Consider the following 65,881-nt stretch of genomic DNA (forward strand, 5'->3'; position numbering starts at 1 on the left):
CATTTCCTGAATATCCTAGTTCTTTAAATGTTATCGGGCTTTTATTCATGCTGTTTTCTTCGCTTAACTGGCCCTTGCATTTTTCCACTTGGTATATTGTTACGTATCCTCCAAGACCCAGCTCAAATAGATCTTTGATCTTGAATCCAGCTCCACAAAGCATTGTCAGCTCCCTCTTCAAATTTGCCACAGTGCTTGGTGAGGTCTCTCTTTCAGAAAGTCTCCAATCACATCATTTATTTACATGTCCACTTTTCCAATAAGATGGTTAAGTTTTAAAAAGTGATGTCATACCACATTCTTTTCTAGCACAATGGCAGGTATGTAGATATGTATATGTACTCTCTATAGAATCTACAATTGTGACCAGAAAGGGTGGTTAGGAGCACAGCATTAGCCACTCTGTGGTTTCTGTCAGTCTACGCTCCCAGCAGTTTGTATGTAAAACTGATGTTTCTCAAACAGATGTTATGTAAGCAGCTTTAAGTCAAGTTCTCTGCCTACTCTTGTCCCCCTAACCAGAATCTGACCCCTGAATCTCTCCTATATCAAAATTTTAGAGCCAACACTGAGTACTGCTGAACAATCCAGAATAGGTACTCAACAAAAATGTGCTGATGATAAAAAACAATACCTAACAGTTATAGAGCTCTTACTATGTACTAGGCAATAAGCTGAATATTTATATCCACTATTTTATTCATTATGCCCAAGCTGATGTAACTGGTAAGTGGCACAGCTAAGATTTGAACCCAGGTTCTCAAACTCCACAGCCTTTGTATTAATGAAGGAATGCTCAGAGTTGACTCTTATTATCCCAAACAGTAGCACTCAAGTATGAAAATCACCTCCTGGGAAAAAATCTACTTAAGAGTCAGTTCTCTGTGGACGGTGAGATAATTTTTGTGTTTTTGATTCCTGAGACCTCTGGCACAATCTTTGGAATACCATTCTTTCTGAAAGGGGTGTTATGGAATGTGGAGGCTTTGAAACAACTCAGACCTGCATTCAAATTCAAATTCCACTCCTTACTGTGTGATATTAGACAAACTGCTCACCTGTCCCAGCTTTATTGGTGTTCGTTGTAAACTCAGTAGAATAATGCTTAATTGTAGATTGTCCTGAGGCTCAATCAGTTGTCATATTTATACAAAGCATCCATGGCCCTCGGATACCTTCGTTGGCATTCCAGAAGGTTAATCCTCTATTATTTCCCCAGTATCCCCTCCTTTCCCTCCTGAGCCTTGGGTGTCTCCCTCATAGCCTTGTGACCTTTGCCCGGGGTGCCCCTCTGAGGTCCTGTGGTTCACCTGATTGGTCACCAGCTGTCACAAGTGGCCACACTATTGCTGCCCTTGCCCAGTCACTCTTCCGAGGGCCCCAATGATCTGTGCTTTCTTCTTTTCATCACCTGGGAGAGGTTCAGCCCAAGAAGTTGACTTCACATGATCTAGCCCTGCAGTGGATTTAACTTCTTATTAGTTTATATCCCTGTTACAAGGCTTGAACACTTTCTAATGGACAAACTGTTTCATTGCACTTAGACCCTTTAAAAAAAATTTGAGTTGTCATACGTGTTTAAAACACACCAAGCACTATCCAATATGGTAACCACTAGCCATATTGAATGGCTATTGAATGCCTGAAATGTGGTTAGTCGGAATTGAGTGTGCTGTGAAGTAAAACACGCAGCTCATTTCAAAGATTTAGCACAAAAGAAAAGAATTTAAAATTTAAATATGTTATTGACTATACGTTAAGATCTATAGGATTAAATAAAATATATTATTAGAATAAATTTCAACTGTTTCTTTTTACTTGTTTCAATGTGACTACTAGAAAATTTCAATATGGTTCTTCTTATATTCCCATTGGGAAACACTGTACTAGACAAACCTGGAAGCAAACATACTAACTATTGCAGAAATATGGCCGTAATAAACAACTTCAGTACTACTGGGGCAGCTTTTTCTCTGAAGAGATTAGGAAATGAGCTGTGTTTGTCATATACCCTACATAAAATATTAATATTTTAAAAGCATGCTGATAGCCTTTTGTATTCACCTTTCGTATGTTGTCATGTGACTGACCATTTATTTACTTTATTGAATAAAGCCAGAGATAATTGGTTTTCAACTGGCAAAAAAAGTTAAAATTATGCACAGAGTTTTCTGTTATAAGAGTAATGCACAAGAATCACCGACCGATAAAGCATTTGTCATATCCAATGGAGAATTTACAACAATGGAGCAGTATTTGTTTTCTAGTTTATTTATTTGATTGTCTAATTCACATTGTACACATTTTCTAGTTATTTTGATTAATATAAACTGTTTAGGGTAAGCAAGTCGCTATTTAAATTGCCAATCGCTCACACAAAAATTAATCAAATTCAGGAATTAGTTCCATGATTCCCATGAAAGTTTCATTATTTGAAGAAAGCTACTTTCATTGCAACATCAGAAGAACAAACTTGTCATTAGAAAAAACAACTCTTTTCAGCAACCAAAATAATACTGTATTTCTTAGTCTATTCTTTGAGACATAGTACTTTTTTATTTGATCCATATGTGATCCAAGCAAACATAGCCTTCTAGTGCATTGTAGAATCTTTATGACTTTTGAAGATTCTCAACATATTCATCCAGTCTAAAAACTAATCTGATATAAGAAATGTCTGTCTCTTTGAAAAGTTTCCAAGCGAAATGAAACATGCTGTGTTGGAACAGGCCAACCAGAATCTCATGACAGTTTTGACTATTTAAAATTTTTTTCCAGAATGTCTTTTTTCAAAACACATTTTTGCATGTGTATACTTGTGTGTTCCATTTTATGTTCTATAAATGTTATTGAGATAATAATTTTTTTAAAAAGAAATAAAAACGACTAGATTTTCATTAAATGGTATTGAATAAAATTATTGCGCATCGTAACAAGCCATAAAGAGAGATCACAATATTTATCAAAGTCAGTGAATTAATTAGAATAAAGCTGCTGTTGGCCTTTATGCACTGTTTGACTGTTTTTTACTTCATTCTTATTTTAATCCCCTTCCTGCTTTTTTTCTTTCCTATTTACGCGTGATCTGAACTTCTTTTAAAATTCTTCTGTCATTTTCATTATCTATATTTTCTTACCTTTATTAACTCATCTTATCCTTATCTTCATGAATTTTAACCATCAGGATTTTGTTTTGTTTTGTTTTTAAGTTTCTACAGTGCTATGTGGGAGAGTTTTTGACATTTTAAACTCTGCCAGTCTTTCAGCTTATAATTTGGCTTCCACTGGGCTACTTCTTTCTTATTGTATTTGAAATAAATCTGAAGAAACATATCAAATAAATCTGAAAAAATGTACCAAATTGATTTGAAATTAAGGCATACGCTAGAGCAATTCGAAGGCAATTTTAAATGGTTATGATGCTGCTTTGTTGTATTGAGTTGCACTGTTGTTTAATCAAATCATTCTTTTGCTATATATTTGACTGGTTGAAGATTGAGTTCAAAGTTTTGTTCCTAGATCACTAGTGTCAGTGACTATTTTGCATGTTATTTCCTCTGGAACCAGCAGACTTTGTTAGGACAAGATACATTAAGATGCTCTAGACATGGTGCAATATGTTAAGATGCATAAAGCACATAACTCACATGCAGACATTTCTCCTGTATGTAGTGCTGGCATAGGTTTGCACCCCTCACGCCCAAGAAGTCTCATCAGTTCATTCCACTGATTTCCATCAGCAAAGAAAAACATCATATGGGAATTTTATTATTTTACATACTAGATTATTGAGTCTATTCCTCAATAAAAGAAGAAAACTTTTATTTTGACCAGGTGCTATCGAAAATAGAATCTTCTACCTATCATTTTACGTGTCTGATAACTGCAATAGTTTTCCACAGACCAGTTTCTGTCTCCACATACTTAAATCTTAGCTTCTCCTCTACTATCTGGCTGTACCAGTGCAGGTGCCACAAAACATGTCATTATCACAATATAACCTCTGGCCCTGTTCCATTACAACATGGCAGCCAAATCAGCATGAGGGCACAGGCCCCCCACACTGGGACAGCTCACAGCCACTAAACCATGCACAAAGTGACTGTGAAGCTCATAAACATATGCCACTAACCCAAGTAAATGTATCACCAATTCAACTTGCCCAGAGATGGAGCCTCAAAACTTCATAAGCACTCAACATACTTAATACAAGAGAAGGAAGGACAGAGGTAAAGTGAGAGTGGACAGAGACAAAAGTCTTGACTGACAGAGCCTAAAATATCTTTCTTACTTTTTTGAAGGCATATTTTACAAGACAATCTGACCATGTGAGGACATTGCTAAGGCCATTCCCAGGCTCCTGGAAGACGTCTGTTGGAGAGGCCCTGGAGCATAAGCTTTGCGAGCCTCACGAGGTCAGCCTCTCCTCTTACGTTGGCCCCAAGCCAGAGTTCCAGGACGTGATCCACGTACCTCAGTTCTCTGCTATGCCAAGGCACATTCCATGCCCACCCACTGTGCTCTTTACCCAGATGCGGGCACCTTTTGCTTCTCTTTTATTCAGGAGCATTAGTAAAAATGGAGAAGCCTTATTACTCAGTCCTTCAGCAGTCTCAATTTCTCCCAGGTGGTCTGTTGCATCTTAATGCAAACATGTCTTCTCCTGGCTTATTCTAATAAGCTAGGCTGCCTCAACTGAGCTCCCTACTTCTGGCCTTCTCTAGTCTTCACTATGAATTAATTATAAAAAAAAATTATCATTGAGTGATTGAGGAATATGAAAAGTGAAACACAAGTTTTATCAAACAAAATTCACAGAGCCTCCACAAACTACTTTGCATGTTAACAATGAGAGAAAAAAGTTCCCGAGTATCTAATGTTATTTGTTATAATGTAGATAACTCAGAAATGATTCTGGGAAGAGCATTAAGCATCAGAGCAGATGATGTAATGGAAGCCCAAAAGAATTTTTAACCCAGTTGTGACATTTGGGAAAGGATATGATAGCTGCCTTCCAATAATTGCTGTGTGTATTTACAAGGAAAGGGATGGATAACTTAGCTTGGTGCAAAGCAGTCTAAATTAAATTGAGTGAATTAATTTAACGATAATTACAGCCAAACATTGTGAAACTCCATTAGGTTTTGGAAATCTCCCAAAGGAGATACGAGTAACACCATTACTCAGAATGAGAAAAAAATATTATACTGAATGTGTTATGAGTAACTGTGCTATGTTTCTTCCAGGGGACGAAAGAGATGTCCAGACACATGTTTAAAACCGCTTTTCTTCTTCACATGCCATAATTCTGTGGTAACTGCATCTTTGTTTATCCAGTACTAAATTATGAGAACAAATTTCTTCATTTATATAATACTTTAAATATAAAGACTGTTACCTAAAGAGTTCAATTACTTAAAGCCCTAATTAAAATGTGGTCATCTCAAACAATAGCTGAATTTTCCATATAAGCCAATTAATCTTGATGCTATCTCATGAAGAATGTCAAACTAAAAAGAAATGAGAGCAGGGATGGCAAGTACATTTCATCTAGCAAACCTATTCTAATTTATTAATAGTGTTTGCTTGAACCTCTGGATTGAGAAGGTTTTGGGGAAATAATATGATCCATTAGTGATGTTTGCCATGGCATAGGATAAGCTAGCGACAGCTCGTCTACAATTTGCAAAGCTCTCTTAGACCACAGGTAGAGGTCAGAATCCAAGATACCCCAGGCAGTATGGACATCCAGTATTAGGGTTTTGGAGCTGAGACCCTCTGCTCCTTGCTTAAAAGATACCAGCAACAGCAAAGAGATCAGGAACCCATGTTTTAAGTGCCACTACCTTGGGCTCCGGAACTCATGGGTATATATTGAGTTATAAGCAATTCCCCCACCCCAGGTAAAGTCTCTAGAAGCTTTTTTGCACAACAGTACTATTTAAATTATGAGAAGGCTGAGGACAGAGAAGTTGTTTCACCATAAGACATAAGACAACTTAGAAGCAGAGTTGGGACTAGAACTCTAGCTCCCTGGCTCCCAGACGTGTGACTTGAAGCTCTGTGAAAATGGAAAGTCCTTCTCCTGCTCTCACCTTGTGGCACTGGTCTCAGGTCCTGGGTAGCCATATGAGGTTAGTCGTAAAGCTGTGTAGGTACTTGCAATCTCTGGACTGTTGGCCAGCTGCACTCACAGGATCTGTTCCTATTTCATTTTGGTATCACAGGAGTGACTTCTTGGTCTTCAGAATCCAGTGGCTCACCGGCCACTTTAATTCAGAATATAGCAATAATGGTGGCTCTTAAAGTACCTTACTCAAAGCTCAGGGTGGAATATAGTATCCTTTCTTATAAGGAACAGTTCGTAAGCAACAAAACTGAATGTTCTTGACCTGCATCTGAAGAACACTGAACAAGCCCTAACATTTCTCTTCAGTCTGTTAGTGGCAAGAGCCAGCTGAGGGCAGTTATGAGTCAGACTCAGTGGCAGCTTCTACCTCAGACTGACCTTCAACATGCTCTGCTTATGAGAGGCCTAAGGACTGGGAGGAGAAGCTGTTCCTGCCTTGCCATGGGCATCATCACCTTGCAGAGAATGATCTAATCCATTTCAGTTAGCTTCCTTTCACTTGGGCTTTTTTTCTCTCCCTATTAAGGGACCATATCTGATAGAATGACCATCACCACTTTCCTTCTTCCAAAGGCTTGGCAAGACCCAGACCAAACAGAAATAGAGAAAGCTGAGTGCCAGGACGGCATATGTTTAATGATATGCCCTTCCGAGCTGTCTTCTTTGTTTTACTCACTGTTTAGTTTTGGCCATGGGCCACAGCTAGGGAAGACAATCATCGGGGCGCCTGAATGAGCTTCTCTCCCCCCACAAGGACTTAAACCACTCCCGATGCAAGGCTTTGCATATTCGTTTTCTTTACACACAAAGTGGCTTTGGCTTGACCACAGTGTTACTTTGGCAATAACTGGAGTTGCACTGAATGAACATGAAGCCCCAAATGGCAGCTCCTCAATCCTTAGAGCCTCTTATTTTCACAGTACCTGAGCAGACTGTAGTTATTCCTCCAATCATCTGCTGGATTTGTATGTGTACACCTAAGTCTCTGTAAAAGGGCCCATGTTTCTGCTTCATTATCTAATATTTTAAAAGGAAATATCTAATTTCTCATGTAAAGCAATTAGCATAGTGCTTAGCACAGGGTAAGTGCTAGGTACAGTTAACTATTAATGTAATTATTATAATTTTTATTGTGTAAATAGTTCCATCCTATAATATATAGTACTATGTACCTTAACCTATGTACCTTGCTGTATGTCGGGGGAGGGAGGTGGGAGAGAGAGAGAGAGAGAGAGGTGTATCATAAGAAATTGGCTCACATGATTAGGGGGGCTTCCAAGTATCAAGATCTGCAGGATGAGTTGGCAAGCCGGAGACACAAGAGAGCTGATGGTGTACTTCCAGTGTGAGGTACAGCAGGCTTGAGACCCAAGAAAAGACAATGTTTTCAGTTGAGTCCAAAGGCAAGAGAAAACAGTTCCAGTTCAAAGGCAGTCAGGTGAGAGGGATTCTTTCTTACTTCAGAGAGAGTCAGTTTTTTTGTTCTAGTTAGGCTTTGACTGATTGGGTGAGGCTCACCCACATATGGAGAATAATCTGCTCAGTCTACTGATTTAAAGGTTAATCTCATCCAAAAATACCCTCGCAAAAAACATCTAGAATAATGTTTGATCAAATATGTGGGGCACACTGTGGCCCAGTCAAGTCGACACATAAAGTTAACCATCACAGAGAGTAAAGGAGAGAAAGCTCTGAGCATTTCTTTCCTTCTGCCTCCTTGTTTTGGTACCGTGTCTCTGAGAGTGGCTGTGTTTCTCTGTGACTACAGCTCTGGTGGAGTAGCTCCCACTCCCCAGACTCTAACTCTGTTTTCTCTCATACCCCTCCAATCCCTCCAGGAGTGGTAACATTTCCCTTTGTTGTTAGTGTTTGGGAGTCTGGACAATCTTCGATGATTCCTTTAGCCTAGAGCACACTCCTGCATATAATCCATCCATCAAGGCTCTTGTTTTGAACCTTTTGGGTAAATGCCATTCCTTTCCACAGTCCTGAGAGATATAGTGGTATTCATCTTTTTCTCCATTTTATAATTATAGTAAAAATATATGTTTATTATGGAATTTTAGAAAATAAAGAATGCATAAGGAAGAATAAAAACCAACCAGAATCCTACCAAAAAAGATATAATCATTATTGACTTACTATTATATATTTCCTTTTGGTATATATGTGAATAGGAGAGCATCAGATAGTTTGTTGTTGTGTGTTCCACTTCTTTAAACATTCTTCAGTTATAATTTTTGATGATTGCCTATTCTTCTGTGGTATTTATCTTTCTTGTGGCATTTGGATTATAAACTATTTTCTGCCCCCAATAGAAACTCACAGAGGTCAATTCATTGTGTTATTCGACTAACTTGATACCTTGCACATTAATGCTATTCATTCATAGACATATCTATCATTCACACCACCCTGTCAAAGATGTGAAATAGTTCACAGAGATAAATATAATATACCATGAGAAAGCATGTGTTAAATACATGAAGATAAGAGAAATACGCATAGTAAAATAAGGTGGAGTCAAGAGTGAGGTTAGAGTCCAATAATGCATGCCAAGAATCTTATGCTCTTATTAGATGTTGGCCACAAACTTGGCTCTAAGCTTTCTAACAATTCATTCAAAGAAGAACACACTAGTAGTCACTCAATTCATAGTTTCCATAAAAGAAAAACAGTCCCATTACCCCAGGAGTAGTACTGATAGGCATAATGTGGTCTTCAACAATATCTTTATGGTAAAGGCAGTGAAGGATTTCACAAAGCTCGTTCTTATAAAGTCTGCCTATATTAGCTGAGAATACTGTGCCAAACTGTAATTAAGGAAAAGTACTTCTACAAGTGGCCCGGTGAGAAGCATTCCTGGCAAGACACAGCTCTTAATCTGGCTTAACCAAGCAGTGGAGGTCAGAGAATCTAAAGAAATGGATGGTTTGCATATTCTTCAGGAAAATCTCCATGTTAGGTCTCGCTCTATATCTATACCTATATCTATATATCTATCTATATTAAATGGCAGAGTTCTGGTTCCAGCAACATGGCCATTTGAGTTAAAATAGACTCCATCCCTTCTATAATAAACATATAAAATATAATAAAAAATTGTAAACACACAGCCAAGAGTGAAAGAACAAATGAACTTTCTCCATTTATCAGCAAGAGTGAGAAAGGTCTCGGGCAGACCGGTAGGCTAACAAAGCTGCCTCTGGTGGCCCAGGGGGACGTCCAGCCTGAATATAGTCCAAAAGGGTTAATATAGTCTAACCTGAATATAATCCAAGAAGGGCATTTTTATGTGGTCTTAGGTCTCTGCAAAGTAGGGAGCTGAAAGCGGGAAATGTTTTGTATAATTAGATCTCTGGAAAGAAGTTCTAGAAAAACTCTACTACTAGCTTGTGTCTGGAAACGGTTCTGATTTAAAAATAAAAATTAAATAAATGAAAAAAATCTTTCTATAAAAAATGAAATCCTAACCCTGAGCCATGTGCAAGTATAGAGTCTCAATTTATGAGAGGATAAACTGCAAAGTTAACACAAAAAAATGTTTTGCAGACGAGTGAAATATAAGGAACACTTGGCAAAAGAAAAGGCAAAACAAGTCTTAGGGACATTTCCCTACCAAGGTTCATGCGACACCCACAGTAACAAACAACTTCAGTTGAAGATGAGCTCACAGCAAAAAGTCATAAACCACCGAAGAAAATGAATCACCATAAGGAAAAGTCAGCAGATATAAATATACAGGAAAATGTGTACTCTCCACTAATCTGAAATATTAGAAAGGGCATATATAATAACTATGTTTAAATAATTAAAAAGTTTATAGAAGCCGTATGAAAGATCAGGACCCTATCTAAAGAAATAGAACTCTAAACAGAACTACAAATGAACTACATAGTTATTAAAGTTAAAAACTCAAAATATAGATTAAATGATAAATCGGATCTAATCAAAGTGAAGAAAGACCTGAGGAAACACCCCCAGAATTCAGAGATAAAACGATTCTATGATATTAAATGACAGTGAGTTTAACATCGTATTTAACTTTACACTTACATAGCACTTACTTTGGGCAATATTATGTTTTTTATAAATATTAGCTCATTTAATTCTTGTAACAATTCTATTTTTCAAATAAGTTAACTGAAGTACAGCTAGTAAGTCAGAACTGGGATTGGAAGCCAGGTGAGCCATGCTCCCTGATGAGAGTACAGCTCTTTCCAGAGATTTCACAGCTTCTATTGTTCCCCTCTTTGCAGTAATATTCATCCCCTCTCTCTGCTGCATCATTTCTGTCAGCATATAACAATATTCTTATATTTCCTAACATTAAGAAAAATCCTTTTTTGACCTTATATTCTCAATCAGCTATGAATCCCATGATTTTGCTCTTTCTCACATTAAAATTTATAAAAGATCTCTACAAAGGTTCTTGACTTCCTTACCTACTATTTTCTCTGAATGCACTCAATCTCTCATCTATATTGGACCACACTATCTTAGAACACTTCTCTGAGCTTCATATTCATTTGTGTGGCTATCTGATATACCAAATTTAACTTACCTAGAACTAAACTCTTGATTACCTGTCTTCCTCATTTTTATTATAAAAAGTAAAAAATGTATGAAAGTAAATTATCTCCCCACAAGATGCTTATCAAAGAGAAAATGTTACTTTTCTAGCATAAATAACCTTAACCAAGTGAAGTGAATCACCAATAATATGACAAACACATATTGTGTGACTCTTGACATGCTGCACTGATAAGAACGATTTTGGTGGTATTCCTGCCAAAACTGTATGATCTGATTCTAATCCTAAGGAAACACCGGACAAGCCTACATCGAGGGACATTTTATATAATAAATGGCCTATATATATTTAAACGTGAGGCCATGAAAGATGAGGAAAGGCTTAGAAACCCTTCCAGTTTTAAGGAGATTAAAGAGATTAAACAACTACTACATGTAATGTGTGGTCCCGAATTGGATTTTGGACCAGAAAAAAAATTATTTTTCTTTAGCTATGAAGGATATTAGTGAGATATTTGGTGACATTTGAATGAGATACGTGGAGTAAATAATAGTATTGTATCAATGTTAATTTCCTGAATTTTTGATCATTGTACTATGGGTATGTAAGAGAATGAGTTTGTTTGTAGAAAACATATACTCAGGTAAAGGGCATCATATCTGCAACTTATTCTCAAGTGGTTCAGTAAAGAAACAACACATGCACACTGTGTGTGTGTGTGTGTGTAAAGAAACAATACTGTAAAGAAATAATACACGTGCACACACAGAAAAAGATAAGGCAGAAAGGGTATTATCAACATCTGAGGAATCTACGTAAAGATAGAGGAATTTTTGCCTTATTTTGCAACTTTTCCGTAAGTCAATTATTTCAAAATAAAACATTTTGCACACACACACAAGTAGAACAAATAGTGTAATAATGTCCCATGCATCTATCAATTATTATCAACCCAGGACTAATCTTGTTCCATCTTGAGCTACACCTACATGCTCCCCATCGGCATAGTGCTTTAGTCCTGTAACATTTTTACAAACACTATTTCATTTTGAGCCTCACAGGAATCCTACAAGAGGAAGGGTAAGAATTATCCTCTCTATTAGGTAGACGAGTCAGTTGAGACTGAGAGAGGTTAGGAAACTCACCTATGTCTATACAATTAGTGACAACTTTAGGACTCAAACAGCTTTCTGACTCGGGTTCATTGCTCATTTCACCACATAACATTATTCTAAAACAGTAATAGGGAAAACTCCAGAATAATAGGGTCTCTAGGAGTTTCTTTTATCTTCCCGAGTCTGTTCCATCACCTTCATCTAAACAGCCCAAGATCTCTGAGGTCTTGAGGTCTCTAAAGATGCAAGGAAATCACACACCTCTGAATCCCCAGAGGCCCAAACACCATCTCTAGGTGAAGACTACACTGCCTCTCCCTGCACCTCTACCTTTCCAGGGAAGACTTCATCAATCATTCTTTCCTCGGTGCTCTAACATCCCTTTGCATGGGCTTTACTGTAGACTTTTTATTTTATGTTACAGTTAGCTATTCACATCTGTCTCCCCAGCTAGGATGTGAGTTCTTTGATGATGAGTCTGTATCTTCATCTATTATAGTCCTGGTCAAATTAGTAATTTCAAGTAAGTTTAACAAAGGAACAATTTACAAAGAGATGATGAGCAGGGTTTAGGAAAGTGAAAGATCTTATACAGTATCCTCTCTCCCTTTACCCCCTATCTATTTACCACCCTTAGACCTAAGCAATTACTGAAACTTCTCTGGAATCAGAGAAAGCCGTATGAGCAGAGTGGCTGACAGTCTTAGCGGGTGCAGCTGGCCCTAATCAGAAGCCAGAATGCAAGGGAGCCCTTGGGTGGAGGTCGGCCTCCCAGGGCACGGAGCAGGGAGCAGAGGGCAGAGAGCGGGACAGAGGGAGAACGAGCTCATATCTTCACACCCTCGTCACATAACAAAGTGCCCAGCACATGGTGCACAGAAACATTTTTAATAGAATTGCTGAATCTTAGATATTTCTCATTGATATGCCCTAGAAACAGAGAAAACACTTATAACATTCGCTACAGCATATTTAGCGCAGTTTAAACCAGAGAAGTATCAAACATATTATCAAAATTTAAAGCACTATGTTGTCATGATAAACTTTGATTTCTAAACCAAACCATAAAACTTAAAATATAAAAACCAAACATAAAAACCATAATTGTTCCATTTCAAATGTCAGTGCCAAAGTATATAGTATCATATGATTATGAAGTTATAATTATTCCCTACCAAATGGATTCAGACAAGGATATGGTATACTTCTTAATAATAGAAAAATATATTTTTTGTTCTATTTTCCTTGCCCAAATGCTGAAGGTACTCAGGCTGTTTAATAATTAAAACACCAGGAGACTTAGACGGAATGGCAAATGCTGCAGCTAACGATAAACATGCACAAATGTATCAGTTACGCCACCTTTGGAGAAACTGGAGAGCTGGCCCAGGAACTCTCGCAGTGCCTGCCAAAGGTCCAGAACAGGCGCTGCTGGGCCTCCAGGTTTCCAGAGCTCTCCTTCCTAGCAGTCAGATTCTCTGCTTTTATAAATATGTCTGCTTGGGGATTTTTGCAACATAAAATCCTTGCTTCGAAGGCCACTCAGTATTCATTTCTCTAATTGATCTATTTAACAAAAACGCTCTGTAATGTTTGCATCGTACATTCAAACTCCTTGAACATCTATAATTAATATACCAAGACTGTGGCTCCAATAACAAACTCACCAGTGACCACTAATTTGCTGGAAATTAATAGCTTAAGCCATTAATCACACAGGGCAGTTGTCCAGGATTTGCACCGGTTGTCCAGGGAATCATTGATAGTGCCCTCTCTTTCCTCCAAAGTGCTCCAATCTGGTCAATAAATTACACGGCCACCCCACTCTCAACCTTATCCTCAAGACATGTTAGTATATAGATGACAACACCCCTCGAGTAGCACCTTCACTAACATTAATATCTCGATAACTATGCTATTGCTTGTCAACTCATTGTCACAATGTATTAGCTTCCTGTGGCTGCTGTAATAAAATGCCACAAATTTCATGGATGAACACAGCAGAAATTTATACGTTCATGTTTCTGGAGGCTAGAAGTCCAAAATCAAGGTGTAGGTCAGTCTGCATTTCTTCTAAAGTTCTAAAGACAAGTATTCTTTGCCTTCTCCTGCTTTTATGGTCTGTTGGCATCCCTTAGTGTTTCCTGGCCTATAGCCACATCACTCCAATCTCTGCCTCTTATTCTCAGGGCCTCTCCTCTTCTGTCTGTAAAATCTAAGTCCATTTCACCTTTACAAAGACACTTGTCATTGGATTTAGGTTCCACCGAGATAATACATGATGATCATTTCATCTCAAAATCCTTAGTTTAATTTCAACTACAAAGATTTTTCTTTCTTTCTTTCTTTCTTTCTGTCTGTCTGTCTTTCTTTCTTTCTTTCTTTCTTTCTTCTTCTTTTTTTTTTTTGAGTAAGGTCGCATTTACAGGTCCCGGGGGCTAGGACACAGACAGATCTTTTGGGGGGCCACCATTCAACTCACTACACATATTAAACTTAAGCGTACATTTTCTAACTATAGTTCTGAAAGCATGAGATTTCTGCATTACGTTTTCAAAGATCCCGTTGAGCCACTTATACTTGACACAATTATATCTCAGATATCCCCATTACAGCTTAAAAACCAACCAAAGGCAGCCTTTCTGTTCCCTGCCCTGAGAACTCTGCTTTCTATAACCTTCTTCATAGCAGATAAGTCCAATTCATTTAGAGAAGCCATCAACGAGACTAGGGCAAGAAGAGTGAGATACTTGCCTAGGGCACAACACTTAACGAGGTGCCCAAAACCTCAGTCATCGGGATAACTAAGATTTTTGGTTCCCCCTTGAAGTGTGCACCCAAGATGAGGTGCTTCATTTGCCTCACCCGACAGTTTCTTCTGCTACTTCCCTTTGGAAGACCAGGCATCATAGCTCCTGCATTTGTGGCATTCCCTAATAAGGAGAACATAAAATCTGCTCTTTCCTTTCCACCCTCAGTATTTCTCAGTATCATAATCTGTATCTTCAGCAAATGAAAACAGAACATGAATGTTTCGAAGGATTAAGCCAGCCTCCATCCGTCGCCTGCTCCCGCACCACCAGTCTGCCCCACAGTATCTTCCCATCCTAGGGCCCAGGGAAAAAAACAATAGATTTTCTCATTGTCCCTTTTTGGAGCGACCATTAAACCAGCAAACACTCCATTTTCTTCTGTATTGAAAAGGGACATTTAAATCAATAAGTAGTTGAGTATCTACAAGTGACCCCCCAAAACACTTAAGACCTCATATTCCTCTCATTTTTCTTTCTATTGGAAATCATATACTGATATATTGCCATCATTCTACCTCATTCTGACAAGTCATATTCAAAGTTATGAAGAGCACAAGCCACCATTCTGAAAAGCTGGAACCACAGGCAATATCTTCCTAGTTAAGCCAGCAGGATCTCAGAAAGCCTGGCTCCAGAGACCTCAGCCCCTGCATCCTTACCTAAAGCCCAAGTCTCTAAAATATTTCTCCTGTAGAATTCTAGCCTATTCTGAAATTGCCCTCCTTCACCTTTGAGAACTCTTTCCCCCAAAGAGTCTTGGCCTGAACCTTTGTGCCTAAATCAGAGGCCTTTTTCCACAAAAGTGCAAAGGACATCCTTCTCAAGTGGAGAGTGTGTGACATGGATGTAAACAGCTCCCGAGGAAAGCCCTGCATAGCCCCGCGGTGATTCTTGGGAGACATTCTGCTCCTCAGGGTTTGCTCAGTTTCATTTTCAGAACAGGATAGAAAGTCACAGCTGATCTCCTTCCTGAGCAATTACTCCTTCAAAGTCACTGATGGGACATGATGTCAATCTAGAACAAGGTAGCAAATTGTGTGGAGACAAGTTGAATTTGTTATGGAATGTTTATCTGGTTCCAAAAATGAATGCTTAAGAAGGAGAGAATTTCTTGCCTTGCCTTTCTAACCTCAGGCCCAGGTATATGAGTCTGGGAGCTATTAACTACTCATTAATACTTATTAATAGAGTGAATCCAGGTTATTTATGTTTTCAACTTGATTTTCTTACTGGTGTTTAGTCTTAGCACCCTTAAAAGACATTGTTTTTTGAATAACTGCAAAAATATAACCTTAGGAGCTTGTAAAACTCCTTTGTCAAGCTCAAGAAATTTTGTTATAGTATGATCTACTAAATAAATCATTGGGTTGAGAACAACTATAAAAGTATACTAACAATCATCCACTTTTTGCATCCTTAAACTAATAGGGCAGAGGGACAGTAAGTCAATAATTTAATACTTATAAAAATATGAGGCAATATGCTGTGTTATATACTGTCATGGAGAACATCCACTCCTAATCTGAAATCACAGATAATATTAAGAATCATGTATTTATTGGCTTTTGCATGTGATGGTTGCAGATCATTATTTTTAAGGCCATATTTTGGAGAGGCTAGTATTAAGAGCTACATTATTTGAGTACAAACAGTTGGGCCATAAAGACAATAACTTGAGAATTTGTTGGAAAACCAGAAGAGACTTCAGTATGAGACTGAGAAAAAAAAGAATAAAGAAAAAAAAAATTTTAATTAGATTGCATAACCTGGAAAATAAAATTGAGAATAGGTTTATTCTGGTCATGGATATAAAATAAAAAGATTGTTTCTCATGTGCAGTTTTAAAAATCAGTACATGACTTTATAGCGATTTTGTATAGTAGAAGAGGAATGGGACGTGAAAGGGAGAATTAGGAGGCAGAACCAGAGAGACTAAAAACGAAGAGAAGGAAAGAGGCAAAGACTAAAAGGACTTCCTTGGCTCTCTTTGCATTTTCCTGGTGGCAATTGTTACCTTTGCTTTCAATTCTTACTTGAAAAGTGAAGGGAAGCAATCCAGACGAGGCAGGTGAAGGAAATAACATGCCTGCCAATCATAACCCAATGTAATATTGTTGACTTGTTTTCCCAAGTTTTCCTCAAGATTACTTTGCTAACATAGACCCAAGTCTAAACAATAGGAACTGCACAACTCTTTTAGACTTAGGGCGCCAAATGTTTGGAAAGAAAAATATTGGGCACTTCTGCTGCTGTGCGTGTTTAATGCTCAAACCAATCCAGTGTTCGTCATCAGCCCCTGCACAGCAAGTGCCAGAGCTAATGGTCTCATATGAGCACAGTCCCCATGTGCTGTGGCACTCCCCTTCTTCCTGAGGCAGGAATCAGCGAGTCCCTGCTTGCTGGACATCCACAGCCACACCTATGGCTCAATTATGGCGGTGCTGTCTTTGCTCGCTTTTTTCCTTTAAATAGTGTTTGAGCTTGTGCTTGCAACAGCTCCTTGGTTTCTTATCTCTTTTGACACGTGGGCTTTAATAAAAAGTAGAAATATCATATGGAGAATATTAAAAGTGAAGATTGGTGCTCTAAGTCTGCTTCAAAAGCCATAAATACCTTTAAAAAAAAAAAAGTGAGACCAATCCAAGAAAAACATTTTCTGGGGTATTCTTGCACCATTTCTTTGAATAATGATGCAAGGAATCTGAGTTGTATTTGAATCCCAAGGGGTAAAATTTCCGGAGGAAGACACTTAGTGCCCTAGGCCTTGGCTGTAGGAAGATGTCCTGACTCAGTCCTGTCAGCTGAGTGGATGACAGTTAATTAAATATTGTGATGTCAAACGGCCCAACCAGGTTAAAGATGCAACTAGACTGCTGATTGGACAGGTTTTGAATATAAACAGATCCAACCTCAGCAATAGCCATCTGACATGGTTCATTTACAAAGGCAAAACCAGAGAGAGTTGGCTGCTTTATCTCAGGTGTTTTTTATATGCTGTGTTATACTTTTGAGGTCACAGGAGACCGTGGGTTTTAAAAAATATAATTTTTCTCAATATGTGTTCTTCCTCAAAAATGTAAGTTCCCAAATTAATTTTTCAGTTTTTCTTGCATAAGCAGAGAGTGAAAATAGAAACTGATTTAAATATACATGTATAATTATCACAATGTCATGTATAATTATCAAGATGTAACGCTGTAATTAGAGCAGCATTTCTCAAAGTACAATCTCTGTACAAGCAGCATTAGCATCACCTGGAAACTTGTTCGGAATGTAAGTTCTTGGGCTTCCCCAGAAAAATGGAATCAGAAACTCTGGAGGTAAGGCCCAGCAATCTGTATGTAACGAGTGATTCTGATACAAGGCAAAGTTTGAGAAAAAAACACTGTCATTATTTATTACTGATTACAATGATTCATTATTATAAATTAAGCAAAAGGAAACCACTGAATTGCATATTTTGGGTCTCTTCTCACACTTGCTATTCAGCAGGACAGATAATTTTGGAATTGCTGTGTCCATATATACAGCCTAGACTCACTCCACTGAAAACGGAATTCTGAAAGAATAGATCCCTTGCTGTTTGCCATTCAACTTCTGAAGAAACATTAGATTCTGAAAAAAATTTTGCAGCTGAGTTGCTGACATTGTAGATTATTCTGAAGGATTGGTGGCATCTGATTAGACGGGGCAACTTAAACTCCTGGAGTAATTAGTTAGTGCTCTGACTTGAAAAAGGAATGTGAACCAAAACTAAAAACAGAGGAATAAACAAGAACTTTTTGTTTGGATATAAGTGGATGGAAATATTTGGGAGACTGAAGGAAAGAACAAACAATATACAATATCATTAGCATGATCAACTCCTTCCCACCCAAGTTATTTCCATTTTAAATTAAAGCTGTGTTTTATCCCCATGTAAAACCTTGAAACTGTCTAGGATATACAAAAATAGAAAATAAAGAAGAGGAAGCATCTTCTGATAAATCTTTACAACCTAAAAGCATAACTGTAAATAAATGCTCCTTGGAAAAATTTCAAGAGTATTCTCATTCCTCTAAAAATTAAGTCTAAAAGAAGGAAAATAAAGGGAACATTTGAGCCTGATTAAATCAGTATATTTCTCAAAAAAAAAAAAAGTGTGTTAGGCTTTTAATCAGTGTTGGAAATAAACTTTACTAAGACATGGAAGAGTGCAACATTAAATGAATATGAAACTCTAAAACTCTCAGCTACTTCTCTGGGGTGATTAGGGGCAGGAAGGGCCTTTGGGATTCCTACAGCTTCCTTCTATGACAGGTTTTCTGCTTTCCTTCTCCCTCAGAGTCATGAGATAGACACAAAACTTACACCTTATTTCAGGCTTCTCTGCTACTTTTCAAGGAGTTTTCTCTTTCGGTTTAGAATTTGCACAACTTCTGTCAGTTGTGTCTTCTGTTGTTTAGAAGAAAGTTGATAGTGAAATTTTTCAGGGGTTATTAATGGTTTCCAGCAAAACAGCCCTATGAGCAAAAAGGAAGGAAGGGCAGAAAAGAAAAAAAATAGTAGAGGAGGAAGGAATACTTAGTAGAAATGAGAAGTAGGCAGTGAGTACAGTCTTTACACATAAATCTGCAGCATAAGTGAATGATCTAACTTTGAACACGCCTTTAAGGAAATATACCCAGAAGCTACAGGAAGTCTTTGCTGGATTTTCCTCACTGAAGATTTACTGGACATTTCTCAAAGCTGTGGTAAAGAGGTATTGTGTAATACCTGGTAATAAGCACTGCCATTTTTTTAAATAAAAGGTACAGTACTTGTGCCTCGAAAATATTTTATGCAATGACTCTTCACTAGAACAGAATGTGCTGCCACGTCGTCTACTGAGAGACCAGACTCATGGAGACTCACAGCCTCTATGTGCCACGAAGTCCTGCCATGTTCATTTCGAGTTAATCTAAAGGTCTCGGAGGCAAGAACTGCTCCAAGGTTTTACATATCCTCATCACATCCTCTTTTGTTAGGATCCATTTCAATAGGTGGTACATGACAAAGAGAATGACCAAGGCTTTTGTCACCAAAATTAACTTTCTTTATTAGGGTGAGGCAAGAAGAAAAACTAAAATGGCAACTTCTGGATCGAGTGTCATTTGAAGCATTCTAAATTCTATAACACCCCAAGGAAGACGTGACAACAGAAATTAGGGATAATCCGTGCCTAGAAGTGCCACTAGAGACATGACTGGAGAAGAGAGCTGCTTCATGGACTCAAGGGAGGAATTTTCAGAAGAGAGACAGCTGTGAGGTCCAGTAGGATGACCACTCAGAAGGCCATTGGATTTGAGATCACAGATGATCTTCACTATGACAATTTTAGTCAAGGGGTGAGGACGGGAACCAGGTGTCAAGGGATGGAGAAGTAGATGAGAGATGAGAAAGCAGTGATTGTAGAAAATGCTATCAAGAAGTTTGGCAGTGAAGTAAAGGAGAGGAAAAGGGAAGTGACTGAATAGAAGGTTTTTGTACAAGGGAAACATTTGTACACAATTATAGGCAGGGAGAAAGAAATCAATAGAAGAGAGAAATAGAGTAAGATAATGAATGAAATAAATTCCCAGGGAAGGTGAGAAAGGAGAAAGATCACTAGCAAAGACGGCAAATGGTTTTGGGGAAAAAAAAAAAGGATTTATTTCCTCTAAGATAGGAAAGAAAATAATATGGGTAAAATAGTTGCTTTTCTGAATAACCTTGGAAGCCAGGCTCTCTGCCAAGACTGGACATGGCTCATGGAGATGGGAGTTGGAGTAAACTGAGTTTACACAGAGATGTATGGACACTGGCCCCTAGGGACCAATGCTTAGAAAAGGGAAAGAACAAAAAATTTATTTAAAGCTTCTTCTTCTAATCACTACATTTTCTGGTAAAATAGGACTTTAAGATAAGGAAAAAAGCGATGCTCAATGTGACGAGGAGGCAGGAGCAAAAGTAACATTTTTTGGCACCACTTTTGTCTGAAAGAGAAACCACGGCTGATTGGGACCTCAGATCTGAACCTCAGATCTGAACCACGGCTGATTGGGACCTCAGATCTGAACCTCAGATCTGAACATGGGATACGGTGTCTCAATTTTTCTCATAAGGGACAAAAATAACATAGCCCAAGGCAAAGTGATGATTAGCTTGGTTCTTGGACTCTTTTAGGCATCACTGTTGAGAAATCTTGTCATAACCTCATCCAGGTGTCTCTGGCCTGCTTGCTTGGCTCAAAAGGGGGAAGTAGATTACAACCCCAAGTGCTGCATTTATATCCCCTTTGAGGCTCTCATTTCTGGTTTCTTCCAAGGCCAGAGGAACACAATGCCAAACTCAGTTGAGAGTCAAAGGAAATAAGTCTCTGCAGAATACTAGGTGATACACATACACTGCTTTCTAGCTGCTTCCTACAAAGCTCAGAAAACAGTAAGCTCTAAGAAGCTAGGGTTTTATTAGAAATAAGAAAATATTCAGCTTACCATATAGTCACTGACCCAATACGTGTAACAATCCTTTATAAAATATTAAGCCTAAAGTGTGCACTATCACAAAGGGTTTGAGTATACACATACTAGCCTAGAACACGGATTGTGTTTTCAATAGATAAGCTGCCATCAAGTAAAGAGTGATGTTTCGAAGTTTAGATAGACAGATGAGCTGTGTATAGTTTCTAGCTCAGAAATAATACATTTAGTCACAATTCAGCCAGTTATTCTTTTCTGAAAATATATCGAGAGGGAAAATATTTACTAACTCTTGCATAGCCAACATAAAGTGATATCAGAGCAAGATTTAAAGAAACTCAAACACCCAGGTGTTTTCAGTACTGAATGAACTAGAATTCAAGTTTAATACTTCTCAGTTTAAGACTCACTGAGCCTTTTCTTATGATCAGAAATTTCCTAAGACTTAATATTATATTTACACAGAACCATCTTGCTTTACAAGAACTATTGATAGCTATCCCTTGAGCTGTCTGGCCTTTAATTACTTCCTTATTCTAACTACTAGGACTTTATCTATGTCTGCCTCCTAATTATTCCAAGAATCTAAATTCCTTGAATCTTCTTTTCTAGGAAAAAGTTATTTTTCTTCCTCTCAGCTCCCACACTCTGAGTGTTCTTTTCCTATGGCTAAGAGGGAAAAGAAAGAAAGAAAGAAAAAGAGAAAGAGAGAAAAGAGAAAAGAGAAGAGAGACAGAAAGAGACAGAGAGAGAGAAAAGCAAAGGAAGGAAGGAAGGAAGGAAGGAAGGAAGGAAGGAAGGAAGGAAGGAAGAAGGAAGGAAGAAGGAAAAAAAAAAACCATGGCACACACTATATTTACCTGTGCCTTCGTTTTCTTCCATCATAAAAAAGTTTCCCTGGCAATAAAGTTACTGATTTTTTTAATTTTCAAGTTGTATGTTGGGTTGAATAACTTCTTTGCTTGAGACTCTTAGTGCTAAGAGACTTTATTTTTTCTTTTCTAGTTTTATTGAGATAATTAACACATAGCATTGTACAATTTTACAATTATAGCACAGTGATTTGACTTACATATAATGTGAAATGATTAAGAGATTTCTTAAATGAGTCAAATCTTTTTTAATGAACATTTTAAAATCAAACCACAGCCAGAAAGTATTTTCGCCAAGCTGTCCAGTAGTTTCTTAAAATATCTGTTTAGAAAAAATAATTTAAACCATTTCATTGTAACTTCTATTATTTTTGCACCATCAAATTTGTTGAATATGCCCATTTTACACATGAGTATAATAAGGTGAATATATTTATCTCTAAATTTATTTATTCATTAAGGCAAATTTATTTTTATCTCTAATCATTAAAGTTTCTACCTCATAAGGCAGTTGTGAAAGTTAAATGATTAATGTAAATTAATTTACATGTAATATAAAACACTTAAGAAAATACCTATAAGTAAGCAAGTGCTAGAAAAATGTTTGCTGCTATTATCATTTCAGAATTAAGAAAATATTATCTATTCTGATAGTTGGCCTGTTTTTTCTGCATAAGAAAAAAGTAAGAAATTTTTTTCCAAGAAGTCATTTGAAAGTCCTTATTGGCCCAGGTCAGTCCAGTTTATACCTGTTGTCTCAGAATAATTATTAACACCACTCCTTTTCATTCTCAAAAGCATCCCAATTAGCATGACATGATTTATGGTCACTGTACTCATCCACAGACTAACTTCATGACCACATGAAGAGAGAGATGCTTAGCCAGTCTCCAGATGTTCCAGCACACTGCTGATCCCACTGCAACCACAATCAGGCTACACTACAGTGGACACTATAAGCCAGAACTACTCAGTTGACGGCCCCAAATTCCTGATCCATGAAAACCATGAGAAATACTACATGAGAGTTATTATTTTGAGACAATAAGTTTTGGGGTTATTCATTATACAGAAATAGATAACTTGAACAGATTTTGATACTTGTTCACAAAATAAGATAATTCCAATTTTGTACTGAATTTAAACTCAAAAGAAATTCAGGAATGGTGTATGCAAAAGAGCTCAAGTTTTAGAAATTCATTCTGGAATGTAAGAGATGATGGTTAATTTATGCATATTATCTATAATTTAGTTATCTGTCTGTCTTATTCTCTAATTTGCACAATGAGACATAATGCCTGAATTTTCTAGCCAATATTTATTTAATTGGTATCTGTAATTGTTACCATAAAATTAACTAAGTTTTTTAAAAAAATCTAGTTAGCACAAATTAGGATAATAAATAATAATAACAATACCACCAAAAGCAAACACACGTGAGGAATAAAATTGGAACTACTGTTCTCAGATCTTCATCAGTTATTATAAGTTTTGTTCTGAATGGAAATATTTGAAGAAACCATTTGATAGAAATTCTTCTGAGTCAAAATAATATCTCTTTAAGCTTAACTGCCTACTCAAATTTACCCAAAGAGAGTTGAGACTTTATGAAACCCTAATTTCATCATCTGATATTGCCAAGGGCCAAAACATAGTCACTGGATATAACTTTCAATAATTACATTCTATCATATTAAAAAATAGCACCAAACTCTTGCCATGACTAAAGAAGTAAACAACAATAAAAATATTGAGTTATATACTTTTGACACAGAAAAAGTATCTGAGATGATTTGTGAACATAGAAATGTATTAATTTACTGAGGCAATAAGGTGTCACTGCTGCTGTAATTCGATTATGAAAAATTAGTTTTGACTAACTTTTTAGAAGGTTAATGTGGTTTTCTTCTGAAAGCTTTCAGAGCCTCAGCACATTTCATCATATTTAATGTGGGTTCCCTCTTTCTCATTAGTGGTTTTTACTTAAAAAAAAAAAAATCAAATATAACTTGTTTTATTTCAGTTTTCCCCCAAAGACTGAAAAAATAATAGTTCTATATACTGCCAAATTTTAAAGACCACCTAGACAAGGCATGTAAAAGCTGAAAACTGCTTTTATAACGCTTAACCCATCACCCAATTCAAGCTGTAAACAGACTGAATGTGAAGAGGAAAAGAGAGAGAACATTTCTTTGGATGTAGCTGTGGTCCACCGCGCTTCCTGCGCCCCCCTCACCCTGTCACGGGGGAAGAAAGAATGTTTCACTCCACCCGTCAGCCAAGGGAGAAGGAGCTTCAGTAGAACTACATGGAGAACTTGGCGCAAGCGTAAAGGATGGTCTGAGATTGTGTCGCTAGATCACCCCGACGTGGCGAAGCAGAAAAAGAAGAGAGTTCACCGTCCTCCACCAATGGCTGGGCACAGGCGCACATTTCTTCTCTTGGGTCAGTGGGACAGGCTGGAGATGACAGCTTGATAGGGTCATTTACAAAAGGAGATGTTTCCTCAAGACTTTCTGCGGGGGTCAAGCCTACCTCACTCACCTCAGCAGAACAAATCTGGAGGCAGGCCTTAGTCAAAGGAGCCCAGGGTTAGGAGAAGTTGAAAATGACCAGTCAGGCAAGTCAAGATCTACCACACTGGAACTCAGTTGTAGGTATCCAGAAAGGATTCTTTAAAAATTCATGAAATCTCCCTCAGGCCCCAGAAAAGAAATCAGTGGTGAGAATCCACCACACTCAGGAAACAGTCACAACATATTAGCTTGGAGCTGGACCATCCCAGGAAGGGATGCTTTACCTCCCCTTCCTGGGTAGGGTCAGACTAGCTAGCTATGGGTGGGGATCCTGGTAGAGATCAAGCAGCAGAGCAAGATGGAAACAGAGAGTAGAAGGGCTTTAATCATGCCTCTTTCTTTTCTGTATTTCTCATACTCTGACATCTAGAGCCTTGCTGACTCTGGAGACTCTTCCCCTCCCTAGGCTAGCTCATTCCTATAGACCTGCCTGAGAGTGTGCCTTTCATATGCAAACCAATCAATCTAATGTCCACACCTCAATGCTCTAGGCCACTATCCCCCTGCCCTATTTATCCCAGATATAGCCTTTATACCCAAGATACTATCTTTATACTAGAGATAGCCTTTATACCCAAGTCCTCTGAAGTTATTCAAACTAGCCAATCCTAAATCCATTTCCCCTGCCTCACTTTTTCCCATGGAAACCATAATAAAGGAACTTGCCTAATTTTCTCCTCCCTTCCTCCCTCTGCCTCCAAGGAACCCTGGTGCTTCCCCATGTGACTATGTACCATGCCAAGCTTCTTATTTCTAGGAAACTGTGAGTAAACACTACTCCCTTCATGATAGTCATTTCTCTGTCTGCATGTCTTGCCATACTGAGTAAAACAAAATCATGGTGCTCTACAAACAGGAAGTCACCCCACTGTAGGCTACCCAGCATGAAAATGGCCTCAGGGAGGGAGAAGCCTCTGTTTTGAATGAGGCTTAATACTTGATTATTTCACTAGATTGGACATTTAATTACTGACATAAGACTCTTCTTATAACTAATAGTGATAGAAGATGCTTTGTCCTCAAGAGGTAAGAGGGCCTGGAAGAGCTATGGGATCCACCTGAGAGTCTGCAAGCTTCTGGGAACAAACTGAGTTTGTTACAGAAGATTTCTTAAGGTAACCTCTAGTCTGTAATATAAGATTTTAGCCAGAGTTTGCCTCACCACAGTATTGAGAAAACAGCTTGCCCTCTCTGTTGCAGCACCTTTAGGCCACCACGGCCATGCCCAGCTCAGCCAGCACATTCATGTACACTATTTGTTAGCAGAACCCATTTAGAATCATTCACCATGATTCCTTCCTTTCAATCTGCCCCATTCAGCTTTTTAACTCATTGCCAACTTCTAGCTTCCAAATTCTCTTCTTGCCTTGATCCCCAGATTCACACACCTCTCTTCCTTACTATAACCTTAATGCTTCAGGATTCTGATTCTCTCTTAAGTCTTCAACCTACCCCTCCTGAGTCAAATTCAGAGCCACTCTGGTGAGGCCCAGTTTCTCTCATGGCCAAGACTCTATCGCTGCTTGGGCAGGACTAACCCAATTATAGTCATGTGCCACCTAATGATGAGGATATCTTCTGAGAAATGCTCTGTCAGGTGATTTCCTCATTGTGCGAACATCTTTGAGTGCACTTACACAAACTTAGGTAGTATAAGCCTTCTACACACCTAGGCTACATGGTACAGCCTGCAAACCAGAACTGCACATCACTTTACTAAATACTAAAGGCAATTTTAACATAATGGTAAATATTTGTGTATCTAAACATAGAAAAGGTACAGTAAAAATACAGTATAAAAGATAAAAAAATGGTACACCTGTATAGGGCATACACCGTGAATGGAGCGCAGGACTGGTATTGTTCTGTGTGAGCCAATGAGTGAGCGGTGAGCGAATGTGAAGACCTAGGACGTTACTGCACACTACTGTAGACGTTATAAACACTGTACATTTAGGCTATACCAAATTTATAAAACAGCATGAGATTAAGTCAAGCACAAGAGAAAATGATTAAATCAAGAGACATGGTAAACAAGATTGTGAGGCTGCTGCTAGTGTAACACAACATACTATTTTTATAGCAAACTGTTTTATGTAAGTAGAAAGAGTACACTCCAAAATAATGATAGAAAGTATAGTATAGTAAATATATGTCAGTAACATAGTCGTTTATTATCATTATTAAGTATCATGTACTGTATGTAATTGCGTGTGCTATACTTTTATATGACTGGCAGTGCAGTAGGCTTGTTTATACCAGCATCATCACAAACGTGTGAGTAATGTGTTGCGCTAGGATGTTACAACAGCTACAACGTCACTTGGCAATAGGAATTTTCAGCTCCTTTTGAATCTTATGGGACCATCATCATATATGTAGTCCACCTTTGACTGAAATGTCATTATGCAGTACATGACTATACAACGTTCTTGAATTTCACTGGCTGACCTGTATTTGTTTACAAAGGGCAGGAAGCATTTTCTCCTCACAGCAATTCTGCATAAAATTGCAAGGAGTTCATAGGCCTTCTTAGGCCCACCCAACAATGGACCATCTAGAATCTCACAGATCCCCTTAGGGTTTCTCTAACTTGGCCAGGATACCTTCCTGGAAATTTCAATTCCTTCTTTTCAAAGACAAAGAGAGAGCACCCAGAAAATAGACTGAGAAGGCTCCTTTCCTTCCCTCCTGTCTGGAAAGTGAAATCCCCCCCGGGGTGGGGGGTGGGAGAGGCAGGGGGTATGAAAATCACATCTCATGACTGAAAGTGTTCTTTCTGAGAAATTTGTCTTTTCAGTTCGTATTCATAAAAGTTCGTCCCTGGACACTCCTCCCATCTCCCACACTTGTCCTTGAAATCTCACTCCTATGCTTATATCCTGCCCATTTATATAATGGTGATTATGCAATTAGGCTGAAATTTAGTCTACTTTCAGTTTCCAATGCAGTGATACTTAAACATTATTATTAAAGATGCTTATTGTAATATTCTTCTTAGGAACATATAACATAACACAAGTGGCATACTTTCTATATTTTTTCCTAATTACTTATAAACAGCATTTTGTGTAGTCATCAGTTGTCTTTAAAGGGAACACTGACATTTCCTGTGGTTAGGAGCTGCTTTGCATGGCAATCAGTTATCTGATATTCTGGTTAACAATTTTCTCTCTGACATTTAATAAACTGCAATGATTTCACATTTAGGTATTTCTCCATTTGCTTGAGGAGGGCAAAGGACCATATAAAGGCCAATTTAGTGGGTCTGATTACAAAAATAAAGGCAATTTTTATGGATTGAAAGTAAAAAGTAGAAAGTAAAAAAGTAGAAAGTAGAAAGTAAAAAGTTCTCTTTTCTACCTATATATTTTTTTTAAGTTTAAATGTCCAGCTTTTCTTTGGAAATACATGACATGTTATTCTAAGTTTATAGGTTTCCTTTATAATGTATTTGTCATGAACTCAATGCTTTGGTTATAGTTTCATCTCTTTAACACTGAAGATATTATTAAATTGAGAGCAAAAGGTAAAGATTTTTTAAAATTGAACTAGATCTCCTTAAATTGGAATAGACTTGGGTTTTCCAATAAAATTATCCCTCAGTTATGTTCATGAAAATTATACATATCCAATCAGTCAATATTTCAGGATGTATTGAAACAAAAGCATAATTCACAGATCAGCAACCTGCCTAGATCCTTAAACATCAAGCACTGGCCATATGATTTTATGCTGGAGTAGATTTATATGGTAAAACCTAGAGTATTTTTCTTAGCCCAGCAAAATACCCCAAATAGCTTCTCCCACCTTGTGAGACTTATTTTTACAGTCATGGTTATAGAAAGGATAGAATTTTTTAAGGACTCAAACATTTCTTCCTCAATATATCCTTGCTAGTGTTTTGCTTCACATGAAAGTTTCAATGTTAAGCAGCGACTTACCAGGCTTCTATCTGATCAGATTCTTGGAGAGGTTCCTCTTTGCTTTGAGGTTGTGTCTGAAACTTAAAATGTAAAATGCGATCAGTTAAGCTGCCTGGTGTTAGTGACTTTGTTTATTCCAGTGGATTCCACAACAGAGTGAAAATCCCAATCTCTGCTTTCTGTAAAATCTTCCAATTATTTTTATCTTCGTTCTCTTTCTCTTCTACACTTCAGGCCATGACGAAAACCACACAATCTTGGCTTACTTGTCAAGGAAAAGGTATAAAATGTATGTGTATCAAGCAAATTAAGAGTCATCCATTGCAGAATGAGTAAAATTTGTTCAAATAGTTAGCTAACCCCACTAGATCTCCTTTTGTATTTGTCAAAAGTTTTTTTTCAATGCAGGAACGATCCAAGTGCAGCGAGGGACACTTCTGCTGGCTGAGAGTGAAAGGGAGAGTGATTCTAAAACAAGCCAGAGGGTAATCGGGCCCTTTGGCTCTGATAATTAATCCAAAGCATGCTACAGGAAGTGCACTGGTTAGCTAAAGTTAGAGAAACAGTGGCCTCTTATGGAGTCCCAGATGTCACACTGATTACATACGGTGGTATGGTAGCTTGTAGTCTGCTTTGACAGCCATTCAAGTAGAAATATGGGTTGAGAGGGTTACAGTAGAAAAGCTATCTTAGGCCTAATTATTTAATTTTTATAAATAAGGTTAAAAAACTCCTATTCTGTTATTATCTTCCATCCTTCCTTCCCAGCAGTGTTTACCTTTAGTCTCCTAGACATTTTAAGATGCAAACGTTCTCTAATGAGGTTCAACTTTTAAAAAATTAGTACTGACCTGTGAATTTTTGTTTTCCTAGAGTTTTTGGCATCCTCTACAGTGATATCATAAGCGAACAATCTTACAGTGTTTACTTTGACAACCTCCACTGAAAAATATCTTACAACTAAGAAAAATCTTCCATCTCTATATGGAGCAGCTTTGTCTACTCAGCATATAAAATCCAGGTAAAAATCACAAACCCTGGAGGATGGCTAGAGGTAGTGAGAAATTCAGGTTCTTCCACTATTTGCTACGTTCATTTATTTTTTTAATGCCATTTTTACAAATGTCAGCATAGCCAAAAAAATTAGAACATGTGGATCTCTAATAAGCTGATCCTACAGTAAACCAGGTGGAGAAGCAGCACCCTGGCCCTTTTCAGGCTTGGTATTTACTGGGCTTTGGAGACCTTTGTATTTAGAGAACTCTGAACCTCTGCCGGGCAGACCCTGTGTTTCACCTGTGATATGGTAGAGTGACATCCAGAACAGATAGTGATGGTAAACATGGACGAGGCCAATGAATTTACACTGGGAGAAGATAAAACATTTGAAGAGAGTTCCCTGGACTTTGAGTAGCATGTATCTGGTGGAAAACAGCAACACACAGGTACAAGTAAAATAAATTCAAAGATAAATCAAAAGAAGGGCTCCATTTGTCAAAAACTTATTTATCTGTTAAGGATAATCCCATGGTTTTCAATTTAAGTGATCCCACCAGATCGTGTGAAACGACACATTTATCAGAAAACTTTGAGTCAAAGACCATTTTACCTCTCCATACTGCCTCAAATAAGTAGCCCTGTCATGCCATATTATTATGTATTAAGCACAAAGCCAGGAATTATTATGGATCAATATCAAGATTCTAAGATAAATTATTCTATTTGGTTTTCAATTATTATTTTCTCTAAGGGCACATTTATGGTCTTATTTTCTAGAACTATTTTATTTAGTTAAATGTGAATTCATACAAAAAATTCTTAACACATAAATGTTTCGTAATATCACTGGATGGTCAGTTTTTATCATGCCTGAACACATATTTATTGAAAACATTTTGCAGTCCTAGTGGAAAACCAAGAGGACCTGTGGCAAAAGTTTCCTTGAGGTAGCAAACCCAACGAAATACTTGGTACAATGACGCACTGTTTGCAGTTGTGACACAACTGCTTTCTTATCTACTCCCAGAGTTGATTTTGTATTTATCTGAGCTGTAAACAGCTTCCAAAGGTCAGACTACCCTTACAGAGAAATACTCCGATTTCCTTTCCGTTACGGCATATATCCCTGCTGTGCTTTTGCAGTATTTTCTCTTCTTCAGCTTTATTCTCTTTCTCCTATGAAGGTCACCTCTCCCTCTCCGCCATGTCTCAGAATCTATTCCACTCCACCGGTATTTTCTAAGTCAGTTGGAAAAGGATGCTATTTTATTTTGAAACAGTTATAAGGAACACAACACATCTAAAGATTTTAAACAGTAGTAGTTGATCCCATTTCTTTTTTTTTTTTCTAAATATTTTTTCACATTATAAAAGTAATAAAGGTTTATTCTAAAAAGTTTGGAAATTTCAGAAAAGTGCAAAGTACAGAAGTGATAATACAATTCAGTCACATACCATTATTAAGATAATCTCTCAATGTTTTCTTCCAGTCCCTTTTTCTATTAATATATTTATTTTAAACAATATTCAGATAATATTGTGTTCTGTTTTCTTTACCTACCTTTATATTTTAAATATTTATATCCCAATGTTCTTGAAATGTGATTTTAATTCTATACAATTCTCATACTGTATTTACTTCTTCCCTCAGGGTAGAGCATTAGATATTTCCCAGCTTTTCATTACTTTATATAATGTTAATGAGAATATCTTTCTAGACATTTTTTAATTGCCTCTCTTTATAAAAACAACATACCTACATAACAAGTTTCAGCTACCTGTGATATGAAGGTCATCATCACATTTTTTTCAGATAAGGGGCCCAGAGAGAATCTATGACTTGCCTGAGGCCACATAACTGGTTACAGTCATGTGCTACATGATGACATTTTGGTCAGCGTCAGACTGCATGCACGAAGGTGGTCCTATAAGATTATAATGGAGCCGAAAAATTCCTATTGCCTAGTGACACAGTAGCCATCATAAAGTGATGTCATAACTTTGTAGCACAACACATTACTCACGTGTTTGTGGTGATGCTGGTATAAACAAACCTACTATGCCGCCACTTGTATAAACACACAGCGTATACAATGACGGTGGTAGGTTAGACCATCTAGGTTTGTGTAAGTGTACTCTATGATGTTCCTACAACAACGAAATCATCTGACAAATTTCTCAGAATGTATCTCTGTCATTAAGCAGAGCATGACTGTATTTGAAATTTAAAATTCTTTGAATTTTTTTCACTTTCTCCATCTCTCATGCTCAAACACTGAGTCTATCTTTTTGAATTGCTATTTTGTTTACCCATTTATTTCTGTTTCATACTAACTATTGCCACCCCATTCCAGGCCTTTGCTTGTAACCCTATCCCAAAGCCCCCTACATGGCCTCCAAAACTTCCTTTTTTGATTCCTTCATGCACACCACTATCAGATAGATCTCTCTTTATGCCACTATCCAGTTCAAAAACTTCACTGACTTCTTAGTGAAACCCTGCTTGAAATATACATATCTTTGCTTGGCTCTCAAAGCTACATTTTTCCTATTCAATCTTACCTCGTCTACTCCCCCATCTCTCTGCTCACTATCCCATTCCTGGCTTCCTGCTTTCTCCATATAGTATTTACTCCATTCGGAATCCTTTTTTGTTTTACCTCAACTCTTCAAATTTTGCTCAATCTTCAAAGGCCCAGCTCAAGTCTTATTTACTCCGTGAAATAGAGTGAGCTCCCCATTGGACTTGAAGTTAGCCAACTTGAGTTCAAAACTCTGCTTTTCTGCTTTCACTAGAGCGGGGAGGGTGTGTGAAGAAATAATTAACTCCTCTGAGCCTATTTCTGTATATGCAAATATGAATGATTATACTAATACCTGCCCTATATTAACTTACCAGGATCCTGGGAAGATTGAATGTGTATTGCAAAATTTTCGTAAGCTGCTAAGTACTTGACAAATGAGAGAAAATATTGACCATGCTTTGAACCGGGTCTGTATACATAACAGAGCACTGAATTACATTCTGCCCCATCATGCTTTCTCATTGTTTTATGTATGTTAATCATTTTTCCTCAGCTTGGCTGTAAAGTCTCTGAATGCAATAAAATATCTTATATTACTTCTAAAACACTGTACATTGTCTTAATGACTGCTAGTCTAATCTAGATGATTTCTAGTTGGTAAGGTCAAGATTCAGGTCACATTGGAATGTAGGTATAAATAGAAAAGCTCCGGTCTTCTGTAAATCTTCTGGAGCAGGAAGGTCTTATACTTTTGGAAGTCCTAGAAGACTGAGATCGAGGTAAGCATACACCTTTGCGAAGTCTATGAAACTGTACCCTCAATTTGGATCTTGCCTCTTAGAGATATTCATTGACTTTTCACAGCAATCCTTATTAAATATACTCACTGAAATCACCAGAAGCAAGGATGTCCTGTAGACATCCAGAAATAATACCCAGACCTTTGGATATCTATCAGAAAGTTCAGGCTATCTAATCACATGTTGTTAAAGAGGTCTGCTGATGATCTGCTTATAAATTACTCACTTAATCTGAAATTCATTTCTCAGTTTTGTTTATCTAATTACTGGAGACCTAAAGAACATTTTTCCCTAATAGGTCTATCCCATTCCCCTAAAAAAATAAAAAGGAAAAAAAAAAAAGAAAAGAAATACAGTTCTAGAGTTCAGGTTAGGGTTAGTGACAAGAAATAGGGTTCAGGTTAGACTCAGGATTAATGTTACATTTAGGTTTAGAGTCAGGATTACAATTAGGTTTGTGGTGTGTGAGTTAAGGTTCAGCTTAAGATGAGGTATAGATTTGGGCATATGGATGTAGAGTCATACTAGAATTAGTGTTAGTGTTACACTTAGGTTTAGGGTTGAGGCTAGAGCTAGGGTTCAGGGTTCAGGGTTAGAGATAAGGTTAGGGTTAGATTAGATTCCTAGATACAAAGAAAACGTTTTACAAAAAGGTATTCTTGAAAATTCCACTTTGTATGGTGAAAGATGACAGGTCTTTCACATTTTTAGCAACTTCCCAGGAACTAGCAAAGCACTGTTGAGAAAAGACCTTCATTTTACAGCATTCCAAGATTAAATGCAACTATACAATTTTTCATAGTTTATCAGAGTGTCCTTTAAATCTCTAGTTTTGAAAAGGCAAGTAACACTTTTAATGTCAATGTTAACGCCCCGAAGTTTAATTTGTAGATAGTATTCAGTTCGTACTGCTCCGTTCCTCTCCTGATATGCTCAACCTTTAATGCAAAAGCTCACACCATTAAAGAAAAAAGCCAGGATCTAGAATCCACTTACACTTTATCTGAAAACTATGTTTTAACATAAACACTATATACTCTTGAAGCACTACTCATTTGTCAAGCACTGTAAACAGAAAACACAATCTGTTTTTAATAGATACATGCTTCCAGATTGTTAGAAGTCATTCACATCTGTATTTTCAGCCCAGACCTCTTTCTCAAACTACAAACTTGGATTTCCAATGAACAAATGATATCCACACATAGCATTTGAACTTCAGCAGTTCCAACAGTAAACCCATTGTCTCTACAGGCTCCGCTCAACATACCTGATTCTCTTTTTTCATTCCATCTAATGCTAACACCATTTACCAAGTGCTCCAAAATAAAAACCTTCACTCAACTTTTTTCCTCACCCACCTCTGTCCCATCCTGTTGTAAAAATTCTTTCAAATCTCCTCTTCATCCCTTCTGTCTTCAATTGGGCCCTTTTCATCTCTTGCCTACATCGTTGCAACAGCCTCTTAAATAACCTTCAAACAATTTTCCTACTTTGTTGTTCGATCTGTCCCTCCATGTTGTCAACAAACTATGACATCTTTGTCATGTCATTTACTTATTGAAAGTCTTGCCCAGATTCCTTCTAGAGCCCCTTCTGTGAAAACGTTCTCATTCCTCCTTTCCCCTAGAATTTTCCTGTCCCCGCTTTGTGTCCCGCCATACCTTGCACATCTATGGTTGTACTTACCACACTTTATTATACTTGTCTCCCTGCAGTAGATGGTAAACTTCTGAAAGTTGAGACTATCTCATTCATTCCTGTACCACAAGTGCACTGAGCAGTGCCTGGCACATAGTGAGTCTCCACAAAATTTTGCTGGGGAAAAAATAGCTTACGTACAGAACTAAGTTTCACAGATCCTCTTTATATATTAGTACATCTATTCACCCCCAAAAAACTTATGCTGTGTAAGGTTTCTTTAAAAAGCACACCCTGTATCTTAACAGGAAGTTTCAGATTAATAAACAGCTGACAGAACAAACTAAATAGCATCTAATGAATCACCAGTTTATCTTTCAATTGCTGCTAACTAGACAAAGGGAGAGAGTAAAGACAGAGACAAAACGTTATTCTTCATCAATAGAGGATTTTTCAAGATGCTCGAAAGTTCTGGGTATCAGGGCATTGTATATTTTCTCATACTGTGGTGAACATTCAGGTACGGGGGGAAAAGCCTTTAAAAATTAATTTGGGAGGCTATATGAATTCAGAAACTGGATTAATACCAAATTTGTGGCCACAGAATATCCACCACACCCTACTTCATCTACTTGTGTAACATAGGGCTTTGCATGTGGTGTATACTAAGTTTTTAGTTGCTATTTATGAGAATATGATGAAAACATAGACAATGCATTTTTTTTGTAACCACTGGCTGCCTGTACTTCAATAGAACTAAGTGGGGGTTGTTCATAGTTTGAAAATCGAAGAGCTCAGCTGCCCATCTGCATTACAGAGCTGAAGGCCTAAAAGCCACAGCCCTGGCCACAGGCTGTGTGTACCAGATGCCTCTATTTGAAGCTTTTCATCTCAGGAAAAAATGTTAACCTTCCAGCACCTTGGAAGGTTAGATTTTATTGAGAACTCCCAATGACAGCTTTCACTTGGAAAGGTACATGTGGTTAAAGGAAGCAGAAGGAGATGAGTGGTGGGGACAATATGCAAGGTATCATGGATAGATTATACATCAAAATAAGACTCTGACCCACAGTCTCTGCAACGACCAATCCAAAATGGCCCAGATTTGATCAACAAACTCAAACTTCCCTAATGTTTGCCCTGCCAGCCCTATGCTTGCAACTCAGGACCAACCAGAGAAAGCCAAATAGACTTCCCAAACCAACCACATAGAAAGCTTGCCTCTAGTTTTCCCAGGTCAACAGCCTCCAGCCAGGGCCTACCTGAAGCCTTCTCTGTTTTCCACTATAAACTCTGCCGTGGAGTCTCTGTCCAACACAAATGATGGTGACTGACAGCTGTGCCACAGCAAATTCTGAATAAATAGCCTCTGCTAGTTCTCATTTTGGTGGTCTGCGTGGATTTTCATCCTGAGTGTCCTTGAAGCGTCTGAGAGCCCACTACGTGTGACGGAAAGAGGACTTGGTGTGGGGGTTGAGATGGGGAGGTGATATCTAGAATTGGAAAGTGGGGAGCTTTCGACTTCACTGGGAGTTGCTGGGAGTGCAGGTAAAAGGCACAGGATGATTCTTCTGGCTGGCACCTGGGGGCTGCTGGGGAAAAGGGGAAGGAGACTAAGAAATGCGTCCCGCAGTGGGCCAGTGGTGACAGGGACGGAAAGAGGGATGCATGCAGCCTGTGAGTGGTGCACGGTGGTGGTGGAGGCGGTGGCCTTGCGGGAGCCGACTGGCTGAGCTACAATGAGGCCTAGCGGGGAGTGTGGGACCCGAGCTGCAGGAGCACACTGTTCCGCCGAGGCCAGACGCCACCACCCAAGCCCTCCACCGTCCTGGAATGCATGTGGGTTCAGTGTCCTAGAATGCATGCGGGCTCAGTATCCCGGAGGTAGCCGCCCATCCCGTCACAGGAGCCTATGCCCTGCAGGGGACCCAGATTTGCCAGCGGTTCCAGAACACAGAAGTCGCAGTGGAACCTCTGCCCAGCTGAAGGGAGTCACTCTGCTACTGCTGAGGGTGACACTCCTGGTGCCGGTGACAGCTTCAGAGACTGGAGCAAGGAGGAACAGCTCCGTAGCCTGGAGAAGCATGTCAACAAGTTCTCTAAGCAGAGGAGGTCCCCGTGGTAGACCTCATGGGAGGTGACATGGTAAGATCCCTAGGGCAATGTGTCTGGCATGACCTGAAAATGGACGAGTGCGCCCTCACAGGGCCCTCTGAGATGGTGAAGATGGAGCAGACCCATGACTCCATCCTACTGTCTTGGTCCTCAGTGACTGGCGACTACAGATGGCCTTAACTGGCAGGTGGGCCTCTTCGAAAAGAAAACAGATTCTCATAGAACCAGAGTGGACAAACAGTCCAAGATAGTGAAGGCAAAATGCAGCTGATAACAGAGGTTAGTAAGGCCAAAGAACAGTAGATTCTACAAGACGCAATTATCCATGATGACAATTGCAGTTTGTTAATGGCAATCCTCACTTAATCTTCTTAATGACAAACTCTTCATGCTCATGTAGCCATAACTCTCTTCAGTCCTCAGTTCAGTCATCTGATCCCAAGAGGCTTTAATTCCTCCAACACTTAGGCCTAACCTCATGCAAATCAGTTGTGCTCCAGCAGCCAGAGAAAGCCCTCAGACCTGCTATTCCATGCAACTGAGTCGCTGGAGGATCTGAAAGGTGGATGCCTGGGAGATAAGATGGAGCACCCATGGTGTCTATTACAGGGTATGCCTTGTACCACTCACATCACTGATAGAACAGTTCACTCTGTTCTGTCATTGTGGTGGCCATTACAGGGTATGCCTTGTACCACTCACATCACTGATAGAACAGTTCACTCTGTTCTGTCATTGTGGTGGCCAGTCACAATATTTAAATATATAAATAAACAGATTTTCTTCAAAGTTCGATAGGAGAGTTAGTGGGACATGTACGGACCCTGCTATTCAGTTGGTGCTAAAGCCATAATTTATACTTGACTCTTTCTTCTAACATCCACTTTAGACCCCTCTCATTCTTGGTAGTTTCTCTAGTCTAGGTTGCTTGCCCCATAAGATAACCCAGACCCTCATCTCTGAGGAGTCTGAGACTGCCCCCCTCTCCTTACCATGCCTTTGTCATAGCATGGAGGCTGCAGTTGTTCATGTATTTCTTTATTTAGAACTCTAGGTATACAGGGATCAAGATGCATCCAGGTAAATGCTTGAGTTTCAAATGTACGTCTTCCTGCCCCATTACACAACAGCTGTTCTATCCCCTCATCATAATCATAGTAAATTGCCTGTCTGTATAGTAAATACTTTCTTTGCCAGATAGTCTATTGACATGAGGAATCTGAACTGATTAGATTTGGGTTATAGCTTAGGTTTAGAGAAATTTTACAATGTTCGATGTTAGAAATATCTCACCACTTTTCTCTTCCTTTCAGGCAACAAGAACCTCTAGCCCAGCAGAGGTAAACGTTTTAGGGATAGGATGCACAAATTCCCCATTCTGATCACCAGGAGGGATGGTTAGAGGGGCTATGCTTACTTCTACCTCTTGGTTCTGAGATCCATGCTTTCTAGCAAACTATAAAGAAATAACATGTTATGATGACCTTTGGTTCAAAATATATCATACCTCATCTAGAAGGACAGCTCCCCCAACCCCAAGCAGATTCCTTAGGCACACTTTTAAGAGGACATTCTAACACTCTATCAGGCCAACAGCTTCTAAGTGATGTGGTACATGACATGCCCAGTGGATTTCATAGTCATGTATACATTTTCACAACTCACTTGCCATAAAGTAGGCCCCTTGGTCTGAGGCAATGTCAGGTGGGACCTACTGTATTAAATCAGGCCCTCTGTGAGACCTCAGATAATGGTGCTGGCCAAGATACTGATATATTTCTGTTTTTTCTTAGAGCATATTTCTTACTCCAGGAAAGGGAAACCCATCAATGGGAAATATATCAATAAGGCTGAATTAAAGAGAAGGAGATAGTCCAATATAATCACCTGCCGTCAAACGGCTGATTGGTCATCTTTTACCACAGCGCCCACAAACTATATACTGTGGGCGCTGTGGTAAAAGCATATTGAATATGCAACTAGTGTATCAGACTTTTAGCAGCAGTGGTAGCTAGATCAGCCTTGGTGAGAGGGAGTCCATGCTGTTGGTCTCATGCTTAGCATTCATCTCTGCAACGATGGCCTTTTTATGGTTCAAATTGATGAGTATATATTTATTCATAACAACCTTCACAAAATTTTGAAGTGTCTGTATTACTTCCTTTTTTCATTATGTACTTTTATTTCATCTCTCTTTTTCCTTTTCATATATCTTTCTTACTAGTCTTTTTTCACAAACCATCTGCTGTTTTTGTTAATCTGTTGCTATTTTTCGCTTCTATCTACTTAATTTCTGTCCTTTTTTTTTTTGTTTCCTTTCTTGATGTTTCTTTGTGTTTGCTCCATTGCTCTTTTCCCAAACTCTTGAATTGAACAGTTTGCTTATAATTTTGAACCTTTTAAAATTTCCTGTTCAACATATTTAAGGTTATAATTTTCTCTGAAAGTATTTCTTTAGCTGTTCCACATATTTTAACACGTACTGTTTTCATTATCCTTTAATTACAAGCATTTATTAATTTACTTTATCTCCTCTTAAAACCAAGGCTTACTTAGTAATGTGTTATTATATTTCCAAACATTGAAGATTGTTTTTAAAAAAAGTTGTCCCTTTTCTATTAATTTCTAGTTTGACTGAATATACTACAGTTTCTACTTGAATAAATCCTAAATTGCAAGTTCTCAGGGACACTTCCTGTCCCGAGCCTCGGCAGACACAGCAGCATTTCCTTATCCTCTTCCTGGGTGGACTTAGCCCTCCCAGCCTGGCTTGTGTGAGGGGCTCACTCATACCTCTGTGGGCTGTGGGCCAAAAGCTTCATCTCCTGTCTCCCCAGGGCAGCGATGGCCTCAGGCAAAGCCACCCTGGTTGTCAACAACCCTTTCACTCTTAGCACCTGATCATTGCATTTCCTCTTCTGCAAGCTCAGTCCTATTTTGCAGTTTGCAATGCAGCATTGTAAAGAGTTTGAAGTAGGAAGATTTTTAGGTAATCTAGTCTCCTGTATTGCTTGTGACTGGAACAAGTTCAAAAAATACAGATAGATATAAAATGAAAATCCACGTTGGTAATCTTAGTCTCTAGAGCTAACAGCTGTGAACAGTGAGGTCTCTTTCCCACAAGACTTTTCTCTAAGCTTATACAGTCCTATGTGTTTGGGAGAGTGGTGACAGAGGGCCCAGATTCCTAGGCTCAGCTCTGTCGCAAACTACCTGTGTGACTTTGAGAAAAATCGTTAACATCTCTAGATCTGATTTGCTCCTTTGGGAAACGAAGGGGCTAAGGAGACGCTCAGATGTAGCACTAGTAAGCTCATTTTTTCTCTGACTTCTTTCTTACTTTGTCCATTTTTGGTTTCTGCATTTTTTTTTTCATGGAAATAGTCTGTGGTTAGTAATGTACAACTTGCCTATAATTCAAAAGAAAAAATAAGAGGATTTACGCTATGTTCAAGGTTCTTTTAAGCACTAAAAAAACCTCTATGTTTATTTCTATGAACAGTCCCGATAACCAAGACAAGTAGTTCCCAAACCTAATGTACATCAGACTCACCTGGAGCACTCGCTAAAAAGGCAGATTCATGTTAAAAATATAGTCCCCTTGGTTTTGAAAATAAGAGCCCTGGCGGATGTCAGTGAGCAGCCAGTGGAATGCGGAGCAAAGTTCTGGCACTGGGAATGTGGCCTCGCCAGCGGCACCAGGACTGTACAGTGCCACTGCTTACGTCACTTTTGAAACCGTTTGGCATGTGGATTGTGAAGTCTCCACGCTAATCTTATGCTAGATCCTTTCTCTTCCTGGGCCTCAGCTGCTGCTTCTGTGAAATGAAGGTTTGGATTCTGTTCCAACATTCTACTCCTTCATAATCCAGCTACAGTGCTCTCTTGTACCAAAACCTGTCCTTTGTAGTAGGACATCTCTGCCCAGAGCTGCAGAATTCTCTGCAGAATCCTGAGGTGACACTTGTCTCTCAAATCCTATGCTCCTGAGTTGTGGTTCCATGGGCCATCCTGAACTCTTCCTCCTGCCTGAAGGGAAAAGATTTGGTCATCACACTTATTCCAAGGGGTTGGTCTGTCTTTCCTAGGGACTTTTACATTTTCAAAGAGTCCCTCAGGCATGGGCATTGTTTAACCCAAAGAATGAAATTATCGGTAAAATTAAATACCTGGTTGGCTGATATATGGGAGACTGGAAGGTGGCAGGTGAGTGTTGCTTCTCTTTATTTCAGATGTACCCCTTAAATGACCACCCGTATTCCCTGCAGATGAAGAAAACCCTACGTGTCTATTAATCTTGCATCATTAATTCATTCTACTATGAATGAGTCACAGTCTCTGTGCTCAGCATGTTTAAAGTAGGCTAAGCTAAGCTAAGCTGTGATGTTCAGTAGGTTAAGTGTATTAAATAGATTTTTGATTTATGATATTTTAACCTTACCACGGGTTTATTAGGACATAATCCCATCATAAGTTGGAGCATCTGTATTTTACTTTCCTCTTACTGCAAACAAATTTAATTATTCTTTGAGGAATTTCTGAGGCCCAAATCATTAAATAATTAGTGACCTGAATGAGCACTGTTTTCAGACTCCTTTGCTACTTCTTTGTCTAGAAAATGAAAGATGCTCCATTTCATATGACTTACCCACCTTGGGGAAAGGACCAGGTTATACCCGTTAATGACATCACTGATGATTAGAGAGGGAGGCTAGGGTCTCACCAGTGATGTCTCTCCACTCAGCATGGTCCCAGTGCTTTTTATAGGGGATTGGGGTGTGTGTGTGGTGGGGGGGACTGGGGGCGGGGCAGGAATGCAAAGATATCTGGGCACCTGATCATAGCTAAAGTCTGGACTCTGGGTTTGAGGAACTAGTCCATCTCTGCAACTTGGCCCACTTTAAAGCTGAGCGAAATGATTCAGAAAAGTGAAAGGTCACTAGACATGATGGGTTCTTCCCCTTTTTCCACACTAACTGGAGAGTTAAGAATAATACAGAGGCGTTGAGGCGTTGTACCAGGAGTATGCACTGGAATCACCTGTGGAACTCAAGAAAACACAGTTACGCAGATCCCACCCAGATTTATTGATCGGAGCATTTGGGAGTGGATCAAAGAATGCTGATCTTGTTCCAAGCTCTAAGGGTGATACTGATGAGTACCTCTGGTTAAGAACCACTCACTGCATTATCATATGCTCTGTTCATACTTAAGTTGTTTGGTTTACTTGGTTCATTTGTTTGTTTCCCTCCTTTTAGTCAGTTTCCACTAACACAGCATGTCAAAAGCCACCATCTTGGTGCTTCACCAGGATTACTCGCAATGCTTACATTAATTAGCTAACTTACCCTCTATTGAGGATTGCACTGATGTCCCACCTGGCCTCTATTGATTGCCTTGTCTGTAAGAGGATCACATGACAATGCTGTTGAATTCTATGATGAAATCCTGGGCGTGTGACTCTGTCCTTGAACAAACTCAGAAAGTAAGGTTTCTTTTCGGACTGTAGGATGTGCACTTGGGCCTGGAGCAAGCAGCTTCAAGAGCCTCTGTAAGCCTACAGTGCCGCCTGCTGGAAGAACTTTTTATTTCATGCAATTTTAGTAAGTTGAATGTGATTAACCAGGAAAAGCACAAAAATATAAAAGCAGTCAGCCAACCCCATCCGTTCCCATATATTGTAGGCAAATAGAGGCCCAGCCTATAAAGAGAAATTCTGCCAAAGGGAGAGAGGGATGAGAGGGGTGGAGAAAGGGAGTTAGGAAGGAAGGAAAATAGATAATTGCACTTCAGTTAGGCAGTCATTAAGTTAACTATTGTACAGATACTATCTCTAAAACCAATGCATAGGTAAACAGTTTTATGAGATGCCTAGGAATAGCAGTACCAATATTATATAGAAAATATATGCCCATTAAACAAAAACATGAAAAGCAAGGTATTAAAACCTGTGGACCTGCTCCGCAATCAATAAATATTACATTTTATGCCAACAAGAGGCTCTAAGCCAATCAAAACTGGTCTCTGCTCAATAAGTCTTGCTTAAAATAACCACAAGGAAGTTATACAGACCTAAGAACTACTCCAGCTAAAAGCAAAAATGATGGGCTCTGACAAGTTTTGAGGAGAGAAAAAGGAAGGCACAGTTTCAGAGTCATCTGGCAAACAATAGTAATAGCTATTATACACTTAGGAAAATTTTAATCTTGGAATAAGCCAGAAACCTTAAACAAAACACAAATAAAGATCCTGGAAATTTTAAGCTGGGATTTTTCGTCTATGACTATAAGCAGCTGATGCAGCCCCTAGTGTGGGGTGCCATCATTACCACCAGTGTCACCCACAGCAGTGATTTTTTTGAGAATGACACTGCTATGTCTAGGTATAGGTATAAGAATAAAACCTAACTTTAAAAAATGAAAATGTTTTACTTCCTCATTCCACATCTAGTAAAGTCACTCATTCTGTTTTTTCTTTTTCGGTTGCATAGATTTTCTAAATACAATAACCACATTACTGCTAAAGACAAAGCCAATAATGCCATTGAGAACAGAGTGGGCTGGGGAGGGAGAACATGTCAGAATTTTTCAAAATGAAGAATATTTGGCTCTTTAGTGCATACCAGGAAAATCTAGTCTTTCAATGGTTATTTAAAATTTCTACAAAGACTGAGATTCCTGTGAAGCCCCTATTGTGTGAATATCATCCCCTGCCTCTAGGATTGGGCCACTTTATTTGTTCAGAAAGACCTGGACCTTCCTCAGTTTCTTCAGCATGACTCGGTAGCTTAGGACGTGTGCTATTTAATGCTGGTGGCCTAGCAATTCTAATTGAAAGAAAAGGCAAAGGCAGACGTTGGACATAACTTTAAAGGTGAAATCTATGTATAATTGCATTTCTTTTCTTCCTCTGCCACTCTCACCGTAAATGGTTCTAAATGTCAGTGTGGCCTAATATAAAGAACATGAGCTTTGAAGTCAGGGAGACTTGGGTTCAAATCCCAGCTCTGTCGTTTATTAGCTGGGTGACTTAGAAAAATGTAGTTCATCTTTCTGAACATATTCATTTCTCCTCTGTAAAATGGGAATAATACGGTGCCCACTTCATAAGTTCTACGAAACAAGTTATGGAAAGTAAACGAAAAACTATGATATGCCTAGCTTGGTGCCAGGCTCATAGAAGGAACCCAAAGAATGAGGAAGACAATGCCCCTGCAGATAAGGAGTTAATGTAAGAGAGGGGGGAAGAAAATTGTTCATACTCTTCTACTTTGCAGAATAGACATGGCCTAAGAACCGAGAGAGGGTAAAAAGGCACACGGGAACAGAGGACCTAAACAGACCTAAAGAGCCATTCACTCTTGAAAGCTGTTTGTAAAAAGTTCAGGCAGGGTGGCTATTCTGGCATTCACACTGTCCCTCTCCAGTTTGTCCCTGAGCCTCCTCAAGGGGCGTTATTGGAAACAGTAGCTCTGCAGGTTACACCAAAGTCTGGCCTTGACACTGCCTGGGCTTACAGGCCCTGTGGCTGAGGAGGTGTAAGGAAAGACTGAGGTTTCCAGAATAAAAGGCTCAAAAAGCCCAGGATAAGGATGAAAGATGGGGTCTTGGAATGTTCACTGGGCCACCTGCTTCCTTGCCATCCTTTCAATCACCTCACACAACGTGTGGGATGTGGTAGACATTTAATGTGTATTTGTAAAATGGATTCTCTGGTCCAGAGCACAAGGGTGAGCAGAGAAAACCAGACTCTGGGCAACTCTGATGCTTCCTTTTCCTCTGGCCACTCAGGATGGTGACTCTGGGTGGCAATGGCTTCTGAGGCAGATATCTAGACCCTGGGAAGATTATTTATCCCCCACTGAGGCTCAGTTTGTTCATTTGTAAAGTGGGAATAATATTTTCACAGAGCTGTTGATAGGATTAAATTAGATAATATATACTTAATACAGCAGAGGGCCTAGTGCATTGTAAAAACTACAGAAATGCCGGCATTTCGGTTGTCATCTTCACTATAGTAATATTATTAGTATTATTATTATTCTGACTTCCTGCCACTCATGTTGTTCTAGACCACTGGCTTTCCAATCTCAGAGTACTCCCAGGCATAATAATCAATCTTCTTGAGTGTAGAAACATTTAGAGTCACGGCTCAAAGCTTTCTCCATCCTCTAATAAGCTGTTCCAAAAACAACGTGTCAGCAAGGCCATGCTCCTCTTGAAACCGGTAGAGAACAATCCTCCCCCGCCACTCCCTAGCTTCCAGCGGGGTTGTCAATCCTTGGCGTTCCTTGCCTCACAATTTTATCGCTCCAGTATTTGCCTCCATTGTTATGTAGCGTTCTCTCTGTGTGTCTGTGTCTGCACATGGCACTGTCCTCCCTGTGTGTGTGTCTCTTTCTCCTCTTCTCATAACAGTACCTGTCATATTGGATTAAGGGCCCAGCTCTACTCCAGTACAACCTCATCTTAACTAATTATATCTACAACAGCATTATTTCCGCCCCCCCTCCCCAAAATCATATTCTAAGATACTGAAGATTGGGACTTCAACATATTTTGCGGGGGAACACAATTCAATCCACAACATTTAGTAAAATATTTCATGTGTCATGGGAACTAAAATTTGCATTTACTAAACAAAAATATTATACCTTAAAGTTCATACTCTGTTTACTCTTAATTTTAAGAAACATGTTAAAAACTCCAACTGGCCACGTAGAACGACAGAATTGAAGGACTCACCTCTGTTTATTTGTCTTTATCACTTATTTGCTATCTTTATTTGAAATCCAATGTTTAAATGAAGTATAACTACCAGAGTTGGAGACACAATTGTGCCCCCAAGTAAACTTATTCTGAGTGAAAGCATGTAGCTGCATCCTCATGTATAACTGATAGAGTTGCCAGACAAAATACTGGGCGCATGGTTAAATTTGAATTTCGAGTAAGTGATAATTTTTTAGTATGTTCCAAATGAGTATGAGACATAGATATACTAAAAAATTATTCATTGTTATTCAAAACTCAAATTTAAGTGGCATCCTATATTTTTATTTAATAAATCTGACAATCCTAACTGAGAAATGTCTGAATTAACTTTTGTGTTGGATACAAGGTTTATGAAAGGATAAGAAACAAAAATATGGTAAGTTAAACTTTTATTATTATATATTATTATTATCATATCCTTATGTTATCATTATATGTTATTAAAATTTAATATTAAGCACAATAATTATTTGGAATTCAGACCTACAAAGGAATTTTTCAGGAAAGAAAAATTTAGACATTATTTAGAATTGCCAAACAGTGATAACAAAAAGCAACCTAACTTTTAGTCGGTTTCATAAGGTTTTATAATTGTTTTTAAATTTTCTACAGAAAATGCACTTTCTTAATGTCTGCACATGCGACTGGCCTTGATAGGCCACTGACTGAGCATAGCAAAAATCATATATTGATAGGATGCTTTGCAGTTTCTAAAGCCCTCTCTCACATCCATTATTTAATTCAGTACTTGCAACAGTCCCTTGGATACAGAGGTGGTTAGAACAATTGTGAAAATGAGTGAGTGTGTGTGACTGACCTACTAAGCCATGCACTTCCTACAAGGCAGAGCTAGGACTTAGCCCTGTCTTCTGACCTTTTATTGAAAGCCCTTTCTCCCTGACGCTTTGGTTCTAATGCTGGTTTTCCCACACACTAACCTAAGTCAAGTCACTTTACTCTCTTGGACTCAGTTTTCTCATCTCTCCAAAAGGAAAGAGTTGGCCCAGGTGATTTTTGAGATGCCTTTCAGCTCTGAGATTCTACAGCTCAGACCTTGGGATGGGGCCATGTGCAGGCATTCATTCACCATGGGCGGGAGCAAGGGAGGAGAATCGGGACACAGCCAAGGGAAAGTGAGGGCAGGTGTGGAAGCATCACAAATGTTACTTCCTTCATCATTTGGCCTCAGAAAGTAAAGTGCCTTCATGTAAACAGAACACAGTCTGCCCCTAAGACTTGAGAATGATACTAAGGAAGCGTTCTGAGAACTCACTTTCATCAATTCACACACTTGCCCGAGATCTGTATGTACAGACACACACACACACCCAGAACAAGAGGACCAAGATTCTTTCCAGATAGTATGTGACACTCTCATTTTGGACACTCCACAGTTTCCACCACCAGACAGCATGCTGTGGATCTGAAGCTCCTGCTGTCTAATTCGAGGCGGGTCTGACCTAATTGACACATGTGTGATCCAGCTACTCGATCTCTAGCATGGAAATTTACCATGCCTGCATGGAGCTTTACTGTGCCTGAATACAATAGGTATCTCTGCCACTGGGTTATTGAGTTTTAATTATTGCCTTGGTGAAGTGTTATGACATTATGTTGGTGTGTGCAGAGAAGGTACGGAAGTGTGTTAGGCAGAAAAAAGACAGGAGGATAGGGCAGCGCCCTCAGTGGTCCCCCAGATCTGTCTCTTGCTTCAACAGTGTTTGGACGGAACAGACTCAAGGACACCCCTTCTTCCAGCCTCTGACTAACCTTCAACCTCTTTTCCAGTTGTGACCTTGAGAACCTGCTCAGCCATCCTTGGCTTCTGAGACCAGCCAACTCTGTTTTTTGAGCTTAACTCCTTATTGCCAAACAACCACAAGCTCTTAAATCCATCAGAATTTTTCCACTGACGTGGAGGCTGCTGTCAATCGCCTGGTCAACCTGCATCTGCTGGCCTCCTGCACTTACCTCTCTCTGGGCTTCTATGCTGACCGCGATTATGTGGCTCTGGAAGACGTGGGCCACTTCTTCTGCAAGTTGGTTGAGGAGAAATGCGAGGGAACCAGCATGGTGGCCTCATCCTCTTCCAGGACCTGCAGAAGCCTTCCCAAGATGAGTGTGGTAAAACTCAGGATGCCAATGGAAACCACCACGGTCATGGAGAAGAACCCGAACCAGACCTTTTTGAATCCGCATACCCAGGGTTCTGCCCACGCAGACCCTCATATCCGTGACTTAGAGGAGGAGGTGAAAATCATCATCATCAAGAAGATGAGTGACCACCTGACTAACCTCTGCAGGCTGGCCGGCCCCCAGGCTGGGCTGGGCAAGAATCTCTTCAGAGGCTCACCCTCAAGCATGACTAGGAGCCTTTGGAGCTCAGAGGTTTTAGAGGGGCTCCTCTGCACCCCCCTAGGGTTGGTCTTGTGCCTGAGCCTCTCCCTGCAACCACTAGGCAGCCTTCTAACCACCCTGGAGCCCTCTCCATGCCTTGGACCAAATTGAAACATTAAAGCTTTTTGCAGCTGCAGAAAGGAAGGAAGGAAGCCGAAGGAAGGAAGGAAGAAGGAATAGGAAGGAAGGAAGGAAGGAAGGAATGGAATGGAATGAAGGAATAATGGAATAATGAATAATAATAAATAGTTTAAGGAAGGAATAATAATGGAAGGAAGGAAGGAAGGAAGGAAGGAATGAAGGGAAATAGCTGGGAAGGAAGGAAGGAAATGGTAGAAGGAAGGATGGTATGAGGATGGTGCCGGAAATAATGAATGATGAAGGAAAATAGAAGAAGGAAGGAAGGAAGGAAGAAAAGGAAGGAAGGAAAGGAGGAAGGAATAGAAAAGAAGGAAGGAAGGAAGGAAGGAAGGAGGAAGGAAGTTGAGGAAGGAAGGAAGGAAGGAAGGAGGAAGGAGGAAGGAAGGAGGAAGGAGGAAGAATAGAAGAAAGCGAAGGAAGGAAGGAAGGAAGGAAGGAAGGAAGGAAGGAAGGAAGGAAGAAGGGAAGGAAGGAAAAAAGGAAGGAGGAAAGGAAGGAAGGAGGAAGGAAGGAAGGAAGGACACATCTCGAGAAGAATCAGTCCTGCATCCTTAATCTCTGGATTGATCTGAGATGGTAATCTTCCAGATGTCAGGTGGTCTGGACACATGAACATTCTTTCCTAAATTCTTCAGAGGTATATATCACATTTATATATACCTCTAGGCATTGATTCATAACTGAAAAGTTCAAAAGTTTAAGTCTTCAGGCTAGTTAAAGGAGGATAAAATCTATTCCTCACACTCATGTTTCTGCCTATTCTGGTTTAAGCAATTTTGTTAGCTTGGTTATGGTGACTCCATTTGGTTTCCTCATTCTTTCCTTGGGTGGCTTCAAAGAGATGGCATGGTGGGCCAGGGCAGGCCCTATCCAACAGGCCAAGACAGCCCAATGCCTGGGGAGCAAAATGCATGGGCACGGCCCTCTACGACGGTCTATAGGGACCCTGGAATCAGTACCCAGTTTAGCCCTTGAAAGGATGGACTGGGTCCTGGTGAGGATTTCTGAGAGACTCACAGCGATGCCAAGGTCCACCCCAGTTCCATAGCAGAGTTGCCTGTTCCCCTGAAGCCAGATGTCAGGGGAACTATTTAGTATTGCCATCCTAGGCATGGCCATGATGCGAGACACTTGAGATAACCAACCCCCACGGCGGCCCTGTGTATCCTCCCGGCACAGGTCCATAAGGGGTCTGACTCAAACAACCTTCCCCACTTCCTATCAGCAGTGCAGTGCAGGGAACCCCTGGTTCCAGGAAGACGGCCTGCAGGACATGGGTAGCTCCTATTCACACAGGCCTAGAGGTCCTCAGTCCCGGCAAGTGTAATGATAGACTGGGCCACAAGCGGGAACTTGTGGGGGACACACTGGGCTTCCAGGGTCCATCCTGCTCCAAAACAGAATAGCTGATTCCCTTAATGCCAGATGTACATAGAATACATATATACCACATACATGTTTATACAGTTGACCCCTGAACAACGCAGCGGTTAGGGATGCTGACCTCGTGCAGTCAAAAATCTGCATATAACCTCTGATTTCCCCAAAAGTTATTTGTCCCTCAGTAGATAACAGGGGCTCGGTTCCAGGACCCCCATGGATACCAGAATCTTCAGAAGTACAAGCTCTCCATATAAAATGATATAGATCAATGCATATAGTTGGTCCTCTGCCTCTGCAGACTCCCAACCACGAATAGAAAACAGTATAGGTATTTATTGAAGAACATCTGTATTTAAGTGAACTGCAATTCAACTCTATGCTGTTCAGAGGTCAATGGTATATGGAAATAAGAACTGCACAATAACCAATATAGCAATAGACATACTTCTTAATTATAAGACTGAATTTAGTAACATATTTTTTCTCCCTTAGTTAATTTACAGATTAAGTCCCTGCAATTCCAGAGTTGGCAGGGTGCTCTAAAGCTGACTACCTCCTGTATCAATGGTGGCTTTGTAAAGCTGTATGATCCTTTGGAAAGCAATTTGGCAATATATGTAAAGAATCATAAAAATATTAAAGCCTTTTGGCCCATAATTCTACCTCTGGGAATCTATCCTAAGGAAATAATCCAAACTATAAGAAAAAACATATGCTCCTAGACGCTCACTGCAGTTCTTACAATGAAAAATTGGAAGCAATTTAAATGCTAACTAATGGAGAATTATTATGGTATACCATAGAAGGAATATTATGCAGATATTAGAATTACTGCACGGGAAATAATGTTAAGGAACAAAGCACAATAAAAGCCTCTATTGTTACAAGTAGTAAAAAGCTTAGAAGCAGATGTTTAAAAAATTATACTTTATGAGTTAGGAGAGTAGATGACTTTCTCCTTATTAAATGTTCTACAATTTTCCTGCTATAATAAAAGAAAAGTAAGATCAGAGCATAAATGAGTTAGAAAAGTGTGCTTTGTTCTTTGCGATTCAACTAACCACAGCAAAATGAGGGGCAAGAAGTTTTGGCCTTCCAGATATCATCATTCGCTTGTTAGGGTTTTTTTCTTTAATTGCAGACACAGTACCAAAGAAGAAAAAACATTTTTTAAATGTCTTTGGAATGTCTTGGAAACGAAACTGATTAAATGGTAGCAAACATTCTATCTCAAAGTGACTATTGCATAGAGCAGACCAGGCCTCACACCCATTCCACATAAGTCAAGCCATGGCTGTCTCCCCACCTGGGCTGGATTTAGAGGACAGTTTCATGAGGAGACCTGTCTTATGGGATCTGAGGCTTTGTCATATCACGAAGAGGTGCGAGAAGGGCCAAAAGAAGAATCATAAATGAGATAAAAGATTAGTGTTTTCAATCTCTTGCTATAACATCCTGATCAAAAATATCCTAATGAACTGTGTCTATTTCTATAAATCATCTCAAATTCCTCCTGGAACAAGATGATTATTTATATAAATAAAACATCTAGATTTAAAAAACAAGAATTTACTCTATATCCAGCACTATCAAAGGCATTCTAGTAGGGGGTTGGGTAATAGAACTCTTAAAAAAGGTGCCTGCCTTCATGGAGGCCTGACATGTGGTAGGTGAGACGGAGTGGTGGGAGGGTGTATGAGAATGGAGATATTATGATGGTAAACCAAGAGATGAACAGAGTAGATCAGAGTTCTCCTAGATAAAGGAGAAGTAGAAGACGTGGTACATATATACAATAGAATATTACTCTTCCATAAGAAAATATGAAATACTGCCATTTGTGATAACATGGATGGATCTTGAGATTATCATACTAAGCAAGATAAAAAAAAAAGTTGAGAATCATATGATTTTACTAATATGTGGGATATAAAACTGAAAGCAACAAACAAGACAAACAAACAAAAATTCATAGATACAGACAAGTTTTATGGTTGCCAGAGGGAAAGAGGGGAGAGGGGAGGTAGATAAGAGTAAAGAAGGTCAAATACATGGCGGCAAAAGATTTGACCTTGGGTGGTGAACACACAAGCAATATACAGATTATGTGTTATTGAGCTATACACTCAAAACCTATATAATTTATTAACCAATATCACCCCAATAAGTTTAATAAAAATAAAAAAGAAAAGAAAATGACAAGAGAAGAAAAGGGTCAGGGAACTGTAGGACTAAGAGGGATACTAAAATTAAAAAGACATGCTGGAGAGACAGGCTGTCTGTGGACCATGGAACCTAAGAGACTTAACAGTACCTCGATAAAATAAATGGTGTTTTGGCTTGACTTCATATTCCTGCTCTCTATTTGAGGTACTAGGAAACTTCATTTTGATTCAAGTGCAAACACATCTTGTTCATTTTGATGTATCTGAGAAATTTCGATCAAGTCTCTTATCATAGCATAGTACTCAGGTTGTCATTTCTTTGAAAGAGACAGGTGATGGATGAATGCAGCTGACTCAGGGTCTTCGGTACTCTGCAACTGCCTGCCAATGTGTGAGCCCATCAAACTTGGCTCTTGGTTGGCACATTCAACCTCCATTGTTAAGTTGTGGAATACATCTTTGCTCCTGGTCAAAAGGTTATTTGAAAGCTTAAACAGACACTGAAACTATTCTGTTTTGTTTTGTTTTGTTACTGCTTGAATGATGAACTAAGATATCATTTCTGAAGGATATGGTCTGTGTTTTTATTACTTTGCAGACAAGCTAAAGTCACTTCACTCGACTTTCAAATTTAAAAGCTGTGCTATCTTTTCTAAGAGTTCATATGACACTGGGACAGGAACACCACTAATTTTGTGTGTGTGTGTGCAGCAAATAGAAGACCACATAGGATTTTCTGCATCAGTCAATTGGCATCCATTGGGTCAACTCTATATGAGGCAGTGTGCTGGACAAGGCAAATTAAATTAGTTATTTATTTACAGCGGGAGCCTTACTTTCAGAATGCTCAGACTGAGCATCTAAGAAAGATTGGACAGAACATTAAGTAAAAACGGAAAAGTTCAGTAACGGTGTAAGAGGATGGTGTGAGCAACTTGTGGCTAGTGTAAGCAAGTCACTAATACAGACCGATTACATGGTCCACATGGTCTTTCATCCAACTCCCATCATCAGCTCTGACTTTGTCTCTCCAGTTCTCTCTTTCTGTCTTTCTGCTCCAGCCTTCTGGCCACCTCCCTCTTCCCTGGTCATGTCAGGGCTCTACCATCTAAAGGCTTCTGGACAGTCCTCTCCACGCTGAATTCTCTTCCACATGTCTAGATGGCTTGCTCCTTCATGTTCTTTAGGCTTTTACTCACATTTTACGCTCTGAGGAAGGCCTTCTCTTGCCACCCTATCTATATCTGCAACTCCTTTTCTTATATTCCCACTCCCTGCTTTGTTTTTGTCCTCAACACTTATATTAAAATAATATATGGCTTATTTATCTCTGTTGCTTATTGTCCTTCTCCCCCATTAAAATGTAAGCTCCATGAGGGCAGGAAATTTTGTCTGTTTTGTTACTGCTACATTCCCAGTGGCTAGAACAGTGCCCAACACAAGCGTTCACAAATATTTATCAAATGAATGAACAAATGGCCTCTTGTATGCCTTGCTCTATGCTATGTGCTTTACGTGAGTCATGTATTAGAATCCTCTCAGCAACTCCATGAGGCAGATGTTATTTGTAGGAATCAGAATGTTTGCCCTTGGGGTGAGGGAAGAAAATGGCGTAGATGATAGAGGCTCTGTTCATCCCTCTGGCGACTAAATCAAATTTGTGACAGAAACAAGGAGCAGCAGCAAGGAAGAATCACCTGGGATCTAGAGGAACAAGCCATACAACTAGGGAGAAATACAAGAAATCACCCTGCAACAGCAGGAGGTAGGACGGGACAAGGATGCCGGGCTGCCTGGTACCAAGCAGCTGAATGAGATGGAGGCTGTGGCAACAACAGCGGCAGTGGCAGATGCTCTTAAAGCGGCTGAGTCTGCGAGCAGATTTTCGCTGTGACGGACCTGCTCACTCTGAGCACCAGTGCCGATTAGGCTGCGTGCTTTACAGGGAGTCAGAGCCGAGGTGAGACTTGCTCTGTACAGAAGTGCTAATGTTATCCATTGTTCCCTGTTGAGCTCTTCCCCCTCCCAGTGCGTGGACACAGTGCCACCACAGCCATGACATCATCAAACTGGATAACAGAGGTCACTCCACCCAGAGGATTCCCTGAAACTCCGCCTTCCTCAACTCATGGCCCCACCCAAGCCACCTCCAGGTGTATCCTCATCGAGTCAGGTGCTCCTTGCTGAGCAGCGCCTAGACTCACATTGGAGGCAGCTGACCTCAGTTTCTGTTGTGACCTTTTGAAGCAACTATAAACAGAGCATCTGTGGATTGCTTGCTGAATCTTAACAGGTAGCCCCGAGGGGCAGAGGCTTGGGCTAAGTTTGGCCTGCAGCTGAACCCCTCCCAGGACTGTGCCACTGGACACCTACTTCATAAATCCACACTAAATAGACTGGGAGACTTAGGAGCTTTGCTTAGTACATAGAAATAGTCATGGAAAGGCAGCAAAAATGGGAAGACAAAGAAGCAGAAACCATATGAGAGAAGAGAACAGAGATCCAGATATAATGGAGTTAAGTAATCTAATAGATGCAGAGTTCAAAACATTGGTTATAAAGATGCTCAATAAACTTTTGGGAAGTGTAGATAAATTCAGTAAGAACTTCAACAAAGAGGTAAAAAGCATAAAAATGGAAATGGAAATCATAAAAGGGAACCAGTCTGAAATGAAGAACACATTATCTGAGATGAGAAGTATATTAAATGGAATAAACAAAGGAATAAAAAACATGAATAAAGAAGAGGATCAAATACCCTATCTAGAGGACAGGAAAGCCAATCAGGACACACAATGAGAATGGCAAGAAAAAAGATGCCAAGACTATTAAAATAATTTAAGGAGCATGTGGGACACTATTAAGGGTCCAAATATCCGTCTGATTGGCGTAACTGAAAAAAATCAAGATATTGAACAGCCGTTTGAAGAAATAATGATGAAAAACTTCCCTAACCTGGTGAAGGAAATGGACATAAAACCCCAGGAAGCTCAGACAATTCCAAAAATCAGAGATCCAAAGAGGCCCACACCAAGATACATCATAAATAAAATGCCAAAGATTAAATACAAAGAAAGAATATTAAAAAGCAACAAGAGAAAAACAGATGGTTACTCATAAGGGAACATCCATAAGACTGGCAGCTGGTTTCTCAAAAAAAAAAACTATGCAGGACAGAAGGGCTTGGCAAAAAAAAAATATATATATTTGACAGGATGAAGACCAAGGATCTACAACCAAGAATACTTTATCCAGCAAAGCTATCATTTGGAAATAAAGAGCTTCCCAGACAAAAATAAGCTAAAGGAATTTATCACCACCAAGCCAGTATTACAGGAAATGTTGGAGGGACTTCTTTAAGAAGAAAAAACATATATCAAAAACAGGAATAAAGAATGGTAACAACTACATTCCTATCAATAAGTACTTTAAGTGGAAAAGAATTAAAGTGTTCTAACCAAAAGATAGAGTGGCTGAAAGGATAAGAAAACAAGACCCCTACATATGCTGCCTACAAAAAAACTCACTTCAAATTAAAAGATACACAGAGACTGAAAGGAAGGGATGGAAAAAGATATTGCTTTGATGGACCTAGAAGGTATTTAAGTCAGACAGAGAAAGATAAACACTATACGATTTCACTTATATGCAGAATCTAGAGAATAAAAAGAACAAACTTATCAAAAACAGACTCACAAATATAGTGGACAATGTGGTGACGGACAGAGGAGAGGAGGATTGGGGGGAATGGGAGAATGGGATGAAGGGGTAAAGAAGTACAAATTAATAGCTGATGGATGGTCACAGGGATGGAGAGCATGGCATAGGGAATGCAGTTAGCATTAATACGTTGGCTAGGTGGAGGGTCAGGGGAGGAAGGGAGCAATTGGGGGGATTGTTTTATGAACTGTATAGATGTCTAACCAATGTACTGTATACTTGAAACTAATTAAAATAAATTTTTTAAAAAAATGTTTGTCCTTAAGGCCATGACAATATTTTGGAGTCCTCATTAGGGCAAGGCCAACTGGACATTTCTCGAAAGGCTTCACAGCATAGTACTCATTACTTTGGTAAATTTACTCTGGTCTAAGTTTTTCGGCTTTGCAGGCTCAGGAACATTTGGCCAAGTTTTCCAAACTGCCAATATATTCATTTACAATGAGAGAAAAAAACTACCCATGAACAGGCATGAGCACCACACGCAGCAGATATTTCTTCCTCCATAGATAGACCCTCACGAGAAACATCTACCAATCACTGCATCCCTCCCACATCCATCTCTACATTAAGACTGCCCCACCTGAAGCCCCACGTGAAGCTCACACCACTCTCAGCCAGGGCAAATCTCACCCTGCCTTTAATAGATCTTGGACAGAGGGCTGATGCATCTCCTTTGCCCTTCTGTTTCCATTCTAAATCTTCTGTGTTCTCTGCTGAATCTTTGTCTGCATCTCAGGAAGCAGCCTACTTTCCCAGGTTGTCTTACCCTCTGGCTTCCATTTGGATGCCAGTGGGAGGCACCAGCAGGAAAACTGAAGGGCAGGAAAAGAATGAGTCAGGATATTTTTTTAAATTGTCCATTGAAGGACCATCAATTTTTCAGTGGCTGTAAGGTTTAGTGATGGCATTCTTCCCTCAGGCCTTCCATCACCAGGGTGGTGATAGCTCCTCAATGTGCAGTCTCCAGATGCTTTACCAACTTCTGTTGGTTCACTTAGCTCTATCCACACCTTTATAAGTAATCTGTTTATTAAATTCTCTTTAATTAACCTTTTTAAGTGTCCCATCTGTTTTCACCCAGAACCCAGAATGATGGTCACTGCTAAGGTTGGACTTAAGGTCTCTCCATTGTCTGTACTTCAAAGATTAATAAACTGACCAACTCTTCTGCCAATTAACGGGAGATTTTCTAGATCGGCTCTGTCCAATAGAGCTTTCTGTAGTGATGGAAATGTCCTCAATTTGCACTGTTCAACATAATAGCCACTAGCCACATTGTCTGTTGAGCTCTTGAAATATGACTAATGGGGAACGAAATTTTAAATTTTTTAATTTTAATTAATTTTAATTTATAGAGCCATATGTGGCCACCATATTGGACATTACAGGTTTAGCCACTTAGCCACTTGGGCCTGACAATTAGTTTTTTGTCCTTCAAATGACATATCTGTGTGTCATCTTTTATGGTAGCAATCTTCCTAATCTCTACGTTTTTGGTGGAAAATTCACCATAGCCCCCGGGACTTAGAACAATGTTATCTAAAGAAGTTAGACAACTTTCCAAAGTGAGCTGTGCAATAGCAGTTATGAGAGGGAACCCTGGACTTTCTATATTCTGGGTTTGAACGTAACAGTGTTACACAGTAATTATGTCACAGGGTCCCATCTCTGCTCTGTTTCTGTTGGAGAAGTAGAACAAAAAAATCCCTTTATCCAGATAGACAAGAATTCAGCAAATAGTAATACAACAATAGTGAATAGTTCAGAGAGGAGGAGTGACTTACTGGCTGAATTGCGGAGAGGAACTAGACAGGCATAGGCCAGGCTTTCTCCTCCTTTTAGGAATTAGCTGCCTGTGAGAAGCATGCGTTCTGCTCTCTCCTCCATCAAGAAGCCACACAGGATAGACCACCAAGTGGAGAGCCTGAATTGACCTGATGTGTATATGTATCTAATTCTGGAGCTTGGCCTCAGAAAGACTTCTTCACAGCAGACATAAATTACGCCCTAGCATTTATCAGTAATTAGGAGTCATTTAGGTCTCCCATCTGCCTTACTCTTGTCTTTTTTCCTAAGTGGTTCAGAACTGGGAAAAGAAAGAGCGGTGTTATTTTGAGACTCTTCAAACACTCTAATTTAGTAGTCTGGTAAATGATGGTGACAATGCTATCTGATATGGCAGGGAGAACTAGTGAAAGAATAATGTATCCCCAAGAAGGAGATCTGTGAAAGGAAGTGTGTCCAGGAAATTCAGGAGCAAGAAGACGAGGCAAGACTTATCATCACTGTGTGTCTGAATCCAATATTGCTTTGATTATTACTTTATCAATTAGGCACATAGGTCCATGAGGGAAGGCACTTTGTTCTGTTCATTGCTGAGTCTTCAGCACTTAGCTTCTGCCTGACACATAGTAGTTGCTCAATAAATATTTTTTGAATAGATGAATAAAACACAATTGCCATTAGTAGAATCATAGGCTTCCTTTACTGGTGACTACACTAAAGCCAACGGAACTTGATCACCTGAGGAGAAATTGCTAATTCACAGCAGAACCCAGGCTCCCTGGCTGCCATTCCAGTGTTCTTTCCATGTCAATGTGTCATCTTCCTCTCCTTGAAGCTGCCTCCCAACTCCAGGCTCTTGACAAATTCTCTCACCTTTAACATGATTTACTTTAATGCTTTTTAATTTCTGACTTTAATTTTTTGGACCAGTCAAGCAAAGAGGTTCTTCTCCCCAAAATATGACTTGTTTACTCTTGTCTCTGAGCCTCTGTGCTTGCTCTTCTCACTATCTGAATTAGGCAGTGACTCGCCAAATCCGCTTCCTTTAAGTCCCCATTCAGTCAAACCTTCTGCCCTCTAAGGATTTCTTCCTGATCAACTTTACCTAGCTTTACCATTAAAGCATTTATTTTACCTATTTATATAAATATTCTTGTGAGCTATGGTTAAGTAGAACTTTAGGTAGAACTAAAAGATACTGGTATGGCCATTCAGCTCCCGTGGATGGAAATAGAAACTGTCCTCTTTATAAAAGTAATAAAATTAAATAAATTAAAATGTAAACCTCGACTATTTATTTATTTATTTAAAATTCTGCTGCGAGGAAAGTTAGTCTATTCGTTTATAGGATTTAATGTCTTTCAGAAATACATTATTATTTGACCTTTTAAAGATTTTTTTTTTTTGCAATAACTACACTATATTCATGAGGATGGGCTGTTTAATTTAACTTTAAAACAAATACAAAAGAAGACTTGCAGTCACTCAGAGAGTATAGGAGAACATTTGTTTTTAAAATTAATTTTGAAGTTTTGTTTATCATTTAACGCTTGATTTTTAGTACCTAAGGATAATTTAGTACCTGTATATTTTCTATTCAATTTTTTAAGGAAATTTATTATGTATTGCATTTACTGTGTCCCCAGCTGTCTTGATGTGTTCTTAAGGAGTTTAAAATCAGGATGTAGAGACAAGATTTACACATATAAAACAATCAAATAACAACCTAATGCAGAATAGGTTTATATCCCATGGAGGTCAAGAAGTAGGAGATGATTACATAAATAAATTTAAGATTTTCAGAGAATGGTTTCTTTTTCAAAATATTATACTGGTTGACCATTATGCAATGACTCTAAAAAAATGACATGCTTCATTAACTATATCTTTTTGGAGAAGAGGTGCTATTAATTTTTATTAATTGTCAGGTCTTTATTCCCTTGACTCTTAATTTTTTAAATTTATTTTTCAATTGTAGTTGACATACAATATTATATTAGTTTCAGGTATACCACATAGTGATTAGACACTTTTCTTATGAACTGATCAACTCAGTAAGTCTAGTACCCATCTGGCACAATACATAGTCATTACAATAATATTACAATTTTATTACTATATTCCTTATGCTGTACTTTACATCCCCATAATTATTTTTATAACTGGTAATCTGTACTTCTTAATTCTTTTCATTTTTTCTCTGTATCTATAAGTGTGCTCATTTATTCTGTTTTTAGATTCTACATATTCATAAAATCATAATCAAGTCAATATCTGTCTTTCTTTGCCTGATTTAGTCCACTTAGCATAATATCCTCTAGGTCCATTCATGTCTCAAATGGTAAGATTTCATTCTTTAATATGGCTAAGTAGATGTATATTACTTTACATCTTCTTTATCCATTCTTCTATTGATGGATATCTAGGCTGCCTCCACATCTTGGCTATTGTAAATAATGCTGCAAAACATAGGTGTGCACATATATCTTTTTGAATTAATGTTTTGGATTTCTTCAGATAAATACCTGGAAGTGACATTGTTGGTCATATGGTAGTTCTAGTTTATATTTTTTGAGGAACCTCCATACTGTTTTCATAATGACGGCCCCAATTTACAAACCCACCAATAGTGAACAAGAGTTCTCTTTTTTCCACATCCTCGCCAAGATTTGTTATTTGTTGACTTTTTGATAATAGTCATTCTAACAAGTGCGGTGATATCTCATTATGATTTTTATTTGTAAATTGTATCTTCAAGTATTTAAATAAAAGAAAATAATTTTCAAGCCATGTTTCACAACCACTTAAATGACACCATTATTCAAGGAAGTTAGCAAAGTATAGAGACGCCTTAAAAAATTATTTCCCTGTGCAATGTCAGTTGAAAAACCAGTTAGACAGCTTTACTTCCAGACAGGCATGCTGGCTCAGAAGGTGTAAGCTCCAGCTAGATGCTCACATTATGAATGACTCAGGGATATGCTTATTGTTTTACGGCAGGAGAAGCCAGCACTGCAGATAGATTAGTGTCTGTGGACACCCAGCATACTTTAGGATTGCGACTTGGTTGACACAAATTCAAGAGGAACGTGAATGTGACAAAGAAGATTCCCAATCTATTTTTCATTACAGGATGGCAGAATGTGTTGTGGTTAAGGACACAAACTTGAAAGTCTAATGATCTAGGTTTATATTCTAGCTCTACCACTCTTTGGCTGTGTGATTTGGGGCAAGTAACTTCTTTGCCTTGGTTTCTTCATCTGTAACATGGAGATAGTAAAAGATTTACTATGATGGTTAAATGAATTAAAACGTGTAAGACATGTGATGCCTGATACACAGTAAACACTCAATTGATGTAAGCTATTTTTTCACTGAGGTCTGTTTCAATTGTTTTTTAAAAGAGACACAAGTCCACACAGGGCAGTGGTCTCTGGCCCCTTTTCCACAGGACTACATTTGGTTGTATAAATCAACTGAAGAAAAGAAAAGGTGAGGAATGACAAAATCAATGTGACCATTTGCCATACCCACTGTACATATCATGTCTGTCTGCACAAGTACCTACATTCTGTTATCTACCTACGTTATGTGACCTAGAACTATGCAGCTTTCAAGGTAGATAATCTCTAGGATGGAGGTAATAAAGTGCAATTATTTAGTTGATTTTTTCCATTTTAAAGTATACGGGAAGCAAAGGACAAAAATAGAGCCAGACAATGAGAGAAAGGGGTGCATAGAAGCATGAGTAAAGCATGCTTCTAGAAAGATGAGGAAAGATGCTGCATATCAGTGTTTTGAGTACTTAAATCAATCCTGTGACATTTCTGTGGCCAATTAGCTTTTTAGAAAGGTAGGTGGTGATTGGGACATTTAAAGTTTGAGTGATCTTTTTGCCCAAATAATCCTGGTCTTTTGCTATAAGATCCTAGTAGAAATCGACTTGAAATCTTTGTTACATCAGTCTGAAGGAAACCTTGTCTATCTTGCTTTTATACATGTTTACTGTGCTTAGACCATGCTAACATTCAGCACATTATTTTTTGACTACTGGATTGGATTCTGGAAAACTGTAACAGAAAAATTCAAATACTTCAGTTTCACAATGATGTCCATGCATTTGGCCACTCCCTTTGAAAGTGCTGGGAAATGTGCAATGGATTTGGAAAGGTTATCCAAATGTTGGAAACCCATCAAGGATTACAGTCTCTGAAACCTCATATGTTACCAGCCTTTCACTAATCACTGTACAGTGGGACCTGGTTCTGATGTCATTGACCTTTGGCAAATGGCAAAGTAGTTTTGAAATTCTTTTAGGTGTATCATTATTGGAAACACCAGAAGGACCTTTATATCCTCCCAGACTCTTGTTTTTAATGACACTCCAGCAAATTTCTATCACTGATAAATGTTTATTTGCTACCCAGATACTACAAATAACTAGCCTGCCTTTGGATTTTAGACTGATCTTAAAGAATGAAAACAAAAGTTAAATGATTGTAGTAATACACTTTTAGTCCTACTGACACAACCAGAATTTCTAGTCTTGAATCATTCCACACTTAAAGCTCAAGCCATTAGGTGCCTGGTTTATGAAAGGAAAAATAAATAAATTGACAACTGATAAATTTTGTCATGGGCTGGGAAAAATAGACTATTGGCATTTTCAAAATCTTTCTCATTTATTCTTTTTTTATAAATAGGCATAGAATACTTGTTGAAACTTGGAAATTTATTGCATAGGCTTTTAATTACATTTAACTCAGAATCTCAAGATAATTCATTGTCTACTCAAGATTCAAGTAGAATTTTTGAATCTTTAGGCTCCTTTCCTTGTAAGTCTTTCATTGTGTAGATGAGGAAACTGGGGCTGGGAAAAGGAGTGACTGAGCTCTGGTCCCCCCATTTGTTCTGTTAGAGCCAAGATAAGCCTCCAGGTATCCCCACTCCTCTTTCTTTTCTTCAATTGCTCTTTATTTTATTCCAAACTATCATCTCTCTTTAAACAATGGGCCATTTCTACAAAAGAATAGTGTTCAGTTTGTAGGGACTCATTTCCAGAAGCATAGTTGTTTTAGTTAATGACTAACTCACTACTTCCAAAAGCAGAGCTACAAAAGTTCCTTTCGTCCTTTAATGAAGTTAATTCCCTGCCAAAGAACGCAACCACACCAGATGTGGGAAAACAGAAGCCAGCGCCAGTGCTGTCAATTGTCACACTGCGATCCACTTGGGGAAGAAGTAGATCTTTTTCCTAGCCGCCATGAATACAGTATCTACCATCCAGGGGAGAGAGTAGCACTTGGTAACAGTGCAAAAGGAGGGGATGGTGGCTTCAGACCAATAGCTGACATGACCCAAGGGAAAGGGAGGAAGTGTTTGTATTGGGGCTTCCAACAAGTTCCTACAAGAACAGTAGGAACCAGGGTGTATGCCATTCTGCAGGCTGAGAACCACAGGACTCCTGCCATCATGGGGCTAATGGTCATGATTCTTGTTGAGAGTGGCCAGTTAATCATGAGCTACACAGCTCATATATTAAAAATAACCCACCAAGTTTTTCAAATTACCTTAGTAAAAGCCAGTTAAATATATGCCTGCAATTCAAACATAAAATTTGCTCCTAAAAATCTTAATACTCCTGCATGTAACACATTTGTCATCTTCATTATACTATAATATTTACAGGCTATATAGGCTGTAGAAGGGGACAGTTTATTAAGTATAGAAGAAGAGTCTTTTACCTGGTGCATTTGTCCTGAGAGCCCACCAATAGCGGATTTTTTTTAGGGGCCCATACAAAATCAAATGATTAACAAAAAAGAAGAACTTCATTAAAGTTGTTAGAATCAGAGGGATCATGGAGTTAGAAACCCCAACACTGAAAGAGAAAGTGTAGGATGAACAGTCCACAAGAGAGCAGAGAAGGACTGATTAGAAAGGCAAGGAAGACCAGAAGAGTGGGCATTCACAGAAGATAAAGGAGCAATGAGTTCAAGAAGGAAGAGACATCCCCAAGGTCAAAGCAGTAGCTAAGCACTGTGAGTTAGGGGTTAACCTGTGTTTATTGGATTTGACAAATTTGTGGACATTCATTTGCCATTATAAAAGCAGTTTCAGTGGGAGAACAGTGTTGGGAACATTGAGGAGTGGGCCAGAGTCTGAAAGTAATAAGTTGGGAGATGAATAGTTGATGACAAAATGGAAATGATTCATTTAATTTATTATTTCAAGAAGTTAGTTTAAGAAGCAGAAGAGAGAAAATTGAGGGAGTCTAGGAAGAAATGATTAGTGTGGGAGAAGTTTGAATATATTAATTGACTGAGGACAATTGTCAAAACATATGGGGAAGGATATGAGAGAAGACATGGGAGAAGCAGAAAGGGGTGGAGCTAAGTGCAGAAATAAAGAGGATGACCTTCAAAAGTAGAAGGCACAGTGATTGAAAGAAAGAAGACATAAATGGGTATAGAGGTAGATAAATTTTTAGGTAGGAGGATGAGAAACTTAAAGAGATTATAGGGGATGTTTGCCATGTTTGTAGCTGCCAAGTGTCTTTTGATCACGTTATGAATTTTCTACATATGAATCTTGCATCCCCAAGGTAGAAACCAGGTCTCATTTCCTTGCTGCCAAGATGTAGGCATGTGATTTAGTTCCACCAGTCAGATGTTTCTGCATGAGATGTTAACTTGGAAGGGAGCAACATGAAGAGGTAAATACATGCAGACTTCATATTTTGGTAAGTGAGATGAAGTGTTTATCTCTTCAAGCATAATAGGAACAGAACTTCTGACATCCAGCTCTGAGCATCATCAGTGCATGATACAAGCTAAAATTTGGATTCCGACAGTGGTGTTTGCTACAACAGCCCCCGTGGCATGCCCAGGGCCTGATAGCTTCCAAGCTGGCTCTCTGGTCTTCTAGAGATATTCTGAACTACAAAATAACTTTGAACAAATGTGGCATTCAACCAGTAAATTAGATTCTGTTGTTTGTAACAAAGAAGCTTGGCTGATACATCTAGCACATCTAAAAGCATCGATTTTCTCAAGAGAGGAGACAAGGTCATTTGCTAGAAAGGTGAGGGCTTGAAGAGTATGATAATGTTTTAGAGTAGTTGATGAAACATTTGGAGAAGAAGCTGACTCAAGACTAGCAGAAAAATTGATGGAAAGCCTGAGGGTCCAGCTGAAGTTAGGGTTATGACTCATAGTAGCACTTATCTTCATTATTGTGTAATTTTCTTTCTCCTACAGAATAGGGAAGAGAGTAAGGGAACTGAAAATGGGAGGATAAGGCTGGGAGATAAGAAGGAAAGGGCAGAAGGTGACTAATAAGCCAATAAAATTGGGAGAATCGATGGTATTAAAGTTCCTTTGAGCTGAAAGGTCAGTATAGTATTAGTGAGTTCATGAGAAAGCTGGGGGAATAGTAGGTTGTGGCCAGAAGTTGCAATGTTCAAATATTAGATTTTAGAGATAGAGATGATCCAGGTCAAGGATAGATCCAAAGGAGTAGAGGATGTTTTTGGAATTAAAGAGACCCAGAAATGTGCAAGCTGTGCTATAGGATGGATCATCCACCCACATAGATGGTGAAATTTCCTAGGATGATGACAGAAATTGTAATGGAGAGAAAGACTTTGTATCAGGTCTTGACATCTATGAATAAGGGGCAGTGCTTGGGAGCTGAGTAGATAACAGTGGTGAAAGGGATGAAATGGCATAGCCCAACAGTCTGAAACTATGGGATGAGCTTTAATACTAGAAATGTAACAGACTAGAAACAACAGTAGTAGTTGAAAATATTGAAAAAGGAGACACAGCCAGAACTAAGGATTACAAAACTGTGAAAAACTGGCATTTTAATATAGAGCCAGAGCCACCATTCCAGAGGAACTGCTTGCATGTTTTGCTCCTTGAATCTTCAGAATGTTTGAACTGGGCCAAAATAATCTTTGGACTGGGGCAAAGCAACATTATGGTACAAACAAGTGTAAAACTAAAAGAAAGCAGACATTCTGACAATCAAGACATGATCGTGAACACTTTCTGAAGGTAGAATCGATAATCTGCCGTGAAGAGCTAAAGAATAATTTACCTGCTTAGCACCAATGGCAATTTCTTTCTCCTATTCATGTAATAATTTCCTGTCCTTTTCTCATAAAAGTCCCTTGCCTTTACCTTTGTAATCGAGACACAATTTGGAATTCTGCCTGACTTTGTGCCCCCGCGATGGCAAATAAATGCTTATTTTGCCTCTCACTTTGGCTTCGTATTTAATGTGAAAACCCAGTGTAGCAATAAATAAGGAAACGGAATCGGAGAGAGTGAAGGTGGTAGTCAGGTTCTGGTTGTCCTTCATTTGGTAAATGATATTACCAGAAGAAATGAGATGTCTGGTGAGCAATAACCGAACTCGATTTTCAAATATTCTAAGTTTGTCTATGGTATTTCTAGGGCTAATGTTCAGAACTAACTAAGCCACTCCTGAGACCACATGAGACTTCTTCAGACATTTGAAGGTGTTCCTACATACCCCCAAGCCTTCTTTTGTTCGGACTAACCATTTCCTTCAATCATCCTTCCACTTGTTCGTTCTTTATAAAAACTGCTCTTGGCTGTGATTGATGTCATCTTAAAATGTGGCGCTCAAAATCAAACGATTTTCCAGAGGCAATCTGACCAAAGGAGAATATAGTAGAACTATATCAGCTTTCCTTCCTACAGCGTAAAGTTACTTTGTGAAGCCAAAAGAAAGATCTTGACATTATTTTCTATGATGTCCCCCTTCTTTCCATTCCTCTCAAATGTACTTGTGCCTGAACAATAATTTGCTCATTGATGACAAGTGAGGAGAACAATATGAATAATCATGATGATGATGATGATGATGATGATGATGATGAAGAAGCTCAAAGCAGTGCCTGGGTGACAGTTGTCTCACAGAACTTGCATTAGCACTCATGAAGTAGATTGTGAATATTCA

At 39.0% G+C, this 65,881-nt stretch overlaps 2 protein-coding genes across 2 annotated transcripts in view; one reads left to right on the forward strand and one right to left on the reverse strand.

The window, feature by feature from the left end:
- The window catches only part of PSD3 (pleckstrin and Sec7 domain containing 3), a 500,329-nt gene extending 471,430 nt beyond the window's left edge, over positions 1–28,899 (reverse strand). Inside the window, 1 exon segment of the mRNA XM_039875742.1 lies at positions 28,464–28,899. The gene's annotated coding sequence lies outside the window, so the exon portion shown is untranslated.
- Positions 28,900–45,450: 16,551 nt separating this feature from the next.
- On the forward strand, positions 45,451–47,804 carry LOC120613139 (ferritin light chain-like). The gene is made up of 2 exons (XM_039875749.1): positions 45,451–45,471; positions 47,196–47,804. Exons 1-2 carry the CDS (start codon positions 45,451–45,453, stop codon positions 47,802–47,804), a joined length of 630 nt encoding a protein of 209 aa, XP_039731683.1.
- Positions 47,805–65,881: the final 18,077 nt, after the last annotated feature.

The sequence above is a fragment of the Pteropus medius genome, unplaced genomic scaffold (genome assembly GCF_902729225.1).
Source record: "Pteropus medius unplaced genomic scaffold, Ma_sr-lr_union100, whole genome shotgun sequence".
Taxonomy (NCBI): Eukaryota; Metazoa; Chordata; class Mammalia; order Chiroptera; family Pteropodidae; genus Pteropus; species Pteropus medius.

Bases quoted from the DNA above. Each gene is read 5' to 3' on its own strand.
- LOC120613139 (XM_039875749.1), top strand. From the start codon at position 45,451: ATGGTTAAATTTGAATTTCGA. The intron at 45,472-47,195 runs GTAAGTGATAAT...TAAATCCATCAG, and splicing joins TGGTTAAATTTGAATTTCGA to AATTTTTCCACTGACGTGGA.